Source organism: Pongo abelii, chromosome 21 (genome assembly GCF_028885655.2).
Source record: "Pongo abelii isolate AG06213 chromosome 21, NHGRI_mPonAbe1-v2.0_pri, whole genome shotgun sequence".
Lineage (NCBI taxonomy): Eukaryota > Metazoa > Chordata > Mammalia > Primates > Hominidae > Pongo > Pongo abelii.
In genome coordinates this window covers 18271278-18342973 of record NC_072006.2, presented here as the reverse complement: position 1 = coordinate 18342973, position 71696 = coordinate 18271278, and the positions used below count along the sequence as shown (strand labels likewise).

General features: G+C 43.5%; 3 protein-coding genes across 6 annotated transcripts; 2 read left to right on the top strand and 1 right to left on the bottom strand.

Moving 5' to 3' along the window:
• The first annotated feature begins 4974 nt into the window (after positions 1–4974).
• On the top strand, positions 4975–8970 carry LOC100442629 (cystatin-9-like). The gene is made up of 3 exons (XM_002830025.3): positions 4975–5456; positions 7615–7728; positions 8665–8970. Exons 1-3 carry the CDS (start codon positions 5217–5219, stop codon positions 8752–8754), a joined length of 444 nt encoding a protein of 147 aa, XP_002830071.1. The 5' UTR covers positions 4975–5216; the 3' UTR covers positions 8755–8970.
• A 20388-nt stretch (positions 8971–29358) lies between these two features.
• LOC100442263 (putative cystatin-9-like protein CST9LP1) lies at positions 29359–32844 on the top strand. Its single transcript, XM_002830024.2, has 3 exons — positions 29359–29999; positions 31492–31605; positions 32544–32844. Exons 1-3 carry the CDS (start codon positions 29604–29606, stop codon positions 32631–32633), a joined length of 600 nt encoding a protein of 199 aa, XP_002830070.2. The 5' UTR covers positions 29359–29603; the 3' UTR covers positions 32634–32844.
• A 5554-nt stretch (positions 32845–38398) lies between these two features.
• On the bottom strand, positions 38399–62333 carry LOC100441654 (cystatin-13-like). Of its 4 annotated transcripts, none has more exons than XM_002830022.2 (4): positions 61107–62333; positions 59476–59832; positions 46254–46364; positions 38399–38738 (listed from the first exon to the last, which is right to left on the bottom strand). In XM_002830022.2, exons 2-4 carry the CDS (start codon positions 59701–59703, stop codon positions 38655–38657), a joined length of 423 nt encoding a protein of 140 aa, XP_002830068.1. In that variant the 5' UTR covers positions 59704–59832; positions 61107–62333; the 3' UTR covers positions 38399–38654. The 4 variants fall into 4 exon arrangements, with proteins under 4 accessions (XP_002830068.1, XP_009231645.1, XP_054397620.1 ...); XM_009233370.2 differs by having other exon boundaries at positions 59476–59829; XM_054541645.1 differs by having other exon boundaries at positions 61238–62333.
• Positions 62334–71696: the final 9363 nt, after the last annotated feature.

Sequence of the window (71696 nt, the reverse complement as noted above, 5' to 3'; positions counted from 1 at the left end):
CAGTTAAAAGACACTCTAGAGTACCAAGTAGACCTAATTGATATTTAGAGAACATTTAATCCAACTGCTACAGAATACACATTCTTATCAGCACATGAAATATTCTCCAGGATAGGACATATGTTAGGCCTCAAAAAAAATCTCAATAAATTTCAAAAAGTTGAAATCATATCAAGTGCCTTTTCTGACCACCATGGAATAAAACTAGAAATCAATAACAAGAGGAACTTTGGAAATTATACAAACACATGGAAGTTAAGCAACATTTCTAAAGGATCATTGGTCAATGAAGAAATTAATACAGAAGTTTAAAAATTACTTAAAACAAATGAAAATGGAGACACAACATATCAAAATCTACAGCTAAGGGAATTCTAAGAGGCAAGTTTATAACAATAAATGCCTATACCAAAAATGTATTAAGATTTCAAATATTTCAACCTAATAATGCAGCTCAAGAAATTAGAAAAGCAGAAATAAACCAAATCCAAAATTAGTAGAAGGAAAGAAGTAATAAATATCAAAATTGAGAATTTTAAAAATATAAAAGATTAACAAAACAATAAGTTATTCTTTTGAAAAGATAAAATCAACAAACCTTTATCTAGAGTAAGGAAAAAAGAAAGAATGCTCGAATAAATATAATCAGAAACAAAAACAGAGACATAACAACTGATAATACAAAAATATAAAGAATTGTTAGAGACTATTATGAACAAATATATGGCAAAAAATGAGGAAAACCTAGGGGAAGTGAATACATTCCTGGATGTGATAACATACCAAGAAGGACCAAGAAAAAACAGAAAGCCTAAACAGATCAACAATGAGTAACAAGATCAAAGCAGTATAAAAAAGTCTCCCGTCAAAGGAAGCCTAGGGCCTGATAGCTTCACTGCTGAATTCTACCAAACATGTAAAGAAGTACTATCAATTCTATTCAAACTATTTCAGAAAATAAAAAAGAACAGAATACTTCCAAACTCATTCTACAAAGCCAGCATTACTCTGACACCAAAACCAGTTCAGGGTACAATGAGAACAATAAAAACCTACAGGCCAATACCCCTGGTGAACATAGGAGCAAAAAAAAAAAAAAAAAAAAAAAAAATCCTCAACAAAGTACTAGCAAATGAAAATACAACAACACATAAAAAAGATCATTCACCATCACCAAATGGGATCCACTCCAGGGATGCAAGAATGGGTCAACATATGCAAATTAGTAAATATGACACATCACATTAACAAAATCAAAGACAAAAACCATATGGTCATTTCAATAGATGCTGAAAAAGCATTAGACAAAATCATACATCTTTTCGTGATAAAAGCTCTCAACACAACAGGCTTAAAGGAACATACCTCAAAATGAAGTCTGTGGGTTTGTTATATATTGTTTCTTTCCTTCAATATCTGGAACAAGACTTCCACCACTTTTATTCAATGTAGTACTCAAAGTCCTGACCAGAGCAACTAGGCAAGAGAAAGAAATAATGGGCATCCACATTGGAAAGGAAGAAGTCAAATTATCCCTGTTCATAGATGACATGTTATGATATTTGGGAAAAGCTAAAGACTTCATCAAAAAACTATTAAAACTGCTAAATGAATTCAGTTAAGTTCAAAACACAAAATCAACATACAAAGATCAGTAGCACTGACATACACCAACAGTGAACAAACTGAAAAAGAAATCAAGAGTGCAATCAAATTTACAGTAGCTACAAAAATATAAAATAATTAGAAATAAATTTACCTCAAGAAGTAAAAGATGTCTACAAAAAGAACTATAAAGCATTAATGAAATAAATGGCAGAGGAAATTAAAAACTGGAAAGATATTTATGCTCATAAATTGGAAGAATTAATGTTGTTAAAATGTCAATACTAACCAAAGCTATCTACAATTTCAATGCAGTCCTTATTCAAAATATCAATGACATTCTTCCCAGAAAAGGACAAAAATATCTGAAAGTATCTATAATATCACAAAAGAACTCAAATAGCCAGGGCAATCCTTAGCAAAAATAACAAGACAGGGAACATCAAATATACCTGACTTCAAATTGTAGTACAATGATACAGTAACCAAACAGCATGGCACTGGCATAAAAACAGACACATACACCAATGGAACAGAATGGAGAACCCAAAAATAAATCCACATGTTCACAGTCACCTCATTTTCAACAAAGATGCCAAGAAAACCCATTGGAAAAGGAACAGTCTCTTCAATAAATGCTTCTGGAAAAACTGGATAATCATACTGCAGAAAAGTGAAGCTAGATCCCTACCTCTCACTATATATATATTTAAAAAAAAAAACTGATTAAACGCTTAAATTTAAGACCTGAAACTATGAAACTTCTAGAAGCATTGGGAAAACATTTCAGGACATTGGTGTGGGCAGACTTTTTAGGTAAGAACTCAAAAGCACAGGCAACAAAAACAAAAATAAACAAACAGGATTACATCAAGCTGAAAAGGCATTGCACCACAAAGAAGATTGTAAATGAGACTTACTTTCAGGTCCCTTTGTATGCCTTACAATTTTTTTTGGAAAACTGGTTATTTAAATGTTAAATTGTGTTAAGTCCAGGAATCTGAGTCTACTTTCTCCCTAAGATTTGTCGTTGCTTGCTGTGGATTGTAATTGTGTCTTTGTTTAGTGACTTTTCTAAACTATTTCTGGGAAGAGTGTGTTACTTGTCGCATGTGGTCAAAGTCACTAAACAATTGTAACAACAACAACAACACCCTTCCAAAACTAGCCCACTTGGTGTGTGTATTGGGGCACACCTTCAATGCGTAGGCCACTCACACCTCTGGCCTAGCCAAGGTTCCTTGCTTGCACTGAGATTGGAAGTCAGGCAGAGATGCAAGCTCAGGGTCACCTCAGGTCTTTCTTGACCTGTCTCTTGTTTTGGAAAAGACCAAAGACACATCTATGACATATAACTATGTCAATTTGCACCATTATTTTTGTTGTTATTATGTCATTTTCCAATCTCAGTTTTTAGGGAATCCATGAGAAGTTTTCATTCTTGTGTAACTCATGCAGTGGTAAGGAATCCTGTAGTGCTGGCTTCTGCTTCACAATCATAAGCAAGGCTTTGCCAAGTGAAAAGGAAAGTGTGAATCTTGTGTCATGGATCCCTTGACTTGTGAGTTGTGTTTGATTGAAAATCTTTCTCATGTGAAAATCTTTCACAACCCAGTAGATCTCACAAATAATTTTGCAAATAGTTGTGTGGTTGAGCTGTTTGTTTGCCAAGGTTAAATAAACATGAGGAGAATGGGTCAGCTGGGTGAGATCCAGAAGACCAGTGACATTTCAACAATGCAATAGGTGCTGGACACAGTAGCTCATGCCTGTAATCCCAGCACATTAGGAGGCTGAGGTGGGAGGATCACTTGAGGCCAGGAGAGTTCGAGACCAGCTTGGCCTACATGGTGAAACCTCATCTCTACTAAAAATACAAAGAATTAGCTGGGCATGGTGCAACACGCCTGTAATCTCAGCTACTCAGGAGGCTGAGGCAGGAGAATCTCTTGAACCTGGGAGGCGGAGATTGCAGCAGTGAGCCAAGATCACGCCACCGCACTCAAGCCTGGGCAACAGAGTGAGACTCCATCAAAAAAAAAAAAAAAAAAAAAACATGAAATAATGCAATAGGGCCAGATTTCACCTGTGATCATTGCTAATCAGAACACAGGTTTCAGCTACTCTGTGTCACCCACTTCCTGGAGTCAAGGCAGAGGATCAAGATGCATATGGCTCCTGGGCAGCAGCTCCCCACACACTAGCTATTTTCTTCTGTCTGTGATGGGTGAGGTCTCCTGTGAGGAGAAACTCAGGACCACCCCAGTGTTGGGTCAGGCAGCATGACTCTCTTCACCTGCAGCTTTCTTGACCTGGCCAGTGCTGTGCTAGTGTAGACAGATGCAGTGATGCTCTTCCCGGGCCTGGCCCTGCTGTGATCTGGGAACACGGTATGCGACACAGTCAGAACAGTTCTTGTAGAATCAGTCTCCCTGACTTGGGACTGAACTTTCTATTCTGTTATCTGGCAACAATGCTAGGTTCTTGCCTATATTGCAGCACCATGGTCTTCTCAGCCAAACTCAAAGTTCTCACTTTTGCATACTTCACCTGTCCTGCACTATTTAATGTTCATTCTTACAGCAACAAAATATTATTATTTCCTCTTTCAGGTTAGTTATCACCAGGAAATTGATTTAAAAGTAACCACCTAGTATCACCTAAGTGCTGGCAAAATAGCTCAGTCTATAACACCAAGAAGGATGGTCAGATGGAGACAAAAATGATCAAGGGGCAGAAGAATGGTCCAACCTCTATCTCACTGAGACAGAAACATGTGATCTCCCAGGGAAGTGTTTAAAAATTTCGTCTAGAACGGTATTCCAGTTTGATAAAACATGAATGTGTGTGGTGGGGCTGCAGATGTAGGGCGGTGGGCCCTGTAGAAACCTTGGCTCTGGCTCAGCTGGAACCAGAGCTGACAAGGTTTAGAAATGCAAGCAGGGCTGGGCTGGGCATGACCAGGCTGGGGCCTCAGGACTTGAGTCTCTGTCTTTCCTGCCATTTTCTCACAATACTCATTGTCCATCCCAGGTCAAAATGGTTGATAAAAATTGCCATTTTTTTTTTCATTTTTTCCCTTGGTTCACAGAGTACAACTGTTGAGGTATTATACAACAAAAGAACAAACTGATATCTTAATTATTTTTCTGAACAATGGAGGTCCTCTCTTCGACGGGGTGAAGGAGGGGAGAGTGAGAGTCGAGATGTCCCCAGGTCTTATCTCAGTTTGCTGTGGGAAGTGAAGGCACAGAATCATCCAAGGACACCAGGCACCTGAGAACACCCAGAACCTGTGGGTTCTGAAGGAGCAGCCTTCAAAGCTAGTGGCAGAGGGTAGCTCCTCTCCTGCCTGCGGCTTACGCTGGCCTAGAAAGTATAGGGCAGAAGGATGGCAGATGAGTGACTCCGCATCCAGAGCTGCCTCCCTTTAATCCAGGATCCTGTCCTTCCTGTCCTGTAGGAGGGCCTGTCGCCAGTGTGGGGTGAGACAAGTTTGTCCCACAGGGCTGTCTGAGCAGATAAGATTAAGGGCTGGGTCTGTGTTCAGTTAACTCCTGTGGGCACAGGGGCTGGGAAGAGCAAAGTCAGTGGTGCCTACAGTCAGCACCATGCTGGGCCTGCCATGGAAGAGGGGTCTGCCCTGGGCGCTGCTGCTGCTTCTCTTAGGCTCCCAGCTCCTACTGATCCATGCCTGGCATTTCCACGAGCAAAGGGACTGTGACGAACACGATGTCATGGCTCGTTACCTCCCTGCCACAGTGGAGTTTGCTGTGCACACATTCAACCAACAGAGCAAGGACTACTATGCCTACAGACTGATGCACATCTTGAATTCCTGGAAGGAACAGGTTGGTGACCACGTACCCTCCTGCCCTGGCATCTGGCATATGCTGCTCAGTGAAAAATGGGAGTGGGGTGGGGGCAGGGGGTCTTATTGAAGAGTCTTGTTCACCAGTTGTAGTCCATACTTAAGAAAATACAAGGTAGTTTAGTTAGTTTTTGATTTTGATAACATCTAAGTTAGAAATTTCAAATAATTTGATCCTAATCAACTCTCGTGAAAAACATATTGTTTAATCTCCATCTTTTTATGACATTATTTAACTGAAGAATGACTTCAAAATTAGGACTACCAAGAAAATGAAGATATGGAATAAGGAAAAGGGCTGAACAAAAAATGTGAATGGAGAGAAATTGAGAAATACTTCCAAAAAATGTAATAAAAAAGATAATTTAAAAAATGAAAATTAAAAAAGAGAACAGTAAGGGTTCAGGAGCAATAAGAAACCCCCGCTAGTCCCAAAAGACCTCTGGGTGGTCAGTTCCTCTTTGCTGATTTCCACCTTCTCTGAGCTCCTTGGTGTGTCTGCACTTAATAAACTGAAGACTGTTTTACACTCTTCCTCAGACCACAGGTCTTAATCCTAAATGTTCTCCTTTTAATGAAGTCACTACAGAATGCAATCAGGAATGCACAGTTCATCTGTGCTGCAGGCATGAACAATGAAAATAGTCACCAAGTAGAGGACTTTTTTTTTTGAGATGGAGTCTCGCTTTGTCACCCAGGCTAGAGTGCAGTGCGTCATCTCCGCTCACTGCAAGATCTGCCTCCTGGGTTCAAGTGATTCTCCTGCCTCAGCCTCCCAAATAGCTGGGATTACAGGCACTCGCCAGACGCCTGGTTAATTTTTTGTATTTTTGGTAGAGACAGGGTTTCACTATGTTGGCCCACCTGGTCTTGAACTCCTGACTTCATGACCCACCCACCTCGGCCTCCCAAAGTGCTGGGATTACAGACATGAGCCACCGCGCCCAGCTAAGTAGAGGACTTCTAGTTGGGTAGAGAGGCAAAAATGCTTTTCCTACCTCATTACTGAAACCTTGCAAGAAGAGACAAAGGACCCCAACCCTGCACCGAGCTTATGCCTCTGGAAAGACCCTGTGCAAGGCCCTGGCTCGTTCTCTGACCCCTGCTCTCTGGGCTGGAGCCTGCCACGTGGGTTCCTGGATGTGACAATTCCAGAGTCAGTTTTGGAGTTGGGGAAATGGACGGATAGGGAGAAAGGAGATGGAATGAAGTGAAACTGAATGGAGTGAGAAGAAGAGCAAGGTGCAATTTGCAATAGGGCAGATGGTCTTTCTTTCTTTCCTTCCTTCCTTCCTTCCTTCCTTCTTTCTTTCTTTCTTTCTTTCTTTCTTTTTTTTGAGATGGAGTCTCACCCTGTCGACCAGGCTGGAGTGCAATGGCGCAATCTCAGCTCACTGCAACCTCTGCCTCCCAGGTTCAAACGATTCTCCTGCCTCAGCCTCCTTCCCGAGTAGCTGGGATTACAAGCATCTGCCACCACGCCCAGCTAACTTTTGTATTTTTAGTAGAGACGGGGTTTCACCATGTTGGCCAGGCTGGTCTCAAACTCCGGACCTCGTTATCCACCCGCCCCAGCCTCCAAAAGTGCTGGGATTACAGGTGTGAGCCACTACACCCGGCCCCAGATGGTGTTTCTTGAAGCCATTGTCCCAAGGATGAATGCCTGTGTGTAGTGGGAGTGCTAGGTGGCATTCTTGCTTTTTTTTTTTTCCTGGAGGTCAGATGGAAGGTTTGACAACATGCAGTAGATGAGGCTTTCTCTGTCCCAGAGCTGAGGTTACCCTGAAAGCTCTTGGAGAGCCAAAACCCTCCCCAGGCACATAGTGCCATCCTCTGGAAATGCAGCTGCAGGTTCAGACACTGACTGAGAGTGAAACTGGGGTATCACCATGGGAGAGTGGGAAGTGCATCTGGAAATAGGGATACATTCATGGGTGTCTGCCCTGGGGCCACCATGCCCATCTGCTTTTTGCTTTTAACTGCCCAATCTAAAGAAGATCTCCTGATGCCAGGCCCATGGGCAAGCTCCCTAATGGAGAAGAATGTTGGGACTTCTCCTCACAAATTACATCTTCACCAGCAGCTACTTAGGGGCAACAAGGAGGGCATGTTCACATTAATCTCTCTGTGTGCAATAGGTGGAGTCCAAGACTGTATTCTCAATGGAGCTACTGCTGGGGAGAACTAGGTGTGGGAAATTTGAAGACGACATTGACAACTGCCCTTTCCAAGAAAGCACAGAGCTGAACGATGTAAGACAAGACACCAGCTTCCCTCCTGGATACAGCTGTGGATGCCACATGGGGTGTGGTGTGGGCACAGGTGCAGCTGACAAAGAGACTTAGAGGAGTGAGCCTGCAGCAGCCTCTACCAGGCTACCCTGCTTGTGCCTTAGTGGGGAGTGCAGAGGGGCAGGCAGCTAGGGGTCCACTTGCAGGCTCCTGGCCAATCTGAGTTTCTCAACCCTGCCCTGTCACGCCACTGCAGCTGCCTGCACCCAGGGCACATGGCCTTCAGACTGCTCTTTCCCCCTGGGGTCCTAGTCTCCTGGGTCCAGTAAGATGCGGTCCCCTCTCTGGTCTTCCTCCCCTGCCTTCTGGAAGAACCTGGGATCTGACATCACCTCTGTCTGTGGATGCAGTTCTCAGGGTTTCCCTACCCTCCCCTAGACCCAAAAGTGGTAGAGGCTGAGAAGGAGCCCCATTACCCTCCCTTCCAGTCCCTGAGCTGAGCTGCAGCACCTGCTCTGGGGGACAAGCTCCAAGTAAAGCCTGGCTCTGGGAAAACTCTTCCTATGCTTAATCAACCCCCTTATTATAATATTAAAAAATAGGTAGCTGATTGCTTAAATCTGGGAACTGCTTCCACTGGGACAACGCATTCTCCTGCTGCACTTAGGTGCAGGGATCACACCAGGACAGCCCAGGGTTCCCCTGAGGGCCACTGCTGGGGAGTGGGGAACATGGCATGGGAGCCCCTGGGTCAGAAAAGAGTTGCAGCTCAGCTCAAATCTCCAGAACAGCCCAGGACTCAGGCTTGGGGGCAGCACATGATAGCCAGAGGCCCCATCTTCCCACTGCTTGACCTGGGAAAGGGCAATGTGGAGAGGAAGCCATTGTTCAGAGCTTGAGCCATGAGCTTCCTGAGCCTCCCTTACCCACTGTCCCTTCCTGTGCTTGTTCTCTCAGACTTTCACCTGCTTCTTCACCATCAGCACCAGGCCCTGGAGGACTCAGTTCAGCCTCCTGAACAAGACCTGCTTGGAGGGATTCCACTGAGTGAAACCCATTCACAGGCCTGGCCATGTGCTGCTCCCACATTCTGTGGACATCAGCACTTCTCTCCTGATGACTCTTCAGTGGCTGAGCAGCTTTGTACTTGTTTGTTATCCTATTTTGCATGTGTTTGAGATCTCAGACCAGTGTTTTAGAAAATCCACACATCTTGAGCCTAATCATGTAGTATAGATCATTAAACATCAGCATTTTAAGAAAGTTCATGTGCTGTAGTTCTCAATAAAAGGGGGTGGGTGTTTGATGGAGTTATTCTCAGCAGGGCAGACAAGTAGGATCTGGGTAGATGGACTCCTGAGCCAGCTCCATGTGGTGCAAGTGGTTCATCTGAGCTGCTGTCTCAGGGATCACAGCCAATAACCCATGTGGCCAGAGGTGCAATGACTATCTCCTCTCAGGCACCTCATGTACATGGATGAGCTCAGACACGGCCTTGGGTTCCCCTGGTCTTGTGGCCTCTGCTCTTGAAGGGTGGCTCACATGCCTTTCCTGATCCTTAGCAGGTTGGTGGGTGGAAGAAAGACTTCTAGGCTCACCCTCGTAAAATGGTCCTGACATGTGAGGCAGCAGCAGCATCTTTGGAAAATCTCTTAGAAATGTTGAACCTCAGGGCCTCCCCACCTTTGGAAAATAGGTCTGCATTCTTGCAAATCCCTAGGGGTTCATGAACCTGGATAACAGCATAAGAAACATGAAAGAGCAGCATCAAGTAGGATGGAAGTTATATAAGATATGAAGGTATAGGATTTGTTCAAGAAATAAATCAAGACCAAGATACTTTCTCCCAGAGGAGAGGGATTTTCCAGTACGGGATGTGCAGATGCATGGGAGAGGTAGGAAGGGAGTGAGAGGGCTTTGGACTTAGCAGAGGATTAACTAACTGCTTAACTTCTGAACCAGCCTAGGCAGAATGAAAACCTTCAGGAATATAGGAATTAAATTGTCCACTTTTCAAGTTCAATTACATAGGACATTTTCACAATGTTTATTATAATAAAAATCCTTGGAATGATGTCAATAAGGTGGCAGAATAGAAACTTTCCACATTCATCCCTTCACAAATACCTCAATTTGAACCTAACTATACATAAAATATCCTCACAGGAGCTCATCAAACCAAGTGACAGATTGCAACACTTGGGTAGCACAGAAATAAGAATAAAACATTGAAGAGCACAGTAAGGAGAGTTTTATACAACCCACATCACCCTTCCTCTCTCTCCAGGCTGTACACTGTGGACAGAAACATCCCCTACATGAAGGAAGGTGAGGGAGTATTGAACTTTGCCTCAGACCTCAACAATGCATCTACCACAGTAAAACCAATGCCAGGCAGTTCCACAGGACCCCAGCCTTCAGGCTGGCACCATGGTCCAAGGCTACAGCCCCACCCCAACACCAAGACAGCTATTGTGGTCCCAGGTTTCAGGCCAATCCCTGCAGTAGGCTAGCTCCTACAGATACAGGCTCCAGGCTGGCTCCTCAGAGTCAGTCTTCAGGTCTAACACAGCACCTGTCCAGTTACTAAAACCCTTGACTTCAGGTCAGCACTGGAAGACTGAGCATACAAGCCTGCATATACTCAAGACCATCCCCTGTGATCCTGTGCTCCAGTAAACCCAAAGATCAGGCCTATCTCAAAAGTTTCCACTGCCAGTCCAGCCTCTGCAAACCCAGGTTCTAGGATTTCCTTTGCACAATCAGGTTTCAGGCCAGCCTGCACAGTCACAGGACCCAGGCCTGTACCTACACATTCAGCCTTCAGGATGACTTCAGATCTGAACCAGGCCCTGTGTCCCAGGCTCCAAGCCAGTCCTCATGAATCTAGCCTCCAGGCCAGCATGCACACATCCAGCCTCCAGCCTGGCTTCTGTAGCCCTATGCTCCAGACCAGACCTTGCAGACCTAGGTTCTAGGACTCCCCTGCATCCCCTGCATTACACTGCCCCAGGACCCAGGCTGGTACCCAGAGCACCAGGCTCCAGTGGACCCAAGATCCAGACATGTTTCAGTGTACCCTGGATCCAGAACCACACCAGTAGATTCCTGCATAAGCTTTCTCTGTGGACCAAGGCTCAAGAACCACCCCTGTGGACTCAGTCTCCAGGACAACCTCTGAAAACTGAGGACACCAGCCTATAGCCAAGGACCCTGGCTCCTGGATTTCTCCAGGGCTAGGCTAGAATCTGTACACTCAGGCTCCAGTTCCATCACAGACACCACACCCATCCCAGCACCTGGCTGGACACTGCAGACACAGACTCAGGACTTCCTCAGTGCCAAGTCAGCCTCTGTGGACCCAGGATTCAGGCTTGCCCAGTTAATTCAACTTCCTGCCCAACCACATGGAAAAACGCTATAGACCCATCACTGCAGACCCAATCAACAGGTTAATCCTGGTAAACCCAGGCTACAAGCCCAACCCTATAGAACCAAGCACCAGGTGAGCCCGCCCAAGAACTCTAGCAACAGGCTTACCATGGACCATACCAGATGCCTGCTCAGAATTCTGGACAGGATGATTGGTGAAGGGCTTTCCTGTCAAAGTCAGTCTATATTGGAACAAGTGCCTACTTGAAATGTACAGTGGCCAACACATGGCCATAAGGATTACAAACAATCAGGGAACCATGACACTACCATAAAAATAAAGCACCAGTAAGTGACCCTAAAAAAATGGAGATTTACAAATGTCTGACAAAGAATTCAAAGTAATAATATTTCGATGCTCAGTGCACTACAAGAGAATATCAAAATATACATAAATAAAATCAGTAAAAGTGTACACAGGCAAAATTATAAGATCAAAAAAGAGAGAAACCACAAAACAGAACCACACAAATTCTGGAGCTAAAGACAAATGAACTAAACTGAAAAATTTCTTCAAATAAATTCAACAGTAGACTTGATTAACCAGAAGAAAGGATCAGTAAGATTAAGACCAGGTCATTTGAAATTACCCTGTGAGAGAAACAAAACAAAAAGCACAAAAAGAGTAAATAAATTCTACAGGAATTATAAAAACTATAAAGCAAATCAATGAATGCAATACAGGGTTCCCAGAAGGAACAGAGAAAAAGAAGAGGCAGGAAACATCTTTAAGTAAATAATGGCAGAAAGTGTTTCAAATCTGGAGCTAGAAATTAACATACAGATTCAGAAAGCCCAAATAACCCTAAATAGATTAAACATAAAGTGATTTTTACCAATGCATTATAATACAATTTTCAACTGCCAAAGGCAAAGAGAATTTTGAGAGCAGCAAGAAGAAATCAACTTGTCACATACAAGAGAATCTTTATAAGATTATCCTCTGATTTCTCATCAGAGGCCTGAAAAGCCAGGACAAAGCTGAATGATACATTAAATAAACGCAAAGATTTTTTTAAATTGGCAACCAATAATACTAAACCCAACAAATCTGTCCTTCAGAAATGAAGAACAAATAAGAATTTTCCCCGACAAATTAAACTGTGGAAGTTCATCACCACTAGACCTGCTTTAAAAGAAATGCTGGCCTGGCATGGTGGCTCACACCTGTAATCCCAGCATTTTGGGAGGGCGAGGCGAGTGGATCATGAGGTCAGGAGTTTGAGACCAGCCTGGCCAACATGGTACTGAAATACAAAAATTATCTGGGTGTGTTGGTGGGTGCCTGTAATCCCAGCTACTCTGGAGGCTGAGGCAGGAGAATTGTTTGAACCCAGGAGGCAGAGGTGCAGGTTGCAGTGAGCCAAGATCACACCACTGCACTCCAGCCGGGCAACAAGAGTAAGACTCCATCAAAAGAAAGAAAGGAAGGAGGGAAGGAAGGAAGGAAGAAAGAAAGAGAAAGAAAGAGAAAGAAAGGAATGCTAAAGAACATTATTTTAGCTGAAAGAAAACAATACTCATTGGTAGCATATTAATATATGAAAATAAAAATCTCCCTAGTGAAACTAAGTACATAATGAAATTCAGAATACTCTAATACTATAATGGTAATTTGCAAATCTCTTATATCTTTTGTATGAAGATTTTAGGACAAAATTCTTTGAAATAATAGTAGCCACAATGATTTGTTAAGGCAGTGGTCCCCAACATTATTGGCACCAGGGACCAGTTTCATAGGAGACAATTTTTCCATGGACTGGGGGGTTGAGAGTAGGGGATGGTTTTGGTAGGAAATTGTTCCACCCCAGGTCACCAGGCATTAGTTAGATTCTCATAAGGAGCATGCAACCTAGATCCGTCTCACGTGCAGTTCACACTCCTATGAGAATCTAATGCCACTGCTGACCTGAAAGAAGGCAAAGCTCAGGTGGTAATGCTTGCTCAGCCACTGCTCACCTCCTGCGGTGTAGCCTGGTTCCTAAAAGGCCACGGATCAGTACTAGCCTGTAGTCCAGGGGTTGGGAACCTCTGTGTTAAGGGATATACATATTAAAAGATGTAAACTGTGACATCAAAATGATAAAATGTTGGGAGAAGAGTGTAGAGTTTTTCAGTGTAATTGAAGTTAAGTTATTTTTGGCTCAACATAGCCTGTAATAACTATAACATATTTTGTGTAAGCCTCCTGGTACCAAAAGCAAAAATCTATAGTAGATAAACAAAATATTAGAAGTAAAAATTCAGGCGAGGCACAGTGGCTCACGCCTGTAATCCCAGCACTTTGGGAGGCCAAAGCAGGCAGATCACGCAGTCAGGAGATCGAGACCATCCTGGCTAACACGGTGAAACCCTGTCTCTACTAAAAATACAAAAAATTAGCCAGGCATGGTGGTGGGCACCTGTAGTCCCAGCTACTTGGGAGGCTGAGGCAGGAGAATGTCATGAACTTGGGAGGTGGAGCTTGCAGTGAGCTGAGATCATGCCACTGCATTCCAGCCTGGGCGACAGATTGAGACTCCATCTCAAAAAAAAAAAAAAAAAAAAAAAAATTCAAAGCATACTGCTACATAAAATCATCTAATCATAAACAAAGAAAACAAGAGAGGAAGAAAGACAAAAATCTACATAACAGCCAGAAAACAATTATCAAAAGGGCAGTAGTAAATCCTTACATATCAATAGTTACCTTGAATATGAATGGATTATAATCTTTAATCAAAAGACATGGAATGGCTGAATGGATAAACAAATAAGATCCATGTCTATGCTGCTTATAAGAGATTCATTTTACCTTAAATGTATGAATAGGTGGAAAGTAAAGAGATGAAAAAAGATATTCTACGCAAACAAATCAAAAGAGAGCAGAGATACATATACTGATATCAGATAAAATAAACTTTAAGTCAAAAATACTTCAGTAAGACAAAAATATCCTGTAATAAAAGAACTGATTATTAGCAGTATATAAGAATTATAAATGCAAATACACCAGGCATCTATCTGAGCACCTAAGCATATAATTCAATAGTTAATAGTTTCAAGGGAGAGGTAGACTGCAAAACAATAAGAGTAGGGAACTTCAATATTCTACTTCCCACTATGAGCAGATTATCCAGACAGACAACAATAAGGAAACATTATAATTGAACTATTCCCTGGACCAAATGACCTCACAGATATGTGCAGAACATTCCAGCCACCAGAAGTGGAATATACATTACTTTCAATTGCACAAACAACAATTTCTAGATACTTTTTACATTAGGCAAAAAAATTTTCAAATTTAAGAAGAATGAAATCATATCAAGTATCCTTTCTGACCACAATGGTATGAATCTACAAATCAATAACAGAAAGTTTTTTTAATTTACAAATAATGTGAAAATTTAAAGACGTGCTTCAGAATAATCAATGGGTAAATTAATAAATTAAAAGGAAATTTTGAAATTATCTTGAGACAAACAAAAATAAAAACACAACTTACCAAAATTTATAGAATGCAGCAAAAAGTGGTTCTAAGGAGGAAATTTATATCAACAAATGTCTATATCAAATAAGAAAAAAACCTCAAATAAACATCCTAATATTGCACCTCAAGATGCCAGAAAAAGAAAAACAAACTAAGCCCAAACTTAATAGAAGGAAGAAAATTATAAGATTGGAGCAGAAAGAAATAAAATAGAGACTAGGAAAACAATGGAAAGTATCAACAAAACAAAGAATTGGTTTTTTAAAAAGATAAACAAAATTGACAAACCTTTAACTAGACTAGGAAAAAAAGAGAAGAGTCAAATAAATATAATCAGAAAGGAAAGGCAAGATATTACAACTGATACCACAGAAATACAAAGGATCTTAAATGACTACTATGAACAATTATGTGTCAGCAAATTGTATACAGTAAAAAAATGGATAAATTTCTGGAAACATACAACCTACCAAGCCTGATTCATGAAGAAATAAAAAATTTGAAGAGACCAAGAATGAGTAAAAGAATTGAATTAGTAATAAAACATCTCCTGTCAAAAAAAAAGCCCAGAAATTGGTGGCTTCATTGCTGAATTCTATCAAACATTTAAAGGACTAATACCAAATCTTCTCAAAGTATTTCCCAAAATTGAAGAGAACAGACTATTTACAACTTTATTTTATAAGACTACCATTACTCTTATATGAAAGCCAGAGAATGACAGTATAAGAAAAGAGAATTGCACACCAATATCTCCAATGAGCATAGATGCAAAATTCCCCAATAAAATATCATAATGTCAGTTCAGCAGCATGGTAAAAGGATGATTTACCATCATCAATTGGGATTTAGCACTGAAATGCAAGGATGGTTCAGCATATGAAAATCTGTAAATGTGACACACCACATTAACAGAATGGAAAACAAAGAACAAATGATCTGCTCAATAAATTCAGTATATGAATTTCACAAAATTCAACATCTTTCATCAATAAAAACCCTCAAAAATCAGGTATAAAAAACCCTCAATACAGCATATGCCAAAACCATAGCTAACATTATACTCTATGGTGAAATTTGAAGTTTTTTTCTCTAAGATCAAGCAAAAGACAAGGATGTTCACTCTTGCCCCTTCTCTTTAATATAGTACTGGAAGTCATACCATTGCAATAAGGCAAGATAAAGAAAAGTCACCCATATCAGAAAGGAAGAAGTTTAATAGTATCTGTTTAGAGATGACATTATCTTTTGTATGGAAAATCCTAAAGACTCCACAAAAAAACCTGTTATAACTAATAAACAAATTCAGTAAAGCTTCAGGATATAAAATCAACATACACAAATCAGTAGACTTTCTTTTTATTTATTTATTTATTTATTTATTTCTACACGATAACAACAACCTATTTTACACAAAAATATGTACTATTTAGAAATAAATTTAACCAATAAAATGAAACATCTGTAAACCAAAAACCATAAAACACTGGTGAAAGAAATTGAAGAAGGCACAAATAAATGAAAAGATATTCCATGTTCATGGATTGGGAGAATAAATATTGTTAAAATGACCATATTACCCAAGTGATCTATAGATTCATTGCAATACCTATTAAAATTCTAATGATGCTTTTTACATAAATATAAGAAGCAATCCTAAATTTGTATGAGAACCAGAAAAGATGCTGAATAGCCAAATAAATCTTAAGAAAAAGAACAAAACTGGAAGCATTACTCTACCTGATTTCAAAATCTACTGCAAAGCTAGAGTAATCAAAACAGCATGATACTGGAATAAAAACAGACTCATAGGCCAAAGGAAATATTAGACAGCCCAGACATAAATTTAAGAACCTATGGTCAATTGGTTTATGACAAAAATGCCAAGAACACACAGGGAGAAAAGGACAGTCGCTTCAGGAAATGATGTTGAGAAAACTGGATATCCATATGCAGAAACATAAAAATAGACACTTATCTCACACTACCTACAAAAATCAATTCAAAATGATCTTGTAGTTAAGTGTAAGACTCAAAACTGTAAAATTATTGCAAGAAAACACAGCGGAAAGGCTTTATAACATTTTTTCTGGGCAATGATTTTTAAGATTGGACCATAAACATACATGCAACAATAGCAAAAATGGAATTACATCAAATGAAAAAGCTTCTGCACAGGCAAGGAAACAATTAACAGGGTGAAGAGAAAACCTATGGAATGGGGGAGAATGTTTACAAATGATTCGTCTGATAAGAAATGAATATTCAAAATACATAAGAAACTCAAACAACTCAATAGCAAGAAAACAACCCAATTCAAGAATGGGCAAAGAATATAAATACACATTTATCAAAAGTGGACACAAAAATGACCAACAAATATATGAAGAAGTGCTCAATATCACTCATCATCTGGGAAATGTATTAATAAATCAAACCATGAGATGCCACTTCAAATATGTTAGAATGAATATTATCAAAAAGATGAGAGATTAATGTTGGCAAAGGTTGGAGAAAAAGGAATTGTTGCACATTGTTGCTGGAAATGTTAATTAATACAGTCATTATGGATAAAAGTATAGCTGTTACTCAAAAAATTAAATATAGAACTACTACATAATCCAGCAATCCCAATACTGGGTATATCCAAAGGAAATAAAATCAGTCTGTGAAAGAGAAATCTGCACTTCCATGCTCATTGCAGCATTATTCACAATAACCAAGGCATAGAATCAACCTAAGTGTCCATCAATGGATATACAGATAAAGAAAATGTGGTGCATATACAAGATAGAATATTACTGATCCTTTAAGAGAAAGGAAATTCTCTCATTTGTGAATACATAGATGAACCTGCAGGCCATTGTGTTAAGTAAAATAACTAAGCACAGAGAGACAAAAGCCACATTATCTCACTTATATATGGAATCTTAAAAAGTAAGAATCATAGAAGCAGAGAGTTGAATGGTGGTTATCAGAGGCTGTAGGGATGGGGAAGGGAGAAACTGAGATTAGAGAGATGCTCGTCAAAGAAAACAAAATTTCAATTAGAAGACATAAATTTGAGAAAACTGTTGTAGAAAATGATAACTATAGTTAATAACAGTGTATTTTATACTCAAAAATTGTTAATAGATTAGGTTTTATTCTCATCACAAAAAATGATGAGTATGTGAGGTAATGCATATGTTAGTTATCTTGGTATAGCCATTCCACAATGCATACATATTTTAAAACATTACATTCTATGCTGTTTGTATGTGTTTCTGTGTGTATATGTTCATGTGTATATACATATATATATATACAGTTTTTATTTGGCAATTAAAATAATTAGTTAATTAAATTTAAAAATAAAAATCCTTAAGAGGTTAAGAAAATTGAGCAATTCAACTTCTGAGAACTCTGTCTCCAAGGAAGAAATAATCAGTTATACACACAAATACATAAAAATGACATGTTCATCACAACAGTCTTCATAATAGCTAAAATCAGAAAACTTTAAACAGTCAATTCTGGGCATTGACTAAAATGTAAATGTGAGTCTCACAATTGTAGCTAGTGGGAAGCCTCAGCTCCGAGGGGCCACAGTGGAGAGGATCAGCTCACAGATTTAAAGCAGACTCTTTCCTTTCCAGAGGTATCATCCTGGTGGCTGACATCTGGGTCTAGAAATCCTTTATCTTTATCATCAGGCATGATGTTCTGAACCCTTCCCTGATTCTGTTTGTCTCCCCAAAGCCATTCGCACTCCCATCCTCCACCTCCATGTCCTTCAAGGTGAATTACTTGTCACTTCTGGTTTGGTCTGTATCCACATCTCAAAGAAGTATTTTGAAACTGGACTACCCAAAGTATAGTCTAGGGACCAGAAACATGTCCATTCCCTGGGTGCTGGTAAGAAATGAATATTCCCAGGCCTTGCCCAGACTTAGTGGGTCAGATTCCTGGGGGTAATTGGAAGGGGAGGGGTAGATATTTGGTTTTTAACATGTCTTCAGAGAATTCTCATCCTCTCTGAAGTATACAAATAGCTGCAGATAAATGCTGTAGGCATGTTTCACAGGGACAAAGCTTAAGTTGTGTCTGGAAAGAGTACATTATTCAGTCTTTTCAGAGCCCCATTTATTACTAGATTTGGAGGCTATGAAAGTCTCCTTCTAGAACCCAGCATCTCCACACAGAAACTGTGGCCACAGAACTGTGATGACTGTGGCCACTAAAAGGCACTGATGACCACCTAATGGATGCATCTTGACTATCCCTGGGGGCTCATTCTGTCTATGTCTCTCCATCTCTTTTGCTGTTTCTCCCTAACTCCACTTCCCTCCTCTACTGGCAAATTCCTACAAAAAGGAAACTCAAAAGCCCAGTGTGGCAAAGGTCGTGAATGGACACTTCCCAAAAGAAAACATACAAGCAGCCAACAAACATGAAAAAAAGTTCAACATTACTAGTCATCAGAGTAATCAAAACCACAATGAAGAGAGAAGCCAAGATTGCTGGCTAGATGCAGCCAGAAGGAACATCTTCTACCAAGAGACTGGGACATTGGGAAGACTGGCAATCTTTGAGCAGATCTTCAGAAGGAAGGCATTGACAGTATATGGAGGGAGGATGCAGATGCTGGGCTGAATGTTAAAGGAAACTGGGAATGCTGAAAAGGACTGCCAAGCACCCAGACACATTCTTGGCCCCCAGTGACTCATAGGGAAGGTGTGAGTTGAACAGGTGAGGAGTGGCCTACTCCCACCATGAGAGACCAGAATCCTAGCAGTGGGAAACCCCAAGAGCCCCATGGACACTTGACATGGCAGGGACTTGGCAGAGACAGTAACTACTTAGAGAGGTGGCAGGGGCAGAACTCCAGCCTATGTGGAGCTGAGAGAGCTTGGTATGGGAACATCTGTAGTAGAGTACAGCCAGGGGTGCCCATCCTCCAAGGCTAGTCATGCTCCTCTAGCAGACGGTAGTCTTAAGGTGACTGTCAGACCTGGACAGAGCAGGGTGGTCTTGTCCATGAGATGGGGCCAGTCTGGCCATCCCTGCTTGCAGTTCTGATGCCCAACCAGAGTGCTTCCCTGGGGCCCTCAGCCTAACTCCTTCACTTGTAGGCTGCACCTGACCATTGGAGAGCTTCAGCAGACTGGTCCCCACTCACCTGCAACCTCCTTCTGCTACAGCATTCCCCCACCACTTTGATGCCTTCTGCTCACTTTGATCTTTTCATTGCTTTGCCAGCACTTATGGGCAGATTTTCCCTCCAATCTCCTGCCTGTGCATTGATGTGCACACACCCTGCCACCCCACTGCTGCCATGTATACACACCCCAATGGCTCACCACTGCTGATGCACAGGCACCCTCTCAAACTGCCACCAATGGCACAAACAAGCACACAGATGTTGGCAGTCCTGCCCTTGCCATGCCACTGCCACCACTGGTGCAAGTGTGTGCACAGAAGCCAGCAATCCTAATTTCACCAGCTCCCCACCCTTACCATGCCCCTGAATGCATGCAGGAATGCTGCCACCCTGATCTCCCCAGTGCTGTATTCCAGATGATACATGTGCACCCTGCCATGCTGCTGCAGCTGCTGGCACACACAGGTGAGCATGGATCCTGTTGCCACCACCCCAGCAAAGAGCTTTCACCAGCACTATTCATTGGACTGTTGTGGCCAACAGACTGGGAACACCTCAGCCCCTCCAGCACAGCAGTTTTCTAATGTCAAAGGGTTAGAAAACAAAGTCAGGGACCTGGTAGTAGCCACCCAGATTAGCGTATGCAGCCCAGGAGTGCTGAGAAATGAAACCAGGTGACTGAACTCACCTTACAACACAATCAAAACCCCAAGGGCATCAAAAAAGATAAGAGTAAAACACCCATCTAAAGGACAGCAACTTCAAAGACTGAAGGAACATCAGCTCACAGAAAAGATAAAGAACCAGTGCAAGAACTCTGGCAACTCAAAAGGCCAGAATGTCTTATTAATTCCAAAGGATTGCACTTGTTCCCCAGTGATGGTTCTTAACCAGCCTAAAATGGCTGAAATGACACACTTAGAATTCAGAATATGGATAGGAATGAAAATCATCAAGATTCAGGAGAAAGTGGAAACCTAATCCAAGCAACCTAAGGAATACAATAAAATGATCCAGAAGCTGAAAGACCAAATGGCCAGTTTAAGAAAGAACAAAACTGATCTAATAGAGCTGAAAAACTCACTTCAAGAACTTCAGAATACAATCACAACTATTAACAGCAGAATAGACCAAGATGATGAAAGAATATTAGAACTTGAAGACTGGTTCTCCAAATTAAATCAAGCACACAAAAATAAAGAAAAGAGAATAAAAAAGAATGAACAAAACCTCCGAGGAATATGGGATTATATAGAAACCAAATTTAAGACCCATTGGCATCCCTGAAAGAGAAGAAGAGAAAGCAAGCAACTTGAAAAACATATTTCAGGATGTCAACCATGAAAAATTTCCCAACTTCACTAGAGAGGCCAACATTCAAATTCATGAAAGGCAGAGAACCCTTGCAAGATACTAAACAAGACGACCATACCCAAGACACAGTCATCAGATTCTCCAAGGTCAAAGTGAAAGAAAAAAGTGTTAAAAGCAACCCTTGCGAGATACTATACAAGACAATTCAACAAGAAGACATAACTATCCTAAATATGTATGCACCCAACACAGGAGCACCCAAATTCATAAAACAAGAGAGAAGGGGTAGGTCACCTACAAAGAACACTTCATCAGGCTAACAGTAGACCATTCAGCAGAAACTCTATCAGCCAGAAGAGATGGGGGCCTATATTCAGCACTTAAAAAAAAATAGATTTCAACCAAGAATTTCATATTCAGCCAAACAAAGCTTCATAAGTGAAAGAGAAATCAGATCCACTTCATAAGAGCAAATGCTAAGGGAATTCATTACCACTAGATCTGCCTTATAAGAGTTCCTAAATATAGTGCTAAATATGGAAAGGAAAGACCATTACCAGACACCACAAAAACACACCTAAGTACATAGGCCATTGACACTGTAAAGCAAATACACACTCAAGTCTGCATGATAAACAGCTAACGACATAATTACAGGATCACATTCACATATATAAATACTAACCTTGAAAGTCAACAGGCTAAATGCCCCAATTATAAAGGCACAGAGTAGCAAATTGGATAAAAAAGCAATACCCAATGGTATGCTGTCTTCTAGAGACCTATCTCACATGCAATAACACCAATAGGCTGAAAATAAAGGGTTGGAGAAAAATCTATCAAGCAAACAGAAATCAGAAGAAAGGAGGGGTTACTAGTCTAATTTAAAAAAAAAAAAACAAAGAAGGGCATTATATCATGTTAAAGGATTAAATTCAACAAGAAGACCTAATATCCTAAATATGTGTGCACCCAACAAAGGAGCACCCAAATTCATAAGACAAGTTATTAGAGACATATGAAAAGACTTACATAACCACACAATGATAGTGGGAGACTTCAAAACCCATTTGACAGTATTAAACAGATCATCGAGGCAGAAAACTAATAAAAATATTCAGGACCTGAACTCACCTGTCAACCAAATAGATCTAACAGATATCTGCAGAATTCTCCACCCCAAAAAACCAGAACATACATTTTTCTCATCTGCACATGGATATACTCTAAAATTGACCACACAATTGCCATAAAACAATTCTCAACATATTGAAAAAACCAAAATCATACCAACCACATTCTTAAACCACAGTGCAGTAAAAATAGAAATCAATACTAAGATCACTCAAAACCATACAATTAGATGAAAATTAAACAACCTGCTCCTGAATGACTTTTGAGTAAACAACGAAATTAAGGCAGAAATCAAGAAATTCTTTGAAACTAGTGAGAACAAAGATTCAACATACTAGAATCTCTGGGACACAGCTAAAGCAGTGTTAAGAGGAAAGTTTATAGCACTAAACATCCCAATCAAAAAGTTAGAAAGATGTCAAATTAACAAGCTAACATCACACCTAGAGGAACTAGAAAAACAAGAGCAAACCAATCCCAAAGCTAGCAGAAAACAAAAAATAACCAAAATCACAGTTAAACTGAATGAAATTGAGATGTGAATTACACAGTCAGAAATGACAAAGAGGACATTACCTACAACTCCACAGGAACACAAAAAGCCCTCAGAGACTACTACAAACACCTCTATGTACAAAAACTAGAAAACCTAGAAGAAATGAGTAAATTCCTGGAAACATACAACCTCCCAATATCAAACCAGGAAGAAATTGAATCCCTGAGCAGACCAATAACAAGTTACAAACTTGAGTCAGTAATAAAAAGCCTACCAGTGAGGAAAAGCCTGGGACCAAACAGATTCACAGCTGAATTCTACCAGATGTATAAAGAAGAGCTGGTACCATTTCCACTGAAACTATTCCAAAACATTGAAGAAGAGAGCCTCCTCCCTAACTCATTCTATGAGTCCAGCATCATTCTGATAACAAAACCTGGCAGAAACCCAACAAAAAAAGAAAACTTCGGACCAATATCTTTGATGAGCATAGATGCAAAAATCCCCAACAAAATACTAGTAAACCAAATCTGGCAGTATATCAAAAAGCTAGTCCATCACACTTAAGTAGGCTTTATCCCTGGGATGCAAGTTTGATTCAACATACACAAAGTGGTGGATGTAATTCATCACATAAACAGAACAAAAAAATATAAACCCAAATGATTATCTCAATATATGCAAAAGAGGCTTTCAATAGAACTCAACATCCATTCATGTTAAAAACTCTCAATAAAATAGGTATTGAAGGAACTAGCTTAAGATAATAAAAGCAATATATGACAAACCCACAGCCAACGTCATACCGAATGGGCAAAAGCTGGAAGCATCCCCCTTGAAAACCAGCATAAGACAAGGATTCCCTCTCTCTCACTCCTATTCAACATAGTATGGGAAGTTCTGGCCAGAGCAATCAGGCAAGAGAAAGAAATAAAGGGCATCCAAATAGGAAGAGAGGAAGGCAAACCATCCCTGTTTGCAGATGGCATGATTTTATATCTAGACAATCCCATAGTCCAAAAGCTCCTTCAGCTAATAAACAACTTTAGCAAAGTTTCGGGATATAAAATCAATGTACAAAAATCACTAGCATTTCTATACACCAACAAGAGCTAAGCCAGGAGCCAAATCAGGACCACAATCCCATTCACAATTGCCACAAAAAGAATAAAATACATAGGAATACAGCTAAGATCTATGTTGTAGATCTCTACAATGAGAACTACAAAACGATTCTCAAAGAAATGAGAGATGAACCAAACAAATGGAAAAATATTCCATGCTCATGAATAGGAAGAATCAATATTAATAAACTGGCCGAACTGCCCAAAGTAATTTACAGATTCAATGCTATTCCCAACAAACTACCAAAGACATAATTCTCAGAACTAGAGAAAACTATTTTAAAATTAGTGTGAAACCAAAACAGAGCCTGAATAGCCAAGGCAATTTTAAGCAAAAAAAACAAAGCTGGAGGCATCATGTTACCCAATGTTAAACTATGCTACAGGGCTACAGTAACCAAAACAGCATAGTACTAGTACAAGAACAGACATATAGACCATTGGAACAGAATAGAGAGCCCAGAAATAGGGTCACACACCTCCAGTCATCTGATCTTCAACAAAGCTGAAAAAAAACAAGTAATGGAAAAAGGACCCCCTATTCAACAAAAGGTGTTGGGATAACCAGTTAGCCATATGCAGAAGATTGAATCTGGACCCCTTCCTTACACCATATACAAAAATCAACTCAAGATGGATTAAAGATTTACATGTAAAACTCAAAACTATAAAAACCCTGAAAGACAATGTCGGCAATACCATTCTGGACATAAGAACTGGCAAAGATTTCATGATGAAGACACAAAAACATAGGCAACAAAAGCAAAAGTTGACAAATAGGATCTAATTAAACTGAAGGACTTCTGCCCCACAAAAGAAACTATCAACAGAGTAAACACACAGCCTACAGAATGGGAGAAAATTTTTGCAAACTATGCATTGAACAAAGGTCTAATAGCCAGCATCTATAAGGAACTTAAACAAATTTACAAGAAAAAAATGCATAACCCCATTAAAAAGTGGGCAAAGTCCGTGAAGAGACACTTTTCTAAAGAAGACATACATGTGGCCAACAAGCATATGAAAAAATGCTCAACATCTCTAATCATTAGAGAAATGCAAATCAAAACCACAATGAGATACCATCTCACACCAGTCAGAATGGCTATTACCAAAAAGTTAAAAAAAAAAAAAAAAAAAACAGATGCTGGCAAGGTCGTAGAGAAAACAGAGCACTTATACACTGCCGGTAGGGATGTAAATTAGTTCAGCCATTGTGAAAAGCAATTTGGTGAATTCTCAAAGAACTCAAAGCAGAATTACCATTCAACCCATAATAAACCTTATTATTGGGTATACAGACAAAGGAATATAAACCATAAAGACATATGCACGTATATGTTCATCACAACACTATTCACAATAGCAAAGACAGGGAATCATCCTAAATGTCCATGAACAGTAGACTGGATAAAGACAATATGGTACATATGTAGTAAATAATACTACCCAACCATAAAAAAGAATAAGATCATGTCCTTTGTAGCAACATGGATGGAGCTGGAGGCCATTATCCTAAGCAAACTAACACAGGAACAGAAAACCAAATGCTACATGTCCTCCCCTATAAGTGAGAACTGAGTACACATCAACACAAAGAAAGGAATAAGGGCCTACTTGAGGGTGGATGGTGGAAGGCCAGGGAAGAGTGAGGATAAAAAAAAATACCTATCAGGTACTGTGCTTATTACTTTCGTGATGAAACAGTCTGTACACCAAACCCCTTAACAGGCAAATTAGCTATAAAACAAACCTGTCCATGTACCCCTGAACCTAAAATAAAAGTTAAAAAAGAAAACAAAATAAGATACCATCTCACACTGGTCAGAGTGGCTATGATTAATATTTAAAAGTCAAAAAATAACAGATGTTGGCGAGGCTGCAGAGAAAAGGGAACACTTACTGTTGGTGGGAATATAAATTAGTTCAGCCACTGTGGAGAGCAACTGGAGATTTCTCAAAGAACTAAAAATAGAATGACCATTCGACCCAGCAATCCCATTACTGGGTATATAACCAAAGGAAAATAAATCATTCTACCAAGAAGACACATACACTCTTTGTTCATTGCAGCACTATTTACCATAGCAAAGACATGGAATCAACCAAATTGCCCATCAACAGTGTATTTGATAAAGAAAACGTGCTACATACATACCATGGAATACTACACAGCCATAAAAAAGAACAAAATTATATCCCTTGCAGGAGCATGGATGAAGCTAGTGGCCATTATGCTAAGTGAATTAATATAGAAAGAGAAAACCACATACAGTATATTCTCACTTATAGGTGGGAGCTAAAGATAAATACTAGAAACTAGTAGGGTGGGGAGGGAGGGGGGCGAGGGTTAAAAAATTAACTATTGGGTACTATGCTCACTACCTGGATGACAGGATCGATCATACCTCAAACCTCATCATCACACAATATACCCATGTAACAAACCTGCACATGTGCCCTCCTGAATCTAAAATAGAATGTTAAATTACAAAAAAAGGAGGGGGGCAATGTGTATTAGTAACCACTGATCTTTTCTTTTTTTTTTTTTTTGAGACAGGGTCTCACTCTTTTGCCCATGCTGGAGTGCACTGGTGTGATCATGGCTCACTGCAGCCTCCATCTCCATCTCTTGGGGTCTAACGATCCTCCCACCTCAGCCTCCCAAATAGCTGGGACTACAGGCACACACCAGCATGCCCAGTTAATGTTTGTCTATTTTGTAGAAATGGGTTTTTTTTATGTTGTCCATGCTGGTCTTGAGCTCCTGAGCTCAAGCTACCCTCCCCCGTGGGCCTCCCAAAGTGCTGGAATTATAGGCATGAGCCACTGCACCCAGCCACCACTCATCTTCCAAACACCTTTGTTGGGGTCATTTTCATAACCAGCTCAGACCCTAGGCCAGTAGATGGTGGCACATCTCTGGGCTGTGAGGCTGCCCTCAGGGAGGTACAGACTGCTTGGCTGGGGGCTCCTGCCTCCAGATTCCCTCAAGCCACCCATCCTGGCACCATCCTCCACAGAACTTGTTCTGTTCCAGAACTCCATGGGAGCTGGAGAGCACCATGGGATGGGGCTGCCCTGCTAATGCCAGCCCTCTCCCCTGTCAATGTTCAGCACAGAGGCAGCACAGAGGCCCACGATGAAGACTCAAAGCTCCTGCCAACAAGGAATCAGGTTTCTTGCGAAGAAAGAGCCTGGCGACCCATGAGAGTCAGGCAGTGGGACAGAGCTTCAGGGAATGTTGGAGTGAGAGCTTACACATTAGGGAGCAGCCAATTACGTCATCCTCAGTAAGTACAGTGTACCCAAACCCCACCAGCTATGCCTTAAGTGTTGTTTTGCCAATATCCCTGTAATACAATTAACACTTTAATTTCATAATTAATAGATAATTCCTTTAAAAATTATATTCTATGCAGAGCAATGTAAATATATTTAAACAATAGTGAACTGTACACTTAAAATTGTTAAGATTGTAAATGTGTTTATTTTGCCACAATTTAAACATACCTTACACTTTATATTAGGTAAAGAAATTTACAGGCAACTACTGAAGTCGACTAGGTAACTGTATCTGTCAACTCTGCTGTATCCTTTATAACATGTAGGCTTCTGTAAGCTAGCTTCCAGGAGACATATTAAACCCTCCCAACATGGTTGTGGAAGTGCCATATTCCCTGCAACATTGTCATTTGTTCTGTTGTATGCTCCAAGCCCACAGTGGTATTTGTATGCAGGTTCATCACTATTACGGCTTCTTGATGGATTTTTTCTTTATGATCATATAACCTTCATTTGCATTGCTGTGCATGCTCTCAGCCCGAGATCAAATCATGTACCAAGTCACTACTGCAATAAGAAGATTCTTTTCCTTGCTCTTTGACTAGTGATGTATGTGAAAGAATTGGACAAAGGCCTGTAAATGTGAACTACAGATTCCTGTACTTGGCCACGATACTCTTGTTGGGGAGCGAGGGTGAGTTTATTCACCTGTTCCCACAATGGAGAGAAATCTGACTTGGACAAACGATGATTCTGTGACTCAGAAAGAAAAATAGACTCTATATGAAGATCAAGGAGATGCACAGTACATGGCGCAGATGGGTAGGGTGCTCCAGGTGGGTGAGGAGAGTGCGAGGGAGGACCCAAGTGGGGCTCTGGAGAGAGCACGGGAAGGAAGCCAGACTGCCTGTCTCCAGGGCCCCTGCACGCCCTCCCTCTGAGCCCCTTTCTGCAGGAACTTCCTGTGCCTTGGCCTCCTTCATCTGTGCTCCCCTCTGGAGAGATACGCAGGTGCATTTAGTCATCACAGTGGTGAGAATACCTCCCAGAGTCTCCACTTTGCTGTCAGCCTTGGTGGCAGTGCTGAGCCCTGCCTTCATTCCTTCCCCAGGCTGTGGTCCAGGCCTGAACACTGGGGAGAAACGTCAAATATGCAAGGTCCCCACATACCCTCAGCAGAGATAAGGAAAGGAATTACCAGCGCAGAACTATTGCCAATCTAAGCATACAGCTTTGCGATTATCACAGCACTTTGACTCCATGAGGGCAATTTGTCCAGTAAGCAACAAACCTCAGGAGGCTGGATGGACAATGCTATGCCCATCGGAGGAGTGGACAAGGGAGGCCCAGAAAGCTCAGGGAAGGGTGAAGGTGCAGAATCAGCTCCTGGCACAGCTGGACTGGGTCTCAGGTCTCCAAGGCTAGGACCACCCCTCCACTCCTACCCCCAACTCTCTGCATCTCTGGGAGAACTCAGGTGAATTCATTAAGTTCTGCCAGCTGCTGGAAGGGACAAGGATCTCAGGGGGTGGAACCATGAAATGGCATTTGTCACTCATGACTCAGGGCTGAGAGGGTCAGCCAGAGGGTGAGGGCTGTGCTGGAGGCAACTCTGCTGAGACCCACTCCTGTGAGTACCATCCACAGACTGAGTCCCACCTGGATGCTCCCTCCATCCTGCAGGCCTGGGAAGGAAGGGTACACCACACCAGCTCATGGGAGTAGCCTCGGCTTGGGCACATTGTCCTTCATGGCCGCCACATCCAAGGTCAGAGCTCAGCACAGGTCACATCTATGTCCAGCTATGCTCAGGAGAAAGTGACCTGGTGCTGAATGCATGGCATTGTTTCTGTCCCCAGCCCCCTCCTCTATCCCTGACTTCCAGCAGTGTCGGGTTCCTAGGACCATCCCCCAACTTAGCCAAACTTGTATCTCCAGTGGCTGAATCCAGCTGCAAGTACCTGTACTAATCTTTCCTACGTTCTTTGTCGGGAGGTTTGCTCTGCCAGTGCAGCAGGTCCTAAGCTTTAAAGCAGCCATGAAGGATGCCCAAGAGCAGTCTTCACTCTCAGCCCCAGGGCCCCAGAGCATCAGGTTGCTGATACTCAGGCAGGTGCTGTGGAGCCTTCCTATGAGTCCCCGTGCAGCCATGCCTTCTGTTCACTCACAGAGCTTTTACTCCTGGCAGCTCCTCCTTTTAGTCCTTGACCCATCTGGTTTTGTTTCCCCACCCCACTGGCATGTCCAGGGATCATCTTCCACTCACACCTCTTGTACTTCTATTCTTATTTCAGGGACTGACCCTGGGACACCCGAGAAAGTGGGTGCTCTCCTCTAGCCCACTGAGGCACTAGGGAGCAGTGGTGGCTGGACCTCATGCCCTGCTCTTGCCCACTGGGGTCCCTTATCTTTCTAACCCGCCCCCATGGTTGCTGTTACTTCTGCCTGAACAAGAGATGATTGAAACAGCTTTGTCTGGAGGAGGTGAAGCCACATATGGGAGGGACAGATTATAATGCCAGAGATGAGGCCTGGAGGGAGGAGTTTCTGCCTGAGCTCAAGAGTTTAAGGGCCAGAACAGTGTGCAGTAGGTTCCTGTGGGAGTCCAGGCTGGGAAGGCTGGAGGGAGGGGTGCTTCCTGTGCCCTGCGCCATGTGGAGTCTGCCGCGGAGCAGGGCTGTGTCCTGGGCGCCACTGCTGTTTCTCTTCAGCTTCCAGCTCCTGGTTACCTATGCTTGGTGTTTCCAAGAGGAAGAGGAGTGGAATGACCAAAAACAAATCGCTGTTTATCTCCCTCCCATCCTGGAGTTTGCCGTGTACACATTCAACAAGCAGAGCAAGGACTGGTATGCCTACAAGCTGGTGCGTGTCCTGGATTCCTGGAAGGAGAAGGTTGGTGACCACAACCTCTTCTGCACTAGTGTCCGGCATGGGCTGCTGAGTGATGGGCAGGGGTGGCAACGTGTGGGGAAGGGCTTAACCAGGACTCTTGGTTCACCATTTGTAGTCTAAACTCGTATAAAATACAACCTCAGAAATTTGCTTTTTGTCTTTATGAAAGATATACATTATAATTTTTTTGAGTCCAGATCTACTCAATGCTAGATATATTATTCAACCTCCATGATTTTTATGGCATCAATTAACTGAAGAATGACCTCAAAATAAGGAAAACTGAGAAAACAATGCATCAGGTGAGGAAATGGGTCACACAAAAAATGTCCATAGACAGAAACTGAGAAACATTTCAAAGAAATTAAAAAAGAGAATTAGGAAAAGAGATAATCAGAATAAAAGAAAGGGAAGAGAGAGACAGAGACAAATAGGCAGAAAGAGACATAGAGACAGAGAGACAAAGAGAGCTGATAATTCAGAAGTAAAAAGGAAGCACCATCGGCCCTGAGAGGCCGCTGTGAAGTCAGTTCTCTGATTTCCACCTGCTCTGGGCTCCTCACTGCGTCTACACTTAATGAGTTGAATGTTGTGTTACACTCTTCCACAGTCCATGGTCCTTAATCTTAAAATATTCTCCTTTTAATGGAATCACTAAATGATTCAAGAATGTGCAATTCATCTGGGCTGCAGGCATGAACAATTAAAATGCCCTCCTAGTGGAGAACGTCTAGTTTAGAGGGAGAAGGAACATTGCTCTTCCTTTGTCGGCACCAAGAGCCTGAAAGAAGGGTAGAGGGACCCCAGTGCCGCACAGAGCTTAAGCTCTGGAAAGACTCTGTGCAAGGTCCTGGCTGGATGGGGAGGGAGTCTATGGAGTGGAATGACATAGAATGGAGTGGGAAGGAGAGCAAGGAGAACTTCAGAGTGCACTTTGCAATAGGGCAGATGGTGTTTCTTAAAGCCGTTGTCCCAAGGGTGTGTGCCTGTGTGTAGTGGGAGCGCTGGGTGGCATTCTTGCATTCCTCTTGCTGGAGGTCAGGTGAAAGGTTGGGCACACACTGTAGATAAGGCTCCCCCTGCCCCAGGGCTGAGGTTACCCTGAAAACTGATGGAGAGCTAACACCTTCCTGAGCATGCAGCACGTGTCCTCTGAAAACACAGCTGCACGCTCACATGCCTGCTGAGAGTGAAGCCGGGTCTCATCATGGGAGACAGGGAGGTGAAGCTGGAGATAGAGGATGCATTAATAGGGTTTGACAGCCTGTGTCTGTCCCAGGACCCACCACACATATTTGCTGTTTGCTCTTAACTCCTCAGTCTAGAGAAGGTGTCCTGGGTTTTACCTCCAGTGAGCTGATGCCAGGCCCATGCACGAGCTCCCTAGTGGGGGAGAGTGTTGCAGCCTCTTCCTACAAGGTGGCATTTTCACAAGGAGTTACCTATGAGCAACTCAAAGAGTCTGTCCACTTTAATCTTTTTTATTCAACAGGGTTATGATAAGATGACATTCTCCATGAATCTGCAACTAGGCAGAACCATGTGTGGGAAATTTGAAGACGATATTGACAACTGCCCTTTTCAAGAGAGCCCAGAGCTGAACAATGTAAGACAAGACACCAGCTTCCCTCCTAGATACAGCTGTGGATGCCACATGGGGTGTGGTGTGGACATGAGTGCAGCTGACAAAGAGACTTAGAGAAGTGAGCCTGCAGCAGCCTCTACCAGGCTACCCTGCTTGTGCCTTAGTGGCGAGCACAGAGGGGCAGGCAGCCAGGGGTCCACTTGCAGGCTCCTGGTCAATTTGAGTTTCCTGACTCTGCCACGTCACGCCACTGCAGCTGCCTGTACCCAGGGCACATGGCCTTCAGACTGCTCTTGCCCCCTGGGGTCCTAGTCTCCTAGGCCTGAGTAGAGACTGTCCCCTCTCTGGTCTTCCTCCCCAGCCTTCCTCTGCCTTTTGAAGAAAGAGCCTGGTGGGGATCCGATATCACCTGTCTCTGAGTGTGCAGTTCTCAGGGTCCCCCTCTCCTGATCCAGAGCCTGAGGCAGGTGGAGGCAGAGGAGGGACCCCACTGCTCTCCCTCCCTGGTCCTGTCCTGAGCTGCAGTACCTGCTCTGGGGACAAGGACATAATGAACCCGGACACTATGCACGACACATCTAGCATTACTCCATCCCCTTATCAGAGGATTAGGTAATAGGTTAAGTAGTTATTTAAATCTGAGAGCAGCTCCCTCTGGAATGGAGTGTGCTATGCTGTTCTTGGAGGATGAAAGACACTAGACAGCCTGGGTTTCCCCTGGAGGCTGCTGGCTGGGGAGGAGGGTGCTACTACAGGTGTTCCTTGGTCAGGAGGGAGCCACAGACCACCCTGAAAGTCTGGAACAGCCCAGAACTCAGGCTGGAGGGCCACACTCGGGGTCCAGAGCCCAGCCCTGGCAATGGGTAAGAATGAGATGGAACCTGTATTGATAGCAGAAGCCACAAGCTTCTGTGTCCCGAGCCCCCACACACTGTCCCTTCATGTGCTTGCTCCCTCAGACCTGCACCTGCTTCTTCACCATCGGAACAGAGCCCTGGAGGACACGGTTTGACCTCTGGAACAAGACCTGCTCAGGTGGGCATTCCTGAGTGAGTCCTAGCCACGGGCCTGGCCACATGCCGCCCTCTCCTTTCCAGCACATTGGCAGTTCCTCAACATGACCCTTCAGTGCCTGAGCAGCTCTGTGCTTGTGTGTTCTTACTTTTCATGTGTTAGGAATTCATGCTCAGGTATTTTAGAAATTCTTCATTGTCTGCGTTCATCATGTAGTATAAATCTTAACAATTAGCATTTTAAGAAGCTTTGTGTGCCATGATTCTGGAGGAAGGGGCCTGGGCAGTTGATGGAGTTATTCTCAGCAGGGCAGTCTCCTGGGCTCTCAGGGGTGTTTTTCTCCCCTGTTGGGCCTCCTGAGCCACTCCGGAGGCACAGCTAAGGTGCGTCTGAGCTGCCATCTCAGGAACCCTTGCAGGCTGCAGAGGGGCAGTGAGGGTGGCCTCCCAGGGCATCAGATGTGCACATGGAGCAGGACAGGGACTCGGGATCCCACACAACAAATGTGATATTGGCACTAATGCTCAGGGTGCATGTATACCTAGTGTGTTAGCTGAGAATAGCCAGCAGCTATGGACACCCTGTCCACATCTCCCAGACCAGGCTTCAGCATGTATTTTCTGTAAAGATTTAAGGAGTAACTATTTTGATCTTTGTAGGCCATATAGTCACTTTCTCAGCTACCCAGCACTGCCTTTGTATGTTGAAAGCAGCCATAGGCAATGCATAAACAAATAAAAGCAGTCCTGTCCCAACAAGACTTTGTTTACACATGGAGACAAGCAGACTGGGCTGCATTTGATCCTCGGGCCATGGTTGCCAACCCCTTAGGTCAAGTCTGAGAGTCACGCTCCATCTTCAGGAGGGAGGCAGGTGAATGTCCCAGTCTCCCAGCCTCCTGGCACCCGATTCAGAGGTGTGTGTCACATGGTTCTCAGAGCTCCCCAGCAGGATAAACACCCTCAGCCCCAGTGTAACCCATTGATAACAGACACATTGTGTTTCCCTTTCTCTGTCTCCCTTTCTCACATGTGCCTCCTGGGATCACCTCCAAATAAACTACCTGCACCCACCACTCTGCGTTTCAGGGTCAGCCTGGTGGGACCCAACACAGACCTGTGGTGCGTTTGGACCATCGTCTTGGGATGTGTCCTCCCTAGAAGTGCTGGGAGGGTGGTCCCTAGATCATGGGCGTTCAGGCAAGGTAGAGTAGGGAGCCAAGCCTGGAGACCTCCCTGCGGCCTGCCAGCACTGGGGTAGGCACAGCTGCTGCACTTTGTCCCATTTGGTGCGTGGGTCTCTAGAACCCACACGGCCCTGCCCTGCCTTGTTCCACACTTGAACAGATTTTCCTTTGAGACTCTCCCACCACCTCCCTTGTCTGTGCCCACTCTTGGTCCGTCTCTTGATCCTGACTCCATCAGCAGAAGGAAGCTCAGAGGAGGTGCTTTATCCACAGCACCTCCTGCGGATCCAAAGAATCCACACTACTCATTCCATTTGAGAACCATTTCTGAGGCAGCTCCCAGGACAGGGTCTCATGGGGAGTGAGCTCACTGAGGTGATGGGGTGTCCTGGCTCAGGACCCTTTTGGAGCACAGCCGTCCCTCATGGAGCAAGGGGAGAGGAGCCAATTCTAAGGCACTGGCCCCTGGGAGGATGCACTAATTCCTGCCTGACTCAGACTACATGTGTAGGTCTTTAACAGTTTTCTGCATCCCAAAGAAATGGACATCCACAATTTCTGGGACATGTGTTTATTTCTATTGTATTTCCAGACTCTACATCATGCATGACATGACCCGGGTGCACAGGCCTAATTAGAGGACAGGTGTCGCGTTGCGAACCCTGTTCCTTTGGAAAGACCTCTCCTAGCTTGCCTTGCCTGTCTGTGCTTGCTCCTGGAGACAGCTACACTTCTCCTCCTTTGGGAATTTGTGCAGTGAAGAATCAGGAAATTGGGTTCATAGATGTTGAGTGTAGCCATGAGGTGGGCCCCTGAGCAAATTTTGTGCCAGAGGCTAAGGCCAGAGACATGCTGGGAACATCTGGTCAGTAGCATCCCTGGACCCCAACCCCAGGAAGGAAAAGGGGCACAGATTGTAGTGTAGCATCACTAGCTTCCTCCTTCCCCAGAAATGTGAGTTCTCATTTAACCCTGCACTCTTCAGCTCCTAATCTCTCATCTGCTGTCCCTGAGTCATTTATATAAAGATGGCAGCCTCTGCTTGGCTGTCCTCAAATGGTTACAGCTGAAGTCAAAAGTGGCAGTAGAGGAAAACACTAAGCATAAATCAGTTCCAAAATGTGCTACATATACACTACTTTATTGTACATTGTGGCCACTTTCCCATCTGCTGGGGGACATCTGGATACTTTCCTCATTTTTCCCAGGGGGTCAGGGCTGGGACACAGCCCTGGGGAGATTGACCATAATAATGAACACAAAGTGACGAGGAAAATGTAAGGAGGTTTTTGCAGACTCCCCAAACCTCCCTCCTTGAGGCAGAGGAAGGGAAGATGGGGTGGAGCCTGGGGAGGGCAGGGAACTGCCAGGATACATACACAAGGAAACATCTCAGCTGTCAGTCCTGGCCCTGTATGTGGTCTCAGGACAACTCCCACTCACTCCAAATCTCCACTTCAGGTCCCAAGACCCAGAGTCCCTCATGTCCACATACCTCCTGTGAGTTGGAGTTCTGGTTCTTCCCTGGCCCCTGCTGAGCCCAGGAAAGGAACTGTCCTCTTCTGTTTGTGCTGCTATAACATAGTAACACAGGCTGGTTAATTTACAGGAAACAGAAATTTATTTTTCACAGCTCTAGAGGCTGGGAAGCCCAGGACCAAGATGCCAGCATCTTGTGAGGGCCTCCCTGCTGTGTCCTCACATGGTAGAAGGTGGAAGGGCAAGCTACACTGCATGAAGCCTCTTTTATATATGTCTGTGTCCTTCCTGGTGTGGCCAAGGCTAACACAGCCTTGGTAGAGAAGGAGACAATTTAGAGATATCTCAGGAGCCTCTATGTCCACACATTCCATTTCCTTTCATACTCACACAAAAATATTGCTGTTAGTCAATAAACTCAAAAATTCCATGAGTCAGTGAAACTGTCTTGATCTTAATTCTTCATCCTGACTCTGACTCAATGGGTCAACAGAGGCCAGATGGTTCTGAAGAGCTAAACCTGAATCCATGCACAGATCACATTAACAAAACTGACCTTAGATGTGGGCAGTAGGGTTTGGTAGGCCCTAAGACAACATGGGGTATGAGTATGATGGAAACAAGCAAACCGGGACATGTGAAGATCCAGGTCCCTCCAATGTTCAATCACACTGTCAGGGCTCAGCAAAGAGCACCTTCCTCCTCATGAGCGAGCTGCTCATGAGACCACATAGGGCTGGCCAGCTCAGGCCAAGAAGCAAGGGAGACCAAGTGCCCCAGAAGGACAGGTTGCATACCCACAGAGCTTGGGGATGAAGGCGAGGGTAGATGAGAGAGATGTGTCCTCAGGTGCTGCAGCTAGTAGCACAGGGATCCCATTCCTGAGACAGGGAGAGAATGGAACAAGAACTGCTCTGACAGTGTCCCCACAACCCTGCCAGCACATGGGAAAGAAAGGGGCCCAGGGTTGGGTGGGGCCATGAAGAACGCCACTTCACCTGCCCCCACCCAAGAGCTCAGCTGGTGGCAGATGTTAGAGAGTGCAGGTTGAGGACTGAACTCTTACCGTTTTTTCTTTCTTTCTGAAATTCCTGTTTAAAGACCTGAGGAATCATGTCTTACAAACCAGAAAATTTCATCAAAAAGGTCCTTTCTGACCCAGTACATTGTGACTTGCTTTCCAACCTGACTCTGGCATGGCATCACCTGACAGATAAGATAGTAGACCCCCTTAGCATTCCTTTCTACTGACTCCATGTTTTAGACAAAGCTTAACTTTTTCTACCAATTTCCAACTAAAGAATCCCTAAACCCACCTAAAACTTGTAAGCCAATGCTTTGAGGTGTCCCACCTTTTGGGACCAAACCAATGTATACCTTCCATGTATTGATTTATAATTTTACCTACAACTTCTGGCTCCATGACATGTTTCAAACTAACCTGTAACCGGACCACCTCAGGCACACTTTCTCAGGACCTCTTGAGACTGTGTTTCCCTTTCTTGGTCACTCATATGGCTCAGAATAAACCTCTTTAAATATTTTGGCAGAATTTGGTTTTTCCATTGTCAAGGTAAAGGGTGTCCTGATGTCTGATCTCAGCCAGGCAAGCCCCTGGGGGTCTCAGGGTGCCACTTACAGTAGATCTGGGTTCCACTATCAGGTTGGCTCCTCCAAAAGCTGACTTTGAGACAAAAAATTCAAGCACAAGTGGCTTATTTAGAAGTGATTCCAGAAAGGCAGTTGAAAAGTAGAAATGGTAAGGGGCAGAAGCAGCACGGATAGAGAGATTAGCAATATGGATAGCTAAGTCTCAGTCTTGCAGGACACTCCTCAGTGACTGGGTAGACACAACTGGTGTTATATCCCAGGGGATAAAAGGCCAGGATGTTTATCCTCCAACTCCTATCATTGGCTGAGGGCTCCTCTCAGGGGTATTACCCACTGGCACTCCAGCCTGCCCTTCTTTGGCAGAGAAAGCCATCAGGCAGAGAGGCTCAGAAGGTTGCAGTCAGCCCTGTCACAGAAGAGCCCTCAAGGACAGCTGTCATGCAGGTGGCCTCTGAGCGTCACCATCCTTCTGTCATGTGTCTAAGTTAGAACCTGACCCTGTATTATTACTGGCTATTACACAATATTGTCTCCTTGCCCCAGCTTGCACATTGGTGCTGCTGCCTAAGCATCAGGATTTCAGAAAGCACCTCTTTATGGTCATGGTATCACTTCAGTCCACTCCGCATACACATGCATGCACACACATGCACACATGTGTACACACTGTAGTGGCCGGCCTCCCAGATGGCCTCTGGTGACCCTAATCTCCTATCTTTATGTCCTTGTGTAGTCCACACTGAGCCAGGGCTGTTCTGGGTTGAGTCTAGTTTACAAAGGATACAGTGGCTTCTGTCTTGGTCTCTGGGAACACTGTGTCTGGAGCAAGTCATCCGGGATACCAAGCTGACATGCAGTCTTGTGGAGAAGCCACATGGAGAACAGAGACCTCAGTCAATAACCATTATCAACCTGCAGCCATGGGAGTGAGCTACCTTGGAAAGGATTCTCCAGAGTCCATCAAACCTTCAAATAATGGCAGCACAGTCAATATCAGAGTGTAACACAATGAGATGTGACAACCAGAGCTGCCCAGCCAGGCCATCCAGAGATGCCTGACTCACAGACACCATGAGACATATAAATCAATTGCTTGAGCCGTTAAGTGACCAGGTGATTTGTCATGCAGCATTAACTGATACATCTAATTGTGAGCACACACTTATGCACAGACATGCACATGCATGCATACACACACACACATACACATGAATGTAGTCTTCTCTCCCTGCATCATTAACTTTTCTGCTTCAATTCAAAACCAATGAAAATCTCTAAACGGCCCAGCTGTCTCTCTGGTTGGGTCTGGTTAAAACTAACTGTTTCTAAGCTAACGGGCTGTGTCTTCCAAAAAGTCCTGGGAAGGGAGATTTCTGTAGAAATCCACGGACAGAAACTCTCAAGGCAGCCAAGACTCTCAGAGCCTTACAGTAAGTGCCAGCATGCTTGAAGCAATTGAGGGCTGGGTCCTCTGGTTATCTAGAAAGATTTGTCCATGAAAAGTAATTTGTACTCAGAGTTGGGTGAGGTGTAGAAACCACTTCCATTTATTGGTAGCAGATTATCCCAGATAGTAGGTGAAGTTTCCAGCTAGAATAGGCTGTGCAATGCTGTCAAAACTCATCATGGATTTTCAACATCAGCCCATGAAGAACACACAAAAATGCAAAAAGGCGAAACAAATGAAGTTAATGGGTTGACTGTGTTGTATTAGTTCTTGCAAGTGTCTTTGCTTCTTCTTTAAAATGGAAATGAGTGTGGCAGAACAGCTAGAAAATAACTACATGTCTTTGCATTGTTTCTTCAGCATGGTGAGTTCAAATTTCCATGGTTTAGACGCAACAATAAAAGTACAAAAAACCACCTGAAAGAGACAAAAAGAACAGTCAGTTTCTATTCTAAAAAGAAGAAAACAAAAGCAGAAGTTCCTATTTCCGGGCAGGAGTTAGATTCAGCAGGGCTAATCTGTTAGATTCAGCAGGGCTAATCTGTCTGAGTCAGCCACGCCTCATCAGACAACAGAGGATCCAGCCCCCTCACCAGAGAAGTCCTCATCAGTTCATCTGCTGTGATCTGAGCCATCATGGGTGTGGCTTCATTCACAACAGGAGAGCAAGGGTCAGAGCCCAAGGATGGGTTATTATTGGAAAATCCCCATCTCCATTCCTGACTCTCATCCAGCCACATGGACTCCCTGTAGCCCACAGAGACCCCATGCTGCACAGACAGTCCTACCCAGGGAATGCAACATTGCAAGAATATTACCAGGTCCTGCACCTTTTGGGGAAATAAAAATGTGCCAGCAACCAAGGAGGAAAGCTTGCAGCTGTAGGGCTGGAAGGAAACAAGTAGCTCTCGTTCCAGAGTCCTGCAGAACATGTAGGTTTCAGGATCCGTGCATGGGAATGAGAACACTCTTTCCCTCCTCTCTCTCCTAAAATCTTCATTTAGAATAAAAATATAAAGTAAGAATACTTCCATGAAGTCAATGTAAACTTGAATGACAGCATCAAGTAGAGAAGAAGTTCTCTAAGATATAAAGGTGTAGGAACAGTTTTGGAGAGACAATAGGACATGCCACCAGCAATCCAGACAGCACCTTGAAGAACTGAGTCCAGGCTTCTGCACCTGGGCGAGAGGGGGATCCAGGAACGGGGGAGCCTGTGTGTGCCAGTGGTGCAAAGAGAGAGAGTGGGCATCGGGTTTGCCAGAGAGTTGACTAAATAATTGCTTAACTTCCAGACCAGCCAAGGTAGACAGAAAACAATCAGGAAACAGAGGATCTGAATAACCCAATTATCAAGATCAACCCTAGAGGATATTTTAGCAATGTATATTAAAATTTGTAAGAGGTGAAAAAATATTGGATGACTAATTCAATTTCTGAGAACCTTGCTATAAGGAAACAATAATCAGACATACACACACATAGAAGCAAGACTATTCATTATAGCACTGTGCATAGTAGCTAAAAATTAGGGAAAATCTTAAATAATCAATTCTCAGGAATTAGCTAAATAATATATGGAAGCATCATAAAATAATATCAAATGGTTTCATTACATGATGCTGTCTAATAATTTTACAGTTTTGGAAATGCTTAGGTTTTATTATTAAATAAAAATCTAGATCATGAAACAGTATTCATCATGGTCTCAATTACAAAAAAAAAAAATATGTTTAAACTAAAATATATATCAATATATTTACAGTGGTAAGATTTAGATAAGGGTATTAATAGTTGATTTGAAAAAGCTTAATATTTTTGAAAATTTCCAACTTTTTGACATTGAATGAATCAGGCCAATAACTATTAAATATGGTTTTAAAATTTATTTTCCAAGGATCCCAGATATCCACACTTTCTTCCTTTCTAAATGACAATAAATAAACCAAGGAAACAGATAGAGTCCAACCTATAAGAGCTTTATGAAACAGGAAAGGACCCCATGCAAGGACAGAGACAGATAAAAATCTCCACATGATAAATAGATGTGGGCAAGTGGAAAAAAGTTTATTGAGTTCCGTGTACTCAAGATAGAGGATGCAATCATAAGAGAAAACAAAGACAGCAAACCACCTCCCAACCTCTCAAACCTGAAGCCATCCTGATTTTCCTCCTCTCAAGCTCCATGGCTAATCAATCAGCAAATTCTAAATAAATTTCCATAGACCCAGAATCTGAGCACCTCCCCAACCTAACCAACATCATCTCTCATTTGAGGTATCTCAACAGACTAATAATGGATTCATATGTCTCTCACATCTCCACGCCTGCCCCTGTGCTAAATTTTCTCCATTTGTCCCCCGAGGTCTGCACTCCTCCTGTCTCTACCTGGCTTGTTTTGGAAGACTGACCTCCATGGGCTGCTCCAGTGGGCACCCTTGCCCTCTGACCTCCATGGGCTGCTCCAGTGGGCACCGTTGCCCTCTCACCTCCATGGGCTGCTCCAGTGGGCACCCTTGCCCTCTCACCTCCATGGGCTGCTCCAGTGGGCACCCTTGCCCTCTGACCTCCATGGGCTGCTCCAGTGGGCACCCTTGCCCTCTCACCTCCATGGGCTGCTCCAGTGGGCACCCTTGCCCTCTGACCTCCATGGGCAACTCCCATGGGTACCCTTGCCCTCTGACCTCCATGGGCAGCTCTAGTGGGCACCCTTACCCTCTGATCTCCATGGGCAGCTCCAATCGGCACATTTACCCTCTGACCTCCACCAACTACACCAGTGGGCCCCTCACCTTCTGACCTCTACGGGCTGCTCCAATGGCACCCTTACCCTCTGTCCTCCACGGACTACACCAATGTGCACCCTTACCCTCTGACCTCCATGGGCTGCTCCAATGGGCACATTTGCCCTCTGACCTCTGTGAGTTGCTCCAATGGACATCCTTATCCTCTGACCTCTCTGGACCATGCCATTGGGCACCCTTGCTTTATGACCACCATGGACAGTGTCAATGGGCCCCTTCTGGCTTCCGGTAGAGTTTGGCCAAGGAAGGATAAAATCAGAAAAGTGTGAAGCAGGAGGAGAGTGAGGTCAGGGAGTCACAGCAGGTTGGCTGTGTTCCTCCACCTAAGGCTGTGGCCCCAACAGGAGCTGCCTTATTGCTCCCAAAAAGAAGGATATTAAAAAGCAAGTCTTGTAAATAAAAAACAAAACAAAACAGAAAGTTCCAAAATTTATGTAAATTTTGAAAAGCACACAAAATTCTTTCACATAGGCAAAAGTTTTTAAACATAGGTAGAAATGTTACCCAGCAATGATAGAAGAGTGGTTATCTTTGAGGGGGGAGCATAATAGATGTGTAACATTTTACTTTTTAAAATAAATTATAATACCCATTAGGATGGCTATTACCAAAAAGTCAAGAGATAATGAATGTTGGTGAGGGTGTGGAGAGAAGAGAGCCCTTGTACACTGTTTCTGGGAATGTAAACTGGTACAGCCATTATGAAAAACAGTATGGAGGTTCCTGAAGAAATTAAAAATAGAATTACCATATGACTCAGCAATCCCTCTGGAAATAAAATCGTCACCTCATAAAGATATCTGCACTCCTGTGTTTGTTGCAACACTATTCACAATACCCAGCATGTGGAAACAACCTAAGTGCCCATCAACGGATGGATGGATAAAGAAGATGCAGTACACACACACAATGAAATATTATTCAGCCTTAAAGAAGAAGGGGATCCTGTCATTGGCCACATGGATGAACCTGGAGGACGTTGTACTAAGTGAAACAAGCCAGACACAGAAAGAAATATATTGCATGATCACACTTATATGTAGAATCTGAAAAAAAAATAAAGAGAGCCAAATATACAGAGAGAGAATAAAGTAATGGTTACCCACAGAGCGGGTTGTGGGGGGTTGGGAGATGTAGGCTAGAAGCTACAAATTAGCAGATATAGGATGAGGTTTCATGTACATCATGAGTTAATTAAATTATACTATATTTGGAATTTCTGCTAGATGACTAGACTTAGTTGTTCGTGTCACAAAAACAATGCATAATTATGTGAGATTATGGATATGTTATTTTACTTCACTATGGTAACCATTTTACTATCTATATGAATCACATAGTATCATGTGATATATTTTAAATATACCCAATAAAATTTATTTTTAAAAATAAAAATAAATTAAAAAATAGATATCTAAAATTAATGTAATAAAATGATAATAGTTGTAAAATTTGTGTGGTGGGCAGATGGGCATTTGATATATCATTTTTAGTACTTTCTTGAATTTTTTAAATATTACTTAATTTAAAATTATTTCTAATCTCTTATAAGAATTCACTCTCTAGATTTAGCCACCTGCTTGCACTTGGCATTCTGCTATGATGTCTGCTCTTCATTAAAATATGAGGATTTTTTTTTTTTTTTTGAGTTGGAGTCTCACTCTGTGGCGCAGGCTGGAGTGCAGTGGTGTGATCTTGGCTCACTACAACCTCTGCTTCCCAGGTTCAAGAGATTCTTCTGCCTCAGCCTCCTGAGTAGCTGAGACTACAGTCATATGCCACTATGCACAGCTAATTTTTGTATTTTTAGTAGAGACAGGGTTTCAGCCTGTTGACCAGGCTGGTCTTGAACTCCTGACCTCAGGTGATCCGCCCACCTTGGCCTCCCAAAGTGCTGGGATTACAGGCATAAGCCACCACGCCTGGCCTAAATATGAGGATATTTTTAATTGGCGTTATGTCTGAGCAGTTTTTGCCAATCACTTATCTGCCACTATTTCCGCCTATCCATGTCTTGTGCCTGCTTCAGGTATTTAGTAAATAGATGAAAAAATACACAGGGCACAGAAATATGCATATGTACGGGTTTCAATGCAGTTTCATTTGTGAAAGTAAAAATTTGGAAATAATTTCAATGAGAAGATTACCAAGACAAATGTGAAAAAAAGGAAGTTATATCAAAAAACACACAATGTGTCAGCAGTTATTTAAATAAAAAGAGAAAGAGAAAAAAGACTATGTCATTTTTGTAAGTTTATAGTGAAATTATCTTAAGGCTGTCCACACAAATGATCCCAGTGGAAACTCCTTGGCAGGGGGCAGAATTGGGGCATCATCAAGAAGACCAAGGGGCATGACCTCACTGTTATCCCATATATTTTTATGAGAATATACTTTTTAAAAATATTTATATACATTTTAAAATATTAAATTTAAATCTGAAATGTATCCCTGTTAAGTTAACTATGAGGAGAGTAAGGGACGTTTTTATTAAGCCTGGCTCCTCTGTGATGAACTTGCCTTTGTGACAGTCTCCATCTGACAACACCCTGGCCTGGTTGGGGCTGTCCCCCATCTTGGCCTGAAGCAGCAGCAGCCTGGACCTCTGAGACTATGGGGAGCATGCAGGGCCATTGGGCTGGAGTCTTGGGACTGTCCCAGAGCCTTGTAGGACTTCCATGCAGCAGCTGGACTAGTGGAATTGAGACAGGAATACTACAGGGTGGTTGCAGGAAAACAGAACATTCCAGGCAGCAGTTTTGCATGACTAGCAAAAGGAAACTGTTGAAATAGCTGCAGAAGCTAGGGGCTGATGATACCCTGAAAACCAGGGTGTGGACCAAGCTGGCTAAGACTGACTGGACCCAACATGGCACTGGATTTGACCTAAGTTTCACCTAGGACTTCATTATGTGCTCATTAACATACTAAATACACACCCATCAGCACCATGGAGCTCTGGGAACACCCATATTTGTTGTAAAAATGGGTGGCACACTGGTCCAAGAAATCTCCATCTTTTTCCAGGAATTTTCATGAATATTCCAGCCTTTGGTTAAAGAAACCCATAAAGGGAGGAGCACCAAACCCTCTTGCACATGGGTCTCTCTCTCAAGTACACACCCACATTCCCCACGTCTTGAGTGTGTTCTTTTTGCTTTGCAACAAATCTCTGTATTTTCACTATTTTCAAACTTATCCTTGAATTCCTTCTCATGAAGGTGTCAAGAGCCCAGACATCATCCAGGGTCAAGGTCCCGCTGGCATTTGGGGACCTCCCCTAGCCCACTGGTATCAGAATCAGCCAAGAAGCGTTGCTTCCAACATCCCCTGCTTCAAAGCAATCACAGGTTTGTGGAATCCCAGCGGGAGAGGAATGCTATTTCAAGGACTGCAGTGGAGGAAGGTCATGCTGTACCTTCTACTGGGCCAGGACCCCTCAGCAAAGGGTGCCGGAATTGACAGTGCACCAACATGGCGGCCATCACTTTCTTCTCTATCAGTTCTGATGGCAGCTTCTGCTTCTTCCTCTTAGGATCTAATTAAGAATTTTGATTCTCTTGGAAGCACCATGTTGTGAGAATGTCCAAGTGTAGGATGACCAACACATCTTGGTTTGCTAAAATTTCCCTGGTTTTAGTACTGAAAGGCCTACATCCCAGGAAAGCCTACAGTCTTTGACAAACCAGGATAACTGATCACTCTACAAGTTTGCCCCACGGGGAGTCCCTGAGCAGTATGAGAAGGATGCCTAGCCAGCCCCCCATTGTTTCAGCCATCCCAGTGGAGGTGCCAGACACATGAGTAAAGCAGCTATCTAGAATATTCCTGCCCCAATAGAACACAGCCCAGGTTGCAGAATAGTGAGAAATAATGAGTTCATTTTACTTTAAGCCACTAACTCTGTGTGTGTGTGTGTGTGTGTGCGAGTGAGTGTTGGTGTGTTGGTGGTGATGGCAGCAGCGGCACATGGAGAGTGGCCACTGCCAAGATGCCGGCTACAGCAGGAAATCGGGCCCAGGACTCCGGGAAAAGCAGGAGCCACACAGCTTCTGAGTTGTGGGAGGCAGGAGCCCCTGGATTCAGCTGCAGCTGCCCAGGTCCAGGGGTAGACCTGGGCATCTCTGTGCTCTTGAGGGCCTGGGAAGTTCTCCCTGCCCCCCACAGGCTTGGGATGCCTGCTTACACTGCCTGGCCTCTCCCCGCTCCTGGCGCCTGCTCTGATCATGGATCAAGGTTGGGGCAGAACCCCGGAGTTGTCGCAATCCAGTCGGGTGCATGCATGCTCCGGGCAGCTGTAATACTCTGGCCCCCTGTTGCTTCGGCCCCCTCCAGTCTTTGGGCACCGAGAAGCACAGGAGGGAGGCCAAGGGGGTGCTGAGGACAGCTCAGCACTGGCCTGTGGGCGCCCCTTGGCATGAACAGCCTGGGCCGTGAAGGGTGGTGGAAGGCAGACAGGCTCCTGGGCAGAAGGGGGTGGGTCCCGGGCGAAGCCCCACCTTCAGTCTGGGGAGGGCCTAAGGCCTCTGGGCTGGGCTGCCAGTCCTGCAGACCAGAGGGGGAACTTGTACTTATTGCTGCGCCCACCTATGGCTGACCACAGACCAATCAGCACACACTTCTCCCTCTGAAGACCATAGAAACCCCCAGACTCAGACAGAGCAGAGGACAGACAATCAGCTGTAGAAAGGAGCTATTCTCTCTGCTGAGATCTGGGAAGACTACCAGATGACCAGCTGCAGAGAGGAGCTACCCTTTCTGCTGAGAGCTGAACACTCTGGATGAACTGCCTACAGAGAGGAGCTACCCACCACGGGGTTTCCTCTGAGCTGTTCTAACACTCAATGAAGCTCCTCTTTGTCTTGCTCACCCTCCGCTTGTCTGTGTACCTCATTCTTCCCAGAAACAGGACAAGAACTTGGGCAAAGGTGCCACCAGCCATAGAGGTTTTCAGCCAGAAAAGCAACACCCCAAAGATCCCATAACATTCGGGAAGGGAAGGTTGGCATCAGCAACAGATAATAGAAATGATGCTCTGTGTCTAGAACCTGGTCATCCACAGTCCTGGATATGATCTGGTACACAAATCTTACCAGCGCAAGGGATTCTCCTTGTCTCAGCCACATACCTTTTGCATTTTGGGATCCACTTGAAATGCACAGTTTTCATCTTCTGAAATTTTGTTGCAAATTGTTCGGGCAATTTTGACCTCAATATAGTACTCCAAACTATCTGTCACCTGTCAATGAGTAATGTAAAAATCATATATCATTAAAGAATATATAATATCAATTGTCATCTCTGGTAAATAAACATGTCATTGACTACTCAAGGCCAAGAATGTCTTTTTTGCGTTCCCGCTCTTCAACTGTTTTCTGTCCAGAAGTTTTGGGGTAATTTAGAAGTTTTCTTACCTTGATATCTCTGTCTCTCTCTCTCTCATCATAGTATTTAATTTTAAAGTAATGGTAACTGTCTCCAAAATAAAGCAAGAAAACGATTCCCCCCAAAATTATTTTCCTGGGGAAGCTAATGGTTTGCTTATTAGAGCTTGGGACACAGCAGAGCTTGTAGCATCTTCACGCCTAATCAATAGATATTGAGGAAATAAAACTATGACCCAGAACTAGAACTTGCTTAGTGTGTATTTGTATTGATTCTCTCCGAAGTCTCCTATTCTTTGCCAATCTTAGTATCCACACCTTATTGAAATGTAGATTCTTCCAAAATTTCTGCCTCTCAGGGCATTCTACCTGCACAAAGCCCCTAGCAGCCCTTCTGTTCAAAGACAGCCTCTTGGGGAAATGGAGCAGCTCAATGGCAAAAGTGGACTTTATTTAAAAATGAACAAGAAAACAAGGTTTACAAGACTTGGGGGAGAGAACATATTAAAGAGAATGATCAAGTTTAAACACAATAACTGGTCCCAGAAGAATCAGAGACAACTGACAAAACATTTAAAACATTTTTTTAGAAATTCTAGAAAAGTTTCCTAGGCATTGAACAAAGGGAGTGTGGTATGCAGAATTCTAAGATGCCCCCAAGGAGTCCTGCTCCCTATTGTGTGTGCCCTGTGGGATCCCTAGGACTGTAAATAGGATGGAATTTACTTCTGTGATTAGGCTATCCTCTAGGGCAGAGCTGATTTAAAATAGGCAGATTGACTTGGTTGACCTGACCTATTCACATGAGCCCTTTAAATCTTGGGTTAGAGGTCAGAGAGAGAAGTGCACACCCTTGGATCCAGCAATTTCACTTTTGGATGTATACCTAACTTCAAAGGCACACACATGTACAAATACAGGCACACCTCATTTTATTGTACTTTGAATTATCATGCTTCATAGGTACCGTGTTCTTGACAAATTGAAGGTTTATGGCAACCTTGAGTCAAGCATCTATCGGTACCATTTTTCCAACATGCACGTGCACATTTCCTGTCTCTGTGTCACATTTTGGCAAGTCTCAAAATGTTTCAAACTTTTTCATTATTATTACATCTATTATGGTAATTTGTGATCAGTAGTCTTCGATGTTACTAGGTAATTGTTTTGGAGCACCAAGAACCATGACCATATAAGTCAGTGAACTTAAATCTATAAATATGTGTGTTCCTACGGCTCCACAGACTGGCCATTCCCCATCTCTTTCCTCTCCTTAGGCCTCCCTATTCCCTGAAACACAGTAATACTGAAATAAGGCCAACTAACCCTACCGTTGCCTCATTGTAATGTGAAAAGAAGAGTCACACATATCTCACTTTAAATGAAAAGCTAGAAATGATTAAGCTTAGTGAGGAAGACATGTTGATATCTAAGATAGGCTGAAAGCTAGAACTGTTGCACCAAACAGTTAACAAAGCTATGAATGCAAAGAAAGAGTTCTTGAAAAAAATTAAAGGTGCTACTCTAGTGAACACATAAATGATAAGACAGCAAAACAGCCTTATTGGTGATATAGAGAAAGTTTTAATGGTCTGGATGAAAGATCAAACTAACCACAACATTCCCTGAAGCAAAAGTCTAGTCCAGAGCAAGGCCCTAACTGTCTTTAATTCTATGAAGGCTGAGGGAGGTGAGGAAGCTGCAGAAGAAAAGTTGGAATTTAGCATAGACTGGTTCATGAGGTTTAACAAAAGAAGCCATTTCCATAACGTAAAAGTACAAGGTAAAGCGGCAAAGTACTCATGAAGAAGCTACAGCAAGTTATCCCAAAGATGCAGCTAAGATAATTGACGGAGGTGGCTACACAAACAAGAGATTTTCAATGTAGATCGATCAGGCTTCTGTTAGAAGAAGATGCCATCTAGTACTTTCATAGCTAGAGAGAAGTCAATGTCTGTCTTCAAAGCTTCAATTGACATGTTAACTCTCTTATTAGAGGCTAACGCAGCTGGTGACTTTAAATTGAAGCCAATGTTCATTTACTATTCTGAAAATCCTAAAGCACTTAAGAATTATGCTAAATCTACTCTACCTATGATAAAACAACAAATCCTGGATGAAAGCATTTTTCTTTACAGCACGGTTTACTGAATATATTAAGTCTACCACTGAGACATAATGCCCAAAAAAAAAAAAAAAAAGCACATGCACAATTCCCTTCAAAGTATTGCTGCTCATTGACAATGCACCTGGTCACCCAAGAGCTCTAGTGGAAATATACAAGGATTTATATTGTTTCCATGTCAGCTAATACAACATCCATTCTGTAGGAGTAATTTCAACTTTCAAGTGTTGTTATTTAAGGAAAACATTTCATAAGGCTGTAACTTCCATAAAGAGTGATTCCTCTGATGGATCTGGGCAAAGTAAGTTGAAAACCTTCTGGAAAGGATTTACCATTCTACATGCCATTCAGAACATGTGTGATTAGTGGGAGGAGTTCAAAATATCAACATTAACAGAAATTTGGAAGAATGTGATCCAACCATCATGAATGACTTTGAGAGACTCAAGACTTCAGTGGAGGAAGTAATTGCAGATGTGGTGGAAATAGCAAGACGACTAAAATTAGAAGTGGAACTGAAAATGTGACTGAATTGCTGCCGTCTCATAATAAGATGTGAATAGGTGAGGAGTTGTTTCTTAGAGATGAGCAAAGAAAATGGTTTCTTGAGATGGAATCGATTTCTGGTGAAGGTGCTGTGAACATTGTTGAAATGACAACAAAGGATTTAGACTATTACACAAACTGAGTTAATAAAGCAGCTGAAAGGTTTGAGAGGGTTGACTCCATTTTTTTAAAAAAGTCTACTGTGGGTAAAATGTTATCAAACACCATTACATGCTACAGGAAAGCTTTCATGAGAGTAGTCAATCAATGTGGCAAACTTTACTGTTGTCTTATTTTAAGAAATTGCCACAGTCCCCTTAACCTTCAGCAGCCACCACCCTGCTCAGTCAGCAGCCACCAACATCGAGGCAAGATCCCTCACCAGCAAAAGGTTACAATTGGCCTAAGGTATCATTTGTGTTGTTAACAATATAATATTTTTAACTAAGGTATATATTTTTAGATTTAGTGCTATTGTACACTTAATAGACTCCAGTATAGTGTAAACATAACTTTATTGGCACTGGGAATCCAAATTATGTGTGTGACTCACTTTAGTGTGATATTCACTGTAGTGCATGGAATACAATGCAATGGACTGTATTACGGAACTGAATCCACAAGGCACAGTATCCACTAGTTATTCCTGTGTGTGCATAGTGTCACTACTCATACAGTCAAAGACGGAAAACAACCCCAATATGTATCAACAATAGCAGGATAAATACATGATAGAGTGCTTACATAATGAAATTTTCTGCAGCAGTAAGAACGAACATACTTTTTTTTTCTTTAAGATTCCACACATAAATGAGATCATGTAGTATTTTTCTTCCTGTATCTGGTTTTTTACTTCACTTAACATAAAAAGTGAAGTGGGTCGGGGAAGAAATGGGGAGACATAGGTCAAAGGATAAAAAGTCACAGATATGTAGAACAAACAAGTCTGGAGTTCTAATGTACAACATGAGGACAAAGTCAAGATTACTGTACTGTATTTGGGATTTTTCTAAAAGTGTGGATTTGGGGGATCTTGATCCCCATAAAAAGGTAACAATGTGTAATGATGGATATGTTAACTCACTCAACTGCAGTAACCATTTCATTATCTACAGGTATATGAAAATATCATGTTGTATACTTTAAATATATACAATAAATTTTTACAAAAATAAAACACTTGATTTTGAAAAAAACAAAAGGAATATATTATTGCTACACGCCACAACATGAATGAAATGCACAAACATAATATTGAAAGACACAAGCCAAACCAAAATAACACAGAATGTGGGATCTCACACCTATGAAGTTCAAGGAGCAGGTAAAGCTGTGGTGTCGAGGGCTGTACACTTAGGCAGTGTTCACGGTAAAGGCTTCTTCCAGGGCAGAGCAGGGAAGAGTGGCATGCATAACTCCAGGGAGCCTGAGATGTTCTCTCCAGACTATATGGGGAATCATTTCATGAGCGTTCATTTTAAAGTGATTCATTCTGCTTGACATCTATGCATTATGAACTTTTCTGTTTTTGTGTTGGTTTCACAATGAAAAGGTTTTAAGGAATAAATGGGAATTCTTATTTTTAAAAGGTTTTTAAAAGAATAATGTAAAGGACTCTTCCTACTCAATAGCAACTCTACAATACCCACCCAGGAACAAATAAAATAATCAAGGAAAGAGAATCAACAATGATCCTGCAATAGACTCAACTATATTTGGATACTTAGTCTATGGTGAGCTGGCTTTTCAAAACACAGAAGCCTTTTATAGAGACAGTTACGGAAATTTACTATTTTAAAAAGTTAAAGTTAGATCCAGTAACTTTAACTGGATAACTTTAACTCCACAGCATAAATAAAAATAATTCCAAGATAGATTACTGAGCTAAAATTATAAATATCTTAGAAGAATTGTGTTAGATATGAGTTCTAAATTTCTCTTCAAAGAATCAATATGTCAGTATGTTCAACTCTTTGCCTTCTACTTTTAAACTTAATTTCCTCATAAAGCAACCTTTTTCGATCGCCTGCTCCACCCTGACTCATTCTGATTACCTGCACTGCCCTGACTCATTCTCAACCCTGACTCATTCTGATTTCCTTCTCTGCCATGACCATTTTCCCTGCCAAACAACTCACCCCATCACTCTCTTTAAATTAGCCAATCAGAATTATTTTAGCCTGTGTGGTCTAACCCTAGCCAATAAGGGAACAACACAGCAGCAGGGGCCACGTGCATCAGGAATAAGAACACTTTCCCCTCCCTTGTCCAGGTGTGAGCTCACCATTGCTCCATCTGTGAGGATGCACCCTTCTATAGAAGTAAATTGCCTTGCTGAGAAGAAAAATAGAAAATTTTATATTCAAGTGCTATTTCTTTTGCAGCACCAAAACTTTATAACAATTCTAACTGTTATACTCAAGAATGGAAAAGGACTTCTTAAGCAGGATATAAACTCCAAACAACATATGGGAAGAAATAATAAGTGTTATTGTGTCAGTGTTTTTAAAAACATATCTTAAAGACACTGTAAGCAAAATTAAACTACAAGCAACAGGCAAGCACAAAATATTGGCAGTATATATTGTCAGGCCTCTGAGCCCAAGCTAAGCCATCATATGCCCTGTGACCTGCACGTATACATCCAGATGGCCTGAAGTAACTGAAGAATCACAAAAGAAGTGATATTTAAATGGCCTATTCCTGCCTTAACTGACGACATTCCACCACAAAAGAAGTGAAAATGGCCGGTCCTTGCCTTAACTGAATTGTGAAATTCCTTTTCCTGGCTCACTCTAGCTCAAAAAGCTCCCCCACTGAGCACCTTGTGACCCCCACCCCTGCCTGCCAGAGAACAACCCCCCTTTGACTGTAATTTTCCTTTACCTACCCAAATCTTATAAAATGGCCCCACCCCATCTCCCTTCGCTGACTCTCTTTTCGGACTCAGCTCACCTGCACCCAGGTAAAATAAACAGCCTTGTTGCTCACACAAAGCCTGTTTGGTGGTCTCTTCACACGGATGTGAGTGAAATATATGAGAACCATAGTTTAATATGAATAGTACATAAAGAACATCTATGATTCTGTAAGAGCAAGACAAGCAATGCAAAAGAAAAAGGGAAACAATTCTTAGAATTAAACATATAATGTAGATAAATTCATTGAAAGACAATTCCTCACTCTATAGTGGAATTAAAAAATGTTATTTTGCCTCCATCAGACTGGCAAACATCTGAAAGACAAAATGAGACCACAGCTGGTGAAAATGAGAGGCAAGAGGTACTGAGACCTGCAGCATTGCAAAAAATCTAATGTAATTTAGCCCTTTTAAGGGGCAATTTGCCATTATTTTGCAAATGTACTCTTTAACCAATGAATTCAAATTCAGGATACTTTCGGTATTAGTCAGGGTTCTCCAGAGGGACAGAACTAATAGAATAAGTTTGTATATAAAAGGAGTTTACTAGGGAGAATTGGCTGACATGATTACAAGGCAAAAATCCCATAGTAGGCTGTCTGCAAGCAGAGAGAAGCCAGTAGTGGCTCAGTCCAAGTCCAAAAGCCTCAAAACCAGGGAAGCTAGCAGTGCAGCCAAAGGCCCAAGAGGCCCCGGGGACCCACTGGCGCAAGTCCCAGAGTCCAAAGGCCAAAGAACCTGGAGTTAGATATCTAAGGACAGGAGGAGCAAGCATCCAGTGCAGGAAGAAAAGAGCCAGAAGCCTCAGCCAGCAAAGTCATCCTCCTCTCCCACCTGGCCTACTTTGTCCTAGCCTCACTGGGAGCCGATTGAATGGTGCCCACCCACACTGAGGGTGGGTTTTCCTCTCCCATTCCACCGACTGGAACATCCATCTCCTCTGGCAACACCCTCACAGACACACCCGAAAACAAGACTTAACCAGCCATCCAGGCATCCTTCAATCCAGTCGACACCTGATTTCAACCTCACAATATCATAGCAACACGTACAAAGGAATATTCATTGTTTCACTTTTCATATCAACAAACCTCATGGTCCATTAGGAGATGGGCGAAAAAAAATTATGGCACATCATCTCATGAAATACAACTACGAGGTGGATCTAAGTGTATTTATGTAACTTTTTTAAGACATGTTTCAAGTGGCAAAAAAAGTAGAGAATAGCATAGAAAGCATGATTTTATGACTATAAAATATACTTTTAAATATTTCAGATGCATACGTAAGTGCATAGAAAATATCTAGGACAGAGCACACTGCTCTTAGTGGTGCCCTCAAGAGTGACAAGCCAGACTGGAGATTCAAGAAATTGAGAGTTTGCTTTCATCTTTTTAAACAACTTTCAGTTGTACTCTTAGAACTTTCTGGTGACTGTATATCAAGTTTCCTAACCTCAGTGCTATTGATATTTTGGGCTGGATCCCTCTTTGTTTGGGGGCTGCCCTGTGCCTTGCAGGATGGTTAGTAGAATCCTGAGCCTCCATTCACTAGATGTCAGGAGCAGCCCCCTCTGGTCATAATAACAAAATAATCCCTCCAGGCATTGCCAAAACTCCCTTAAGGAGCAAAAGCCACCCCTAGTTGCAAACCATTGCAGTATATTTGAGTCATAGGTCTAAGTTGAAATTACAATAAAAAACTAACAGCTCTAGGCCGGGTGCGGTGGCTCACGCCTACAATCCCAGCACTTTGGGAGGCCGAGACGGGTGGATCACAAGGTCACAAGACTGAGACCATCCTAGCTAACACGGTGAAACCCTGTCTCTACTAAAAACGATACAAAAAAATTAGCCAAGTGGGGGTAGGGGGGTGGTGGCAGGCGCCTGTAGTCCCAGCTATTTGGGAGGCTGAGGCAGGAGAATGGCGTGAACCTGGGAGGCAGAGCTTGTAGTGAGCCAAGATTGCACCACTGTACTCCAGCCTGGGGGAAAGAACGAGACCCCATCTCAAAAAAAAAAACAAAAAACAAACAAACAAACCAAAACCCAAAAAACTAACAGCTCTAATTCATACTTGTCAGCTACCAAGCAACCACTAATCCTATCTTGACCCACACTTGCTCAGGAAACAGGAGGCGGGTGGGGTCCTAGCTGCTGAGGAGCCCCTCAGTCTTTACACAGACAGGCCCCTCTGACTCCCGGCCATCCGAAGGCCCCTCTCTTTCCCTCCCCTGCGGCTGCACTTTTTCCCACCACCTTCACTCCACTGGGCATTGTTCAGAGACAGGTGCTGATGAAGAAGAGCACAGCAGCCTGAGTTTATTTTTATTTATTTTCTTTTTTTCTTTTGAGACAGGGTGTAGTTCTATTGCTTAGGCTGGAGTGCAGTGACACAACTGCAGCTCGCTGCAACCTCGAACTCCTGGGCTCAAGCAATCTTCCAGCCTTAGCCTCCGGAGTATCTGGGACTACAGGCACACCCAGCTAATTTTCTTTTTCTTTTTCTTTTTCTTTTTCTTTTTCTTTTTCTTTTTAATTTACAGATGAGGTCTTGCCATGCTGCCCAAGCTGATCCCAGGCTCAGGCAGTCCTCTCACCTCAGCCTCTCAAAGTCTGAGATTACAGGTGTGAGCCACCATGCCTGGCTCAGCCTGGCTTTAAATCCTGGCTCTTCTACTTACTAGCTGTGTGGCTCTGGGCAAGTTACTAAACTTTTCTGTGACTGTTTCCTCCTCTGTAATGTAGAAGAAGGTAGTTCTAACTTAATGATCTATGAGATCTGAGTGCACCTGCGGAAAGCAACCAGCCCTGGTGCCAAGTAAACTGGAATTCTCTCATTGCCGTGTGGCTCCAGGCTGCTGGGGATGGGATGCTCCTTGCGCCAGCACTCACATTGCACAAACTCTGCAGCAGAACTCAGTCTACCAAGAGATAGTCCAGCATGATGACATCAGTTATTAACAGTGTATCATATGCTTGAAACTTGCTCTAACAGTAGATCTCCAGTATTCCTACCACACGCAAACAAAAAAAGGTAACTATGTAAGGTGATGGGTATATCAATTAGCTTGATTTTAGTAGTCATTTCACAATGTATAGAGCAAAACATCATGTTGTATACCTTAAAAATAAATAGAAACATTTAACATGTCAAGAAAAAATTAATAAAATTACTTCAAATATCCAAAAGAAAAGAAAAGAAAACAGCAGCATCTATAAACTTTTCCCTAAAGGGCCCGATGGTAAAGATTGTAGGCTTTGCAGGCGAAGCTGTCTCTGTAACTACTCTGTTTAAATGCCTGCAGCAGGCTAAACTTGGCCAACCCCTGATACAAGTCTGTGTATTCTTAACTTAAATCTCCCAATAAGATATGGCTGTTTTATTTTCATAAATCTTATGTGTATATTATTAAGTTTAAGCTGAATTGTCACCAAGAATTTTTTTGTTGCTTTTATGGTGTGTTGTTTGGGGGATGATACATTTTTAAAAATCTCTTTCTGTGCTCTTTTGCAGCAGTATGTAGCTGTAAGGCCAAGGAATTTGAAATACTTGTGTTGTAGTCTCTTATTGAATCTGTTTCTACCTGATTCTTTTGAATTATTGCCTGCATTCAAAAGCTCACAGCAAACTGAAAAATAAAACATTCATTCACGGAAAAAAACAAAAACAAAAACAAGAAACAGTACAAAATGGTATATAATTTTTTAGATATCCAGGTATTTGGTTTACTGCATTATTAAACACCTGCCTATAAAACAAAAACACTATTTTATTGGTGTAAGTAGGAAAGCTTAGATATGGAGAAACCCAAGAAAGTGGAATAGTTCTGGAGGGGACGGGAACTTACTGAGAACAGGTGTTAAACATGCCTGAGAGGCTGCAGACTGCCTGTGTTCTAAGGTTTTAATTTCGCTCATTGGTGGCATATTCCTGGTCACAGCTGTGCTCTACTCAAGCAACACAAGCAACATAACCAGACCTACAGAAAGAACCAGAGGGAGCCAAGGTCCCACAGAGCATGGCAAGATGCATAAGGGGCCTAATGTCCCAGCACTGTCGGCATGCAGCCTCCCAGTGAACCTTCTCTCCTGATCAGATAAGAAAACAGGAAAGTAGGGCAGGTGGCCTGGCAGCCTGGAGACATGAACAGGAAAGGTCAAAGGGAAGGCGGCAGAGAGATGAGCTGGAGAAGGAGGAGCACAAAGAGGCATCTCTGCGTGACACTTCATGTCAGCACCGCCATGACCCAAGCTCGGTGTTGCCTTCCAGCCACCCTCTCACTCCCCAGACTCCAGCAGACTGATCTCATTCCTGGGCCTTCACGGTGTGCCACCACGTCCTGTCTTGGGCACCTGCCGAGCCACAGGACAATCACCTCTCTCAGGAAATTTAACGCAGGTACAAAGTTCTCTTCTATTATATAGCCCAGATTAAAATCTCATCAATTGTCCCAATAACATCCTTTATAATTTTTTTCTTTTCTTTTATTGAGAAATAAAAATAAAACCCTAAATCTCCAATGGACCGAACAGACCCCCTCTAGGCCAAGGGGACCTCGGAGAAACCTTAAAAACTGAATTCCCGGCCATGATGGGATGGGATGTTAGACATACCTCAGTGTGTCCCTTCCTCACTAACCTTTAATTTGTATTCTTTCCTAAGGAGTAAGCAGAAACCAACACTGGAAAACAAGAAATAAATGACTCATTCTTTTATGGCCATTAGTCAATCATCTGAGGCCAAGACCAGAGTCCCTCTTCCCTCTTTGCATTTTGATGTGACAGCTCTCCAGCTTCACAGGGCATCCCTTCCTGAAAACTGGCCACCATCTCTGGACTGGTTTTGCCTGACGTGTGGAGGATACACAGTGAGGGTTTTGTTGACCCTACTTCAGCTTTTGCCATCAGAGGGCTGAAAATCCACCTTTGGATAATGCTAATAGCATCAATTTTTGAAGATGCAACCCATGAAGAGGCATGAAGCTCAACTGTGCATGCATACATTTTTCTTTCATGAATCTTCATGACTCCTCCTATAGCTTATTAAATATGTATACTTAGCCAACCCATTCAGCACAGATTCCTGTCTTATGCTTCTCCCCTCAAAGTGCCTCTTTCCAGCTTCTGTCAGAATTCCCAGCCTGTCAGAATGGCCACCCTGCAGGCTGCAATCCTTTAGAGAAACAAAGCTCTTCTTTTCAAATTCATAAACCAGACTGAATCTCTAGTTGACACCGAGATAACACAGGACCACCTGCTGCATTTAGCCGTCAGGCTTCATAGGTCTCCTTTGTTGGGGAAAAGTTTTCTAGCATTTTCCCCTGTTTCTCATGATACTGGTATTTTAAATGGTCTTATAGAATGTGCTGAATTATGGATTTGTCTAATTTCTCCTCTGATTACATTCAAAGTATGCATTCTGGGCAAGAATACCATATACAGGTGCTGGCATCCCCTCTGTGCACATCGTGTCAGGAAGTATGTGATGCCAATTCATCTCAGGGTTGGTGGTGAGCATTTGGTAAGAAAGGTGTTTATCAAATTTTCTGATTAGAAGGGTGTCTTTTCCCCTTGTAACTAATAAGCAATCCCTGCAATGGTTCACGCCAAACACTCTCACCCAGTGGTTGTAGGATTCACTGATGATCTTTGCCTGAAATAGTTATGACCGTGATAGTGGTGAGAAGATACAACTAGAAGATGGCATAATTTTCTAGTTAGGCCATTTCTTTCACATTTTTGAGTTGGTGTTTTCCTGTAAAGAGGAGCCTCCCTTCTGTCTAGGCTCCTTTCCCATCATCAGCTGTACTCGCTCAATGTGTCATAACCCATCTTTGCCATGGCCCACATTGATAATGCACAAATGGTCCAACCTTGCTCCCTTCAAGCTGCCTTCTGGGCTCTTATCTCTACTTTTTGATGTGACTGTAACCACTTTCAAGTGATTTTAATGGATATTTTTTTCATCTCCATCCCAGTATAACAAAGAATGAAATATAATTTGTTTTCCTTCAAAAACTCCTAAAATAAAAGAAATATATTGTGTCTAAAGGCATCTCTCAGTTGTGTCTTCTATTCCTAGTTTCAGTAGCCATCCACAGATAATGGGCTCTGTTCAGACTGATGTAAACCAAAAATAAAATTCTAAGACCTCTCAAGTGACTGAATGGACCCCCTCTCAGTCAAGGGCATTCCAAAGTAAAACTGAAAGACTAGTTCAGGGCATGATGGGAAGGCGGGTCAGACATGCCTCATTATACCCTCCACCCTTTGGAATTCAGAAACAACTGACTAGCTTTAACATTAAAACAGAGGTCTTCGGACTGACAAAACAGATCTTTGTAGCAATAAATTACCAAATTCCAACTTTACTATAGCATCCCAAGACAAATAGCAGGTCCTGAAAGAAGCATTTGACCCCAAAATATATTTCTTTGATGAATTTTGAAATGACCCTGCAAAGCCAGCTCTTATGGGGGTAAATTTGCATTCTGTAGAGAATCCCCTTCCTTTTCCAGGTCTTTTCCTGATCCAGGAGAGAATTAACTAAAAGTTTGGCACTTTTTAAGACCTGATAAGAGACATTTACCATCTATTCTCTCTGAAGCCTGCTACCTGGAGGCTTCATCTGCATGATTAACTTTGGTCTCCACGACCCCTGATCTTTACCCAGACATTCCCTTCTATTGATTCCGGGTTTGTTTATTTGTTTGTTTGTTTGTTTGTTTTGAGACACAGTTTTGCTCTTGTTGCCCAGGCTGAGTGCAATGGCATGATCTCGGTTCACCGCAACCTCTGCCTCCCTGGTTCAAGCGATTTTCCTACCTCAGCCTCCCAAGTAGCTCGGATTACAGGCATGCACCTCCACACCCAGCTAAGTTTGTGTTCTTTTTCAGTAGAGATGAAGTTTCTCCATGTCGTTCAGGCTGGTCTCAAACTCCCAACCTCAGGTGAGCTGCCTGCCTCTGCCTCCCAAAGTGCTGGGAGTACAGGAGTGAGTCACCATGCCCAGCTGATTCCAGGTCTTAAGGTAACAACTTAACTGTTTCAAGCAATTGACCATCAGAAAATCTTTGAATCCACCTATGACCTGGAAGCCCCCACTTCAAGTTGTCCCGCCTTTCTAAACCAAACCAACATATACCTGTGTGTATTGAATGATGTATGCCTGTAACTTCTATCCCCCTAAAATGTACAATATTAAACTATAAACCACCTTGGGCACATGTTCTCAGGACTGTCTGGGGCTGTATCACAGGCCTTGGTCACTCACATTTGGCTCAGAATAAACCCCTTTAAATATTTTACAGAGTTTGACTCTGTTGACACTGTGGGCGGGGAGTGAAAGGGCAAGGAGCAAGCACCCCACCCACCTGCTCCTGGCTCTTCAGAACCTTCAGCGCCCTAAAGCTGAACTTGTCTCTGCTGGCCTTGTTATACTCCTTCATGGCGAACCAGAGTGCCTGCTGCACGTAGACATAGTTTTGAGGGATATCTTGGAATGTCCTCACCACGTTCGTTGAGCCCCAGGCTTGGACTCCTCTGGATGCAAGGGCCACAGTGGCCACTAGCAGCAGCAGGGCCTGGCAGAGCCTGACCATGGCGCCTCAGCCAAGGGTCACAGGCCAAGCACCATCTATCCTTTCAGGACTGGGGCCAGATGTGGCACGCTGGCCCCTGCTGCCTGTGAAGATGCACAGATACTGGCACCCCAGCTATTCTTGGCACTGCTGATTAAAAGGAAGGAACTTCTGTTAACACAGTGGTGATATTGTAGTAGAATTAGAAATAGATACTTGGTCTTCACCCCAGGTTTCTAGCAGGAAGCACCTAAAACCCTTACAATCGCCTGAGTGGTTGAGATGTCACAGCATCATCTTGGTTATTTCTAACATGCCCTTTTTAACCACACCTGAATGTATGCTAATGAGGTGAATCCTGGTGGGATCCCAGATAGCCACAGGATGGAGGCTGGCTGCAGGGTGATTAGAGGATTGGAACTTTCAGCCCCACCCTCCACCTCCAGGGATGAAAGAGGGGCCAAAGATTGAGTTAATCAATGACCGGTTAATCAACCATGCCTATAAAATGGAGCCTCCATTAAAACCTCAGAAGGTTAGGGTTGAGAGAGTTCCACAGGCACTTCATGTGTCTTATGTAATCATTGCCATCCCCCATGGGGCTGTTTTGTGAGTAACCCCTTTATACAGGAGGAAACTGAGGCTCATCAAGAGGTCAAGAGAGCACTTAAGCATACTTGATGGAAGCATCCACTCTTTAACTCAGGGCCTGCCCTTCCCCCTACCTTGTAACCTATCTCAATCTAAGAGACACACATATGTAGATAACTGCTTGGAATGTACACTTGCTTTTGAGGATATCCAATTCTACTATAGAATATAAATGAGCATGTAGTTTGTAAGACAGGCAAACCAGTTAAGATGTGTATAGAGAGTGGGCAAATAGAGATGTAGGCAGAAGTCTTAAGTTGTGTTAATGAAATATATGTGGAGGTAGTGTATTCTAAGTTGAACACAGAACGTGTTGGCAAAACTAAGAGACACCTGATATCCATCAGGCACTAAATATACATGAGATACCATAGCCAGAAGATTCATGAGGTCTTAATCTGGCCATCCTCTGGTGACATCATTCTGGTGACATCGTTCTGGCACCCTACATGCTCTCCTCTAGAAATGCAAATCAAGTCCTCAGCTGTGCAGGAGGCTCATCAGCTGGCTGGGGCAGCCCTGCCTGCATCTGTCCGTAAACCAGTGTGTGTGACTGACAAGCACCTTCCATCTCTAGGACTCTTGCCCAAACATCCACCATGGTCCCTCAACCTTACCATTAACGGGGAGCTGATGTGGCTGAGAGAGATGGGGGGTGTGAACATGGAGGACCCAGGACCAGGCAGATGGTCTCCTCACTGTCACCCCATTTCTCTGTGTTTTAAGCACATTGACCTGTTCCACCCTCTTCTCGCTCCTTATTTTACACTGACCTGACACTGGTGGGCTTCCAGCAGCTCACTCTGAGAAGGGAGCCTTTCTGCTCTATGGTCTCTGGATCACCTTCCAGGGTGGGCTTGGAGGCCACTCTGGCAAGCACACCACAACTACACCATGGGCCCACCTCAGATCCAAGTTCTTCGCCAAGTTCCTGGCTGCTGGCCCTCGAGCCGACGGTCCCGGCCCACAGGTGGTATTGCCCTCCTTTGTGAGGACTTGAGCTGACTGCCGGCTGCCCCTTGGCTGTTCTCTGTCCCCAGCAAGCTCAGTTCATGCTCCTGTGCCTGGTCAGAGTGTCTGCTGGGGTCTGCACTCCAGGGCACTTCTGCCCTCTGGCTTCACTCCCCAGCAAGGTAGTCACACCCATGGCCCCTTTGTGAGGTCAGCCCAGGCCCTCTGATGCTGCTCAAGTGAAGGACGCTTCTGACCACTGGCTCTCAGAAGGCCACGGGCTCACCAAGGGCTGCCAGTTCACAGAAGTCCCTCACCTTTGTTCCACACCTGCTGACTTTCTAAACTTCTGTCCTCTGGACTGTGCTAGGTACACGTGACAGCAACTTGACAGCCATGACTTTCGGAGCCCCATTATGTGATGCCATGGCCCTAGAAGCAGAAGGAACCATCAAAGAACCAGGCTAAAGGACTTTGGGACCAACAGGCCTTTGGGAATGCGCCTGGCCAGGAGCTGAGGGGACACCAGCTGACAAAAGTTGCCACCAGACACGCCAGGTAGAAGGTGTCAGCTGGCAATGACCATGCCGACCTAAGCTACCTCTGTGGAGTGAACAACGTAACCCATAAGAGCCAGCACAGATCCCTCCCACCTGTCAGCCTTGTCTTCCCCCATCTTGACACATGTCCCAGGAAAGCATTCCTGATTCTGCTCACTTAGGACACAGTTCTCTCCCCTGTTTGTGATCTCAGGACCTGAAACCTGTCTGCTCAAGCCAGGTTCCACAGAGGAGCAGAACTTCATCCTACTCTGCATTTAGGGCCTGCCTTGGTGACAGTAGGGGAGCTCCCAAGAACTCACAAGTTTGGAAATTAATATTTCTCTTTGCAAGATAAAATACAGATCAGCCCAAAGTACATCAGACCTGAGGTCCAATTCCAAACAGAAAGTCAGCCCTGAGAATCCCTGGGTTAAAGGTTCAAGTGTTTGAAACTGAATTTCATGCTCGACTAGGGAGCCCTTTCTAAGCTGGTACAACACGCAGAGGCCAACGGAAAAGAGTAATAAATCTGGCTATACATTTTGTATAGTGTGCACATGTGCACAAACACACACACCAGACACACACACCACAAAGACCAAAAAGGAAAGGGAACACACAATAAGTCATTTAGAACATATTTGGTAAAGGGCTAAATTCCCTTTTATGGAAACAGCTCTTTAAAAGCCAACAGAAAAAGACAATTTCCTCAATCGTCTTGGCTCAAAATGAGCCAGGAATTCAAGCAGACAATCTACCCAAAAGGAATCCATTTCCCCTCTTGGCCACACATCAGTTGTCTGAAAACAGTTGGCCTGTGGTGATGCCTCACTCCAACTGCCACTATGATCCACACATCTTGTGTCCAAAGCAGAACACAAGTGTCCATGGGAGGTTGCACAACACAGAGCCGAGAGATGCTTGTGTCCTCCACTGAGTATTCCACAGGGGAAGGGGCCTGGTAAAAGGAAAAGGATGGAGGCAGTGTTTGTTGAGCGCTGTGGTGGGTGTGAACCCACAAGCCCACAGGGGAACCAGAACTCTCATGGGCTCCTTCAGGGCTGGGGTGGGGCCTTTTAGAGGTCCCAGGGCCTGTGCATGGGCCCCCATGGCATAGGGAGGGGAAGCAGCCCTCCTCTCCTCTTGGCATAGCTCCTCCTCCCTGTCAATGTTCACATCACCAAACACATTCTGTCTAAGGTGGGGTCATCAGGACTGCAGACACTGGTTGCTGCAGGAACTACTGCCTCATAGAAAGCATTTTACTTTGCTCATGACTCAGGATAATCAGGATTTTAGGAAGGACCCAGCTAGGAAGGTCCCAGGAGGTGCAGGCCGGGAGTGGCTGGGACCACCATCATCTACACCACGACTGGGCTCCCTGATAATGAGGAGGGGGTTTTATAATGGATTTATTCAGAGGTAATTCACACACTGTAGGATTCACCCATTTAAGCATACAAGTCAATGACTTTAGTATATTCATAGAATTTTATATCCAAACCACAATCAATTTTACAGCATTTTTGTTACCCTAAAAAGAAACCTCAAACTTTTTAGCCTTTATATGCCAATTTCTCCATCCCCTTTCCACCCTAGGGAGGAGCCACTAACGTGCTTTCTCCACAGATGTCCCTCTTCTGGGCATTGCACGTAAACAGAATCGCTGTGTGTGATCTCCTGTGTCTGGTACCTCTCACTTAGCGTGTTTCCAAGGTTCCTCCAGGCTGTAGCCTGTATCACTACTTCATTTATTTTTATTACAAATAATAACCTGTTGTATGCACATACCATATTTTATTTATCCACTCATTAATTAATGAGAAGTAGGGTTATTTTGGCTACTGTTTTGGCTTTTTGGCTGTTTTTAATAAATACTGTTACGATCATTCCTGTTCAGACTTTCATGTGGACATATGTTTTTCTATCTCTTGGTCATATACCTAAAAGTAGAATTATTGGGTCATATAATAACTGTATGTTCAACTTTTTGAGAAACTGCCAGATGGTTTTCCAAAAATAGTTGTACCATTTTGCATTCCCATCAGCAGTGTGTGAGGGTTCCAGTTTCTCTACATCCTTGCCAACACTTGTTACCTGTCTTTTTTATTATAGTCATGCTAGTGGGTGTGGAGTAAGATAAATGGTAAGAATTTGACAAATGTGACACTGGAAATTTTAGTTTTCATAATATCGAAGGACTCTTATAAGAAATTTTTTTTTTGAGATGGAGTTTTGCTCTTGCTGCCTAGGCTGAGTGCAATGGCGTGTCTCCCAGGTTCAAGCGATTCTCCTTCCTCAGCCTCCTGAGTAGCTGGGATTACAGGCATGTGCCACCATGCCTGGCTAATTTTGTGTTTTTAGTAGAGACTGGGTTTTTCTGTGTTCGTCAGGCTAGTCTCGAACTCCTGACTTCAGTTGATCTGCCTGCCTCGGCCTCCCAAAGTGCTGGGATTACAGGCATGAGCCACCAGGCCCGGCAAGAAAATTTTTTAAAAAGACAAACAATCCAGAAGAAAATCTGGGGAAAAGTCATGAACACAAATCACAGGAAAATAAATATAAATATCTCTGCTACACATGTGAAAATATGGTTAAGCTCTTCAAAAATAAAAATTTAACCCAACAAGGAAATGTCACTATTTTCCTACACATTGGAAAAAAGTTAAACACAACAACAATGCTGGATTGATATGTGGCCTTCATGCCACACTGGCAGAATGGGAATTCAATAGTCCTTGTTAGTAGCAATTTAGCAATCTGTTAAACATTTAAAAATTACATATTCATCAACACAATGTTCCGCATCTAGGATTTTTATCCCACAGAAATATTTGCCTACGTGCACAAAGTTGGCTGAAAAATTATTCACTGCAACATAGTTTCTAAGAGTAAAAGAAAAGAAAATGAGAGAAACAGACTAAATATGTATCAATAATAGATTTATCTATGTATTTATTTATTTATTTTTGTAGCGATGAAGTCTCACTATGTTGCCCAGGCTGGTCTCAAAACACCTGGCCTGGAGCTATCCTTCAGCCTCAGCCTCCCAAAGTGCTGGGATTACAGGCATGAGCTACCACACCCAGCCCAATAGTAAATTTTAAATAAAATGTTTAATATTTGTGAAATCAGATTTAAAACATCAACCAAAATATGTGCATGCACTGAAAGAGATCTGTCATATACAAACTGCTGTAAGCTAGTTGTAAAACACTAAGCAGAGAAGAATTTGCATTTGTTAAGAATGCAAACAGTGATTTCTTAAGGTCAAAGAAAGGAGATCTGGGTATTTCCAACCATTTGCAACTTTGTGCCTGAGGCATTGTGTTATGCAGGAATTTCACTTTCTAAGTGAATTATTCCTGTAGTGCTCACTCTGTTCAAAAATAAAGTTATTTTTAAAAAGGTCAAATTCCCATAGTAAAAGTCAAATGCAGAGCGGCCTGAAGATGATGAAAAGCAAGTGCCCATCCCACTCCTTACCTCCCAATTCCACGTCCCAGGGCTCCTAAAGGATGTGGAGTCCTGGATATAGAAGATGAGAGGTTAGTTCACACAGTAGCTTATTATTCTTTCCTCTGCCTCTCACTGTTTTGACTAATTGATCAACAGATAGATAGATACTCTACTAGTTGCTTTTATGAGATTGAAAACCATCATCACACTCTCCCAGTTCATCACCTCCCAGGATTTCCTGGCACTTCTCTCTGTAGGATGAGGATGTCAGCACAGCCCTGCTGTCGCCCTCACCACTCCTGTTCCTTGTGCCACCTTCTGTTGTCAAAATCCTCATTTGTTTTTTTTCTCAGGACTGTACTTTGCCCAACATTTGACCTAAAATATTGAAAACCAAGAAAACAGTTGTTTAAACGCACAGGCATGGCATGGTAAGATGTCTATTTTTTTCAGTATGATTCTCAGAGGCCGTTGGAATATTGCAGTTGTAAGCAAAGGTGACTTCAGCTGGGGGATTTGTCATGCGTGTCCGTGTGAAGAGACCACCAAACAGGCTTTGTGTGAGCAATAAAGCTTTTTAATCACCTAGGTGCAGGCGGGCTGAGTCCGAAAAGAGTCAGCAAAGGATGGTGGGATTATCAGTAGTTCTTATAGGTTTGGGATAGGCGGTGGAGTTAGGAGCAATTTTTTGTGGGCAGGGGGTGGATCTTACAAAATACATTCTCAAGGATGGGGAGAATATTACAAAGTACCTTCTCAAGGGTGGGGAAGATGTATCATACAAAGTACATTCACAAGAGTGGGGGAATATCACAAAGTACATTATCGCAAGGGCAGGGAGAGTGTGTTGTCACAAAGTCAATTGATCAGTTAGGGTGGGGCAGGAACAAATCACAATGGTGGAATGTCACCAGTTAAGGCAGGAACTGGCTATTTTCACTTCTTTTGTGGATCTTCAGTTGCTTCAGGCCATCTGAATGTATAGGTGCAGGTCACAGGGGATATGATGGCTTAGCTTGGGCTCAGAGGCCTGACAGTATTAACAGGCAAAAGGGAAAATGTGCCATGCCTGGAGCTATGGAGCTGATTGAGTTGAAGGAGGAGTCATTTATTGTCATTTGTTGTCTTACCCCCAGACAATAAATGGCTTCAGCAGCAGGTAGTGGTGGGATGTGCTGAAACAGGGAGTGGAGGAGAAGCAGATTTGGGCAGGAAATGTGAAGGGTTGAATTTTGGCTAAATGGAGTGTCAAGTACCTGCAAGCTGCACTTGTATCAGGTGGCCCATACCCTACCTCTGGTTGCCAGCCTGTCTCCAGCCCACTACCCCAGTTCGCATTCTATTGGCACTTGGGAATACCAGAAATATTCTTACTTGCTCCTTGACCTGTTGTTGCCGCCTTCCAACCCCCATTATATAAAGAATTCCTTTTTTACCTGTAATGCTGAATAATGTTCCATAACTGATTTCACCTAGTCCCTAGTCTGAGCATATGTGTTATTTACATCATTTGCTATTATTATCAACAGCAAAATTCTTATTCTGTGTATCGCTCCTTGTACATACCCAATGTCTTGCCTGGGAGAAATTCCAGAAAATCAAATAGTCAACAAGCATGCAAATGCAACAAGCTACCCCAGTCCTGTACAAGAATTGTTCATTTGTGTATGTGTGTGATTGTGTGTGGGGAGGGGGGGAAGAGAGAGAGAGAGAAAGAGAAAGAGAGAGAGAACAAGAGAAAAAAGAGAGAGAAAGGAGGGAGAGAATACATGAGCAGTATATGCAGTTCATTAGATTCCTAAAATTAGGAACCAAAAAAAAAAAAATCAGTACATAGAGATAATGATTGACATATACAGTCATGCTTTGCTTAACAACAGGGCTATATCTGAGAAATGTGTCACTAGGTGATTTTGTCATTGTCTGAACATCATAGAGTGACTTACACAAACCTAGATGATAGAGTCTACTCCACACCTAGGCTGTATGGTATGGCCTTTTGCTTCTAGGCTGCCCACCTGTACAGCTTGTAACTGCTGGATGCTGCACACAATTGTAACACAATGGTAAGTGTTTCTACATCTAAACATTTCTGAACACAGAAAAGGTACAATGGAAACATGGCACTATATCTTGGGCCCACCGTTGTACATGTGGGCTGTCACTGATGGAAGCGTCCCTGTGCAGCACAGGACTGTAGCTCATTCCCACAACAAGTCCAGTGGACAGAGGTGAGAGGGATGCAGAAAACGAAATGAGGGAAGAGACAGAGAAACAAGAAGAAAAGTATAAACCAAATGGGGGACAAAGTAGTAACAAAAGGTTGCCTTTGAGGCCAGGCAAGGGGTCAGGTGAAGCCAGCAAGCTGGCCTGGGAGGACAGAGGAGGAAGGAAGGAAGGCCTCCTACACCGGAGGCGCCCCCCCACCCTCCCACGCCCTGGGCCTCTGAGGCTCTGGGTGTTCCTCCTCCCTGGGCCGTGCTCTTCCTCCGCCTTCCTACTCCTCCCCTGCCCAGGTGGATTTCTTCAGTGCACAGTCAATTCCCAATTATGGGCTGGAGCCTCCTGGGAAATCCATCCTTGTTCCTCAACCCCCTGGGTGCAGATGTGGACTCCACAGGCATCCCCCTGATGTGGGTGTTGCCTGTGTGCCCTGCCTCTTCCAGCCCTTCCTGATTGGCATCTACCAGCTCTTGCTTACTGGGAGAGGTACATGCAAAGATGCCTGCTGTCTCTGGGGCTGCCTCCCTGTCACTTGGTGATGATTCTGTCCACTTTTGCTCTGTTTTAAGGCATCTATATAGTTTGAGGTGCATTTGGGTTCAGAATTATTACATCTTTCACATGAATCATTCTTTATGACATTAAATGGTGGCTTTATTTAGTACGTCAAGAAATATTTTCTGAGGCCTACTGTGGGATCAGGCTGTTCTAAACATAGTGGTCAGTGCCAGGTTCCACCGAGCATAAAAGGTAGGGGCGCCACCTGCTCAGGTTGCTCCTGGGGGTCCACTGACCAGGCAGCCTTTTCACCTGAGTCTTAAGTCCTCCAGGTAAGCAACTATATGCAAAGAGATGTTTTACCTCCTCTTTTCTAATGTTTATATCAGTTCTTTCATTTTGAGGCCTTAATGTGTTTTCCAAAATGTTTCAGAACAGCATTTTATTTTAGTTCCTGAGACCTATTTTCATCAATTTACTTACATATAATCTTTCATGGTCATTTCGTTTTACAGACATCATTTATAAACATTATATTACTGGACCTTGGTTTCTTAGTAGGTCTTTTAGTAGGGAAATTTAGTAGGGAAATTTAATCCACTCACATTTTTGTGGTCACTAATATTTTCTTTTAATCCATTCACAACTCATTTATTTTCCTTTCTTGTAATCATGATTCCTATCATTTTTTCCCTTTACTCATGTTTGGAGAATCAATTTTCTCTTCCTCTTCTGGTAAATTGGAAGTTCTCCATTCCGGTTCTTTTCTGTTAGTTTAACTCTTATGTATTAAGATACATTACTCTTAAGGATCTTGAAATGGGGAGATTCTCTGGGATTATCTAGATGGGACCAACACAAGCACAAAAGTTCTTATACAGGAAAGAGGGAGGTCACAGGGTTATAGAAAATGGGACAGAAGGAAGAGAAGAGAGGGAGGCTGAGATGCTAGGATGCTGCATTGCTGGCTCTGAGGATGGAAGAAGGCAGTCTTGCCTTGGGCCTTGGGCTGGAGAGAGCAGCCTTCTGTTGGAACCAGGAACAGCAGGACTGTTTACAGAATGACAGCCACCATCATCACCAGCTTTACCAGCACACATCAATTTTGACCTAGTAGGCAGGGCTTGGGAGAAGGAACAAAACACATAGTGGGTGGTGGGTGTGAGGGAAGCTTCACAACCTGCATCACAAGTTGAACATAGGGAAGCAAATCCCACTGAAACTGGTGCATGTCAGAAGCGTGGTGGGCTCATGGTATGAGCGAGGGCCTGGGCTCCCTCCCTCCCCAGGTTGCATACATCAGAGGAGCCTCTACTTCTGCATGTGAACAGTTGTATCTCTCTCACTTTTATACACGCTGTGGAAAAGTAGATCAAGACAAGACCTCCAGCTTCTGGGATTGCTGTGGGAGAGCCCCTTCTCTGCAGAACTTTTGGAGCCACCTTGGGCTGGAGGGCCCAGATGAAGCTACTGAAATAAGTCGTTTAGTGATTGATTGATTGATTGATTGATTTCTCTGTCTGTCTCCAGGCCTCAGTCCCTCCCCTCTGACCTCCCCGACATTTCTCCAGAAACCACCTAAAGCCCTTCTCCATCTGTAGGATTAGGGGTCTCCTGAGAGGCAGGTCTCCCAAGAGGCTGCCAAGTCCATACCTGGAGAGCTCTGTCACATTTGGATTAGTTCCCTTTCAAAGCAAATGAGCCTGGGAGATAAAACAGTTCCACCACCCCTTCTTTCGTAGACCCATCATTTACTGGCCGTTTCCCAAGCCAGACGTTAAGTTGGTGACAACACCCGGTGCAGCCAGGCTCACTGTAAGCATGGGCACTGGCCTATGGTCAGCACTCCTGGGCTGCAGCTTGCATTTGGGAAAGTTGTCTAACCTCTCTGGCACTCAGCTATCTCTACAGAACAGATAGAATGATCTGATTCAGTGATTCTCCTTACAGCAGGGCCCTCAAGTCTTGCTTCAGGGATTGCTGAATTAGGAAAGACCCTGTAGAAACTTCTGTCTTCATCACATCTCCCTTTGTCAGAGAGAAGCATGGGGGGACTTTGAGCAATTCTCTGACTGCAGCCTGGCACTGGGTTTTGTCTTATAGTTGAAGTTTGCTGTAACATTTAGCAATTAAAGCTGGTCCCACCGTAGGGTCATGTTCCTCCTTCGCAGCGAGCAGTCTCCATGTCCTATGCTTTTCCTACTTGCAAGGTGAGGCTGAGTGAGCTTCAGCAGGCACAGGACACACTTCCCATGTGCACCTATTCCTGCAAGGGCCCAGGTGTGAGCCCTGAGGCTCCTGGAGGAAGGGCAGGCAGGGTTCTGGAAGCAGAGCATGCCAGTCGCCTGCACATGTGCACCCGCTGGGGAGAGCCTGCTGTGTGAAAGTCCCGGAGGCCCATCACTACAGTGTCTCTGGTGGCGAGATCACTGGGACAGGGGATGAGGGCCCTGGGGAGGAAAGGGAGAAGCATCTTCACCCTCCCGTGGTTGTCTTCCTCAGAAAGGCCCCCGGACTCACATACGTCTTCACATCCATGGAAGCCTGGGAGCCACAGATGCTCCCTGTGTTTAGGCAAAACCTAGGGGCTCCCGAACTCAAGCCCTCCCTATACCGCAATCTGAGAACTCTCTGTTCTTTGGAAAAGAGAGTTGCAGTCTTTCTCTTTGTCCCTGGCCTACTTTGAAGTTGCAACAATCAAACTCTGTGTCTGCTCAGGAACAAAACGGACCTGAGAAGTAACATTTCTCAACTCTGGTGGAAGGAAGTCTGCAGCCAGCCCGTGGGAGGAGGCAGCGGAGGCAAGGATGGATACCTTGCTGCTCTTCCATCTGTCCCAGGCCCCTGGTTTGACCCCATCAGTGACTCACAAAAGTGTCCAAATACATCCACGGCCTAGACGGAGAAAGGCCACCGCCCTCCCATACCAAGGCCACTGAAGCTGCTCTGCCTGCCCACGCTGCCCACTCCCGGGAGGCCAGCAGCCCTGTCTGAGGTGGGAGGCACCGGGAGGCCAGCAGCCCTGTCTGAGGTGGGAGGCAGGCTTTCCTCCCAAGCTGCAAGTGAGCCACTGAGGGATGAGCTGCATGGCGAAGCCTTAAAGCCAGAACATGGCAGAGCTGAAACTGGAGCTGCCTTCTGAGCTGGCCTGTGGCTGCACCTCTGCCCTTTTCCGGGTCAGCAACCTGGAACTCAGATGAAGGTTCTGTGAGGTTACTGCAGAGCCAGCCTCTGCTCTGACCTCACTTTCCACTGGACAGTCTGCTCCCATGGCCCAGCCAAGAGGTTGAAACTCGTTTCCTTGTGCTAAAACATGGCTAAGAAAGAAAGCTATCAGCTAGGATTGACCACAAGGTAGCCAGACACTGCCTGCCTGAAAAGATGGACAGAATACTGAGGGGAGAGTGTTTCCCCGCACTCTTCAGCCTCTTTGCCTCCCACTACCCAAGCCTGGCCCCACAGCTGTGGGCAGTTACTCAGACCACATGGCTCCTTTGATCATGCCCCGTTGCCCTGATCATTCCCTCTGTCCTCTGTTCCACATGGCTTCCTTAGGCACTGGTCTTCCCACAGCTTGGGCTGAGCCTGCCAGGATGCAGCCAGGGAGATGGGAGGCTGCCAGTCACTGGGAAGCAGCCCTGGCTCAGGAGGGACAATGGTGTGTGTGTGTGTGTGTGTGTGTGTGTGTGT

Excerpts from the sequence above, each read along its gene's own strand:
- LOC100442629 (XM_002830025.3), top strand. The coding sequence starts at position 5,217 with ATGCTGGGCCTGCCATGGAAGAGGGGTCTGCCCTGGGCGCTGCTGCTG. Across the intron at positions 5,457-7,614 it reads TGAATTCCTGGAAGGAACAG|GTGGAGTCCAAGACTGTATT; the intron begins GTTGGTGACCAC and ends TGTGTGCAATAG. Across the intron at positions 7,729-8,664 it reads AAAGCACAGAGCTGAACGAT|ACTTTCACCTGCTTCTTCAC; the intron begins GTAAGACAAGAC and ends TTGTTCTCTCAG.
- LOC100441654 (XM_002830022.2), bottom strand. The coding sequence starts at position 59,703 with ATGGTCAGGCTCTGCCAGGCCCTGCTGCTGCTAGTGGCCACTGTGGCC. Across the intron at positions 46,365-59,475 it reads TTCTGAAGAGCCAGGAGCAG|GTGACAGATAGTTTGGAGTA; the intron begins GTGGGTGGGGTG and ends ACTCATTGACAG. Across the intron at positions 38,739-46,253 it reads TGGATCCCAAAATGCAAAAG|GTGGTTTTTTGTACTTTTAT; the intron begins GTATGTGGCTGA and ends TGTCTCTTTCAG.
- LOC100442263 (XM_002830024.2), top strand. The coding sequence starts at position 29,604 with ATGGGAGGGACAGATTATAATGCCAGAGATGAGGCCTGGAGGGAGGAG. Across the intron at positions 30,000-31,491 it reads TGGATTCCTGGAAGGAGAAG|GGTTATGATAAGATGACATT; the intron begins GTTGGTGACCAC and ends TTTATTCAACAG. Across the intron at positions 31,606-32,543 it reads AGAGCCCAGAGCTGAACAAT|ACCTGCACCTGCTTCTTCAC; the intron begins GTAAGACAAGAC and ends TTGCTCCCTCAG.